This window comes from Rhinolophus sinicus, chromosome X (genome assembly GCF_036562045.2).
Source record: "Rhinolophus sinicus isolate RSC01 chromosome X, ASM3656204v1, whole genome shotgun sequence".
Lineage (NCBI taxonomy): Eukaryota > Metazoa > Chordata > Mammalia > Chiroptera > Rhinolophidae > Rhinolophus > Rhinolophus sinicus.
The window spans coordinates 44,183,085-44,255,173 of record NC_133768.1 but is presented as its reverse complement, the minus strand read 5'-3'; the positions used below and the strand labels follow the sequence as shown (position 1 = coordinate 44,255,173).

The 72,089-nt window shown below is 39.6% G+C and overlaps 1 protein-coding gene and 1 pseudogene across 1 annotated transcript; both read left to right on the top strand.

Moving 5' to 3' along the window:
- Window positions 1-40,693: 40,693 nt before the first annotated feature.
- On the top strand, window positions 40,694-41,570 carry LOC109439711 (pirin; annotated as a pseudogene).
- Window positions 41,571-49,009: 7,439 nt separating this feature from the next.
- On the top strand, window positions 49,010-60,108 carry LOC109439710 (G-protein coupled receptor 83). The gene is made up of 4 exons (XM_019719976.2): window positions 49,010-50,023; window positions 50,623-50,748; window positions 51,941-52,074; window positions 52,498-60,108. Exons 1-4 carry the CDS (start codon window positions 49,598-49,600, stop codon window positions 53,147-53,149), a joined length of 1,338 nt encoding a protein of 445 aa, XP_019575535.1. The 5' UTR covers window positions 49,010-49,597; the 3' UTR covers window positions 53,150-60,108.
- Window positions 60,109-72,089: the final 11,981 nt, after the last annotated feature.

Here is a 72,089-nt window from a genome sequence, read left to right as displayed (position 1 = left end):
AATCAGATATTTTTCTGAACTAGCACAGTGAACACAGTTGAGGTCCAGTGAATCTGCAAAACACATGTATTGCAATAACACTTGAATTACTGCTGTGCTTAGCTATCTATATATCTAATTTTCAAAATGGCAGCTCCCATTTGCTTGTACTCTACTATTGTTGCCCTCTTGCTCCTGGTTCCCATCTTGCTGACCCCCTCCTAAGGGTTGCTGGTCCCCTGTTCTCTTTCATTCCTTCCTTCCTCCTTTACTTTAATTCTGGTTCCTGTCTACCTCTTCAACTCATTTAGTTCTACTAGTCTCTTCACAGTCTTGCAACATACAAAATCCTTTCCTTTTCAGTGTTTAGACATATGGTGTTCCTTATGCTTAAGGTGACTGTATGATTTGTTGTCCAAACTAGGTGCTGTAATAAGTATGCTGGGTCAACAGGTATAAACAAAGAGTCTTGAAAAAAAATAGAAAATATGATAATTCTGTGCCTCAACCTCTTTTATGCAACCAGATCATTGGATGGCTTAGTCCTCCTCCTCCTTCAGGCTTAGGTGCTATTTCCTCAAAGAGGCCTTCCATGCCTGTTTGCATAGACCCCATACTCCCCATTACTCTATATTACTGTGTTCTGTTTATCTACTTCTTACACTTTGCGAAAACTTATAATTACATATTTATTTATTTATTTATTTAATGCATTTTCCCTCTGTAAACCATAAACTCCAAGAGTTCAGGAGCCTAATCTGCTTTAATTATCAATGTACATCTAGTGTGTAGTACAACGCCTGGCACATAGCAATAATAAGAATTAACAGATATAGATGGCACAGAAATGGCAGCATGAGGAGTGCTTCTTGAAATCTCCTCTGGATGTTACAACAAATTAAACAGCTATAATTCAACAAAGGACTCCCTGCACATTGCACAAGTACGACTGAGAGACTCACGCTGTAAATCAACTGAATGTGGGCAAATTGAGCTAGTGGGGGAGGAAGAAAGGGGGAAGTGTAAAGATGTGGGTCTCGGGCTGCAGGGACCCAGGATGCACACCAGAGCCGCAGCCTTGGGAGAGGGAAAAATTCAGGCTCCAGACACAGCTCTTGTGACCCACAGTTCTGCCTGAGGGATAAGCATACAAGGTGGCTGAATCCAGTGTTCAAGGCAGAGATCTCAGGTGAGAACAGAGGTTTAAGCCATCATGAGTGGGCAGAAAGCAGAAAACAAAGACAAGGAGCCTGGCTGCCTCCCTTCCACCCTCACAGAAATCGCCCCACCCCTACCCTCCTCAGAGTTAGAACTGGGCTTCAGAAGAAACAGCAGTTTTGGATTAAAGAACAAAATATCTACAACCCTCAGAATTGCACTGACAATCCAGTCCACTCAGGCGACAGGGAAGAAGCTTGGTGTGGGAGCGGGATGAGACAGCTCTAGGCTCATCAGACCTACAGCTCCAGCCGCCTTTCCACACCCAACCCCGCTCCCACCTTTCTGGGTGAATCCCTATGGGTAATCAGAGCAGCACAGACATACGCTCAGCATTCAGCTGAAGGACAAACTGGGATTTCAGAAGCTCTGGCTGTGGTGTTCTCAGTGCATTTTCACGGGCTGGGACAGAGAATGCACTGACTCTGTAGAAACAACTGACCACACCCAATAGCACACTGGAAGTCTGCCCTGCTCACCTAGAGATGCATTGCCAGGGACACTCTGGATACCTGGTGGCCGACCCCACCTCTGCAAGATGCATGGAGGAGGTTTTTACAGCAGAAGACAACCTTCAAGGGCCAGGGGAGACAGTGCTAAGACAAGACCTGCTCTGCAACATAGACTAGTGGTGGCTGGACTTAGCAATTTATTTTTTTCTTTCTTCATCTTCCTTTTTTAAATTTCTTCTCTTTTTCATTCTTTTTTTTTCTTTCTCTCTCCCTTTCTTTTTTCCTTTCTTCTTTCTTTTTCTACTCTTGTTGTTCTGCATTTCTTTTGTTTGTTTAGTTTTGTTTTTTCATGTTTTTCAGTTTTTAACTGTTTTTTGTTTGTTCCCTTGTTTGTTTTGCTTTTGTTCTTGTTTTGTTGTTTTTTTATTAGTTTCAGGTGCACAAAATAGAGTAATAGTTAGACATTAATCATTTATATCCCTCACATTGTGTCAATCCCCCTCCCCCCATCCACTATCCCTCTGACATCGCACAAAGACATTACATTTCCACTGTCTCTATTCCTAATGCTGTACTCCGCTTCTTGTAAGTATATACACATGTATATATATAAACTTGTAGTTAACATTCATTATTGTTCAGCTTCAGCTTCAGGTGTACAGTGCAGTGATCAGGTGTCTACATCTTCCCTGAGATGGTCTCCCTAACGAGACCAATGTCCATCTGATACCCTACAAAACCTTTACAACATTATTGATTACATTCCCCAAATTAACTTCCATAACCCCGTGGCCATCTTGTGGTTACTGACTGCTTTCTAATCCCCTCCCCTTCCCCCTTATTCCCAACCCCCCCATCTAGCAACCCTCAGTTTTTCCTCTATGTCTCCGAAACTGTTTCTGATTAGTTCATTCATTTATTCTTTTCTTTAGATTCCACATATAAGTGAGATCATATGGTATTTGTCTTTCTCTGTCTGACATATTTCACTTAATATAATGTTCTCTAGGTCCATCCATGTTGTTGCAAATGGTAAGATTTCTTTCTTCTTTAGGGCTGCGTAATATTCCATTGTATAAATGTACCACAGTTTCTTAATCCAGTCATCTATCGATGGGCATTTCAATTGTTTCCATGTCTTGGCTATTGTGTACAGTGCTTAAATAATCATATGAGTGCATAATTTTTTTTGAATTAGAGTTTTGGATTTCTCTGGATAGATACCTAGGAGTGGGATTGCTGGATCATAAGGTAGTTCCATTTTCAGATTTTCTTTTATTAGTTTCAGGTGCACAAGACAAAGCAAAACTTAGACGTTTATCATTTATATCCCTCACACTGTGTGAACCCCCCGCCCCCCATCCACTATCCCTCTGTACATTCCCCAAATTAAATTTCAAAACCCCATGGCCATCTTGTGGTTACCGACTATTTTCTAAACCCCTCACCTTCCCCTGATCCCCACCCCCCCACCCCTCTAGCAACCCTCAGTTTTTCCTCCTGATATAGAACCATACTGTTTTCCATAGTGGCTGCACCAATCTGCAAAACCACCAACAGTGCACAAGGGTTCCCTTTTTTCCACATCCTCGCCAGCACTTGATATTTGTTGATTTATTGATGATAGACATTTTGACTGGGATGAGGGAGTATCCCATTGTGGTTTTTATTTGGATTTCTCTGATGGTTAGTGAGGTTGAGCATTTTTTCATATGTTTATTTGCCATCTGTATGTTCTTTTTAGAAAAATGTCTCTTCATGTCCTCTGCCCATTTTTTAATTGGGTTGTTTGATTTTTTTGGAGTTGAGTTGAGTGAGTTTTTTTATAAATTTGGGATATTAACCCCTTATCGGATATATCATTGGCAAATATATTTTCCCATTCAGTAGGATCGCTTTTTGTTTTATTGATGGCTTCCTTTGTTATGAAAAAACTTTTTAATTTGATGTAATCCCACATGTTTATTTTTTCTCTTACTTGCCTTGCGTGAGGGGATATATCAGTAAAAATCTTACTCTGAATGCTGAGCGAAACAAGTCAGACAGGAAAAGCAGAGAACCATGTGATTTCACTGATATGTGGTATATAAACCAAAAACAGCAAAAGAACAAGACAAACAAATGAGAAACAGAAACTCATAGACACAGACAATAGTTTAGTGGTTGCCAGAGGGTAAGGGGGGCGGGGGGTGGGGGGTGGGAGATGAGGGTAAGGGGGATCGAATATATGGTGATGGAAGGAGAACTGACTCAGGGTGATGAACACACAATGGGATTTATAGATGATGTAATACAGAATTGTACACCTGAAATCTATGTAATTTTACTAACAATTGTCACCCCAATAAATTTAATAAAATAAAAAAGAAAAAAATGAAAAAACAACCCTTGGATTCATTGATCTTTTGTATTGTTTTTCTGGATTCTATTTCATTTATTTCCGCTCTGATCTTTATTGTCTCCTTCCTTGTACTCCCTTTTGGCTTATTTTGCTTTTCATTTTCCAGATCGCTTAAGTGTGAAGATAAACTGTTGATTAATGGTTTTTCTTGTTTCTTTAGGTAGGCCTGCAATGCTATGAATTTCCCTCTTAGGACTGCTTGTCTCGAGATATCTTTTAATTTCTTCCTTGATCTCATGGTTGACCCATTCATTATTTAGTAACATGTTATTCAGCTTCCATGAATTTGTGTGTCTTCCAGTTTTTTTCCTGTACTTCATTTCTAATTTCATAGCACTGTGGTCAGAGAAGACAATTGGTATGATTTCAATTTTCTTAAATTTATCAAGACTTGTTTTGTGGCCTAACATGTGGTTTATCTTGGAAAATGTTCCATGTGCACTTGAGAAGAACATGTATTCTGCAGTTTTGGGGTGAAACGCTCTGAAAATATCGATTAAATCCAAGTGGTCCAATGTGTCATTTAAGGCCGTTGTTTCCAGATTGCTTTTCTCTTTGGAAGACCTGTCCCTTGTTGTCAGAGGTTTGTTGAAGTACCCTAATATGATAGTGTTACTGTTAATCTCTGTCTATATGTCAGTCAATACTTGTTTTATATATTTAGGTGCTCCTATGATGGGTGCATAGATGTTAACTAGGGTTATGTCCTCTTGTCCGATCGATCCCTTTATTATTATATAGTGCCCATCTTTGTCTTTTAATATATTCTTCATTTTGAAGTCTATTTTGCCAAACATAAGTATTGTAACTCCAGCTTTTTTCTCATTTCCATTTGCATAAAATATCTTACTCCAACCCTTCACTTTCAGCCTGTGTGTATCTTTTGATCTGAAGTGAGTCTCTTGTATACAGAATATCCAAGGCTCTTACTTTCTTATCCACTCAGGCACCCTATGTCTCTGAATTGGGGCATTTAATCCATTTACATTTAAAGTGATTATTGATAGGTACATAGTTATTGCCATTTTTTAAATTTGTATTTAGATTGCTTTTTCTTTCTTCTGTTTATAGAAGTGTTTTTAATATTTCCTGCAATGCTGGCTTGGTGGTAATAAATTCCTTTAGCTTATTCTTTTCTGGGAAGATCTTTATCTCTCCTTCAATTTTAAATGATAGCCTTGCTGGATAAAGCAATCTAGGTTGTAGGCATTTGTTTTCCATCACTTTGAGTATCTCCTGCCACTCCCTCCTGGCCTGCAATGTTTCTGTAGAAAAGTCATTTGATAGTCTTATAAGAATTCCCTTATAGGTAACCCTCTGTCTTTCTCTTACTGGTTTTAGGATTCTCTCTTTGTCTTTAACTTTTGCCATTTTACCTATAATGTGTCTTGGTGTGTACCTGTTTGGGTTTATCCTGGTTGGAACTCTCTGCATTTCCTGGGCTTGTATATCAGTTTCCTTCACCACGTTAGGGAAGTTTTCAGACATTATTACTTCAGATATGTTCTCATTCCCCTGCTTCCTCTTTTCACCTTCTGGTATTCCTATGATGCACCCGTTGTTGCACTTGATGTTATCCCTGAAGTCTCTTAAACCATCTTCATTGTTTTTTATTCTTTTTTTTTTCTGTTGTTCCACTTGTGTGACTTCTGCTAACTTGTCTTCTAAGTCGCTGATTCGATCCTCTGCTTCATCTAACCTGCTGGTAATTCCTTCAAGTGAGTTCTTTATTTCCGTAATTCTATTCTTTAGTTCTAACTGGTTGTTCATTGTGATTTCTCTATCCTTCTTTATGTCCTCATTAAGCCCCTTAAACATTCTTATCATCAGTGTTCTGAACTCTGTCTCTGATAGGTTGGTTACCTCTATTTCATTTGGTTCCAATTCTGGAGGTTACTTCTGTTCTTTTATTTGGAACATGTTTCTTTGTTTCCCCATTCTGGCTGACTCTCTGTGTTGTCTCCTACCGATCACCCGTAACAAAATTGCATCAGTCATCCAAAACCTTCCCAAAAGCAAAAGTAAGGGACCAGATGGATTCACCAGTGAATTCTATCAAACCTTCAAAGAGGATCTAATACCAATCCTGCTCAAACTCTTCCAAAAAATTGAAGAAGAGACAGTACTCCCCAGCTCATTTGATGACGCCAACATTATCCTGATATTAAAACCTAGTAAGGACAACACAAAAAAAGAAAACTACAGACCAATGTCTCTGATGAATACAGATGCAGAAATCCTAAATAAAATTCTAGCAAATCGAATACAACAATGCATTAAAAAGATTATTCATCACGACCAAGTGGGGTTCATCCCCGGGGCACAAGAATGGTTCAACATCCGCAAATCCATCAATGCGATACATCACATAAACAATATAAAGGACAAAACTCATATGATTATATCAATTGATGCAGAAAAAGCATTTGACAAGATACAACGTCCATTTATGATTAAAACACTTAATAAAATAGGTATAGAAGGAAAATACCTTAACATATTAAAGACCATATATGACAAGCCCTCAGCTAATCTCATAATTAATGGTGAAAAACTTAAGCCCTTTGCTCTAAATTCAGGAACACGACAGGGCTGTCCCCTATCACCTCTGCTTTTCAACATAGTGTTGGAAGTTCTTGCCAGAGCAATCAGGCAAGAGAAAGAAATAAAAGGCATCCAAATTGGGAATGAAGAAGTTAAATTATCACTCTTTGCACATGACATGATGCTATATATAGAAAACCCTAAAGATTCCACCAAAAAGCTATTAGAAACAATAATCGAATACAGTAAAGTTGCCGGCCACAAAATCACCGTAAAAAAGTCCATTGGATTCCTATATACTAACAATGAAATCTCAGAAAAAGAAATACAGAAAACAATTCCTTTTGCAATTGCAGCAAAAAGAATAAAATACCTAGGAATAAACAACCAAGGATGTGAAGGACCTATATGCTGAAAACTATAAGACATTTTTGAAAGAAATTGAAGAAGACACAAAGAAATGCAAAGACATTCCGTGCTCATGGATTGGAACAATCAACATAGTTTAAACGGCCATATTACCTAAAGCAATATACAGATTTAATGCAATCCCCATCAAAATCCCAATGGCACTTTTTAAAGAAATACAATAAAAATCATCAGATTTGTGTGGAACCACAAAAGACCCCGAATAGCCAAAGCAATCTTAAGAAAAATAACAATGTTGCAGGTATCACACTCCCTGACTTTAGGTTGTACTACAGGGCAACAATAATCAAAACAGCATGGTATTGGTAAAAAATCAGACACATAGACCAATGGAATAGCATTGAGAACCCAAAAATAAAACCACATAAATATGGACAGATAATTTTTGACAAACAAGCTAAAACATACAATGGAGGAAAGACAGCCTCTTCAATAAATGGTGTTGGGAGAATTGGATAGCCACGTGCAAAAGAATGAAACTGGACTGCTATCTGTCACCATGTACCAAAATTAATTCAAAGTGGATCAAAGACTTATGCATAAGACCTGACACAATAAACCACATAGAAGAAAATATAGGTACTAAACTTATAGACCTTGGGTTCAAAGAGCATTTTATGAATTTGACACCAAAGACAATGGAAGTAAGAGGTGAAATAAATGAATGGGACTATATGAAACTTAACAGCTTCTGCAAAGCAAAAGAAACCATCGACAAAATAAAGAGGCAACTAACTGAATGGGAGAACATTTTTGCAAACAGTGCCTCCAATAAGGTGATTATATCCAAAATATACAAGGAACTCATGAAACTCAGCAACGAAAAAACAAACAACCCAATTGAAAAATGGGCAGAAAACCTGAAGAGACATTTCTCCAAAGAGGACATACAAATGGCAAATAGACATATGCAAAAATGCTCAACAACACTAATCATCAGAGAAATGCAAATCAAAACCACAATGAGATATCACCTCACCTCAGTCAGAATGGCTATCATCAACAAAACAAATAGTAACAAGTGTTGGAGAGGCTGTGGAGAAAAAGGAACCCTCATACACTGTTGGTGGGAATGCAGACTGGTGCAGCCATTATGGAAGGCAGTGTGGAGGTTCCTCAAAAAATTACGAATAGAATTACCGTATGACCCAGCAATCCCTCTCCTGGTTATCTACCCAAAAAATCTGAAAACATTTATACATAAAGACACGTGTGCTCCAATGTTCATTGCAGCTTTGTTTACAGTGGCCAAGACATGGAAACAACCAAAATGTCCTTCAATAGATGAATGGATAAAGAAGTTGTGGTACATATACACAACGCAATACTATTCGGCGGTAAGAAAAGATGACATAGGAACATTTGTTACAACATGGATGGATCTTGAGAGAGTAATGCTAAGCGAAATAAGTCAGACAGAAAAAGCAGAGAACCATAGGATTTCACTGATATGTGGCATATAAACCAAAAACAACAAAAGAGCAAGACAAACAAATGAGAAACAAAAACTCATAGACACAGACAATAGTTTAGTGGTTACCAGAGGGTAAGGTGGGTGGAGGGTGGGAGATGAGGGTAAGGGGGATCAAATATATGGTGATGGAAGGAGAATTGACTCTGGGTGGTAAACACACAATGGGATTTATAGATGATGTAATACAGAATTGTACACCTGAAATCTATGTAATTTTACTAACAATTGTCACCCCAATAAGTTTAAAAATTAAATTAAAAAAATTAAGAAGATTGAAATCATATCAAGCACCTTCTTGATCACAGTGCTATGAAAATGGAAATTAATTACATGGAAACCTGAAAAATACACAAACACATGAAGACTGAATTACATGCTATTAAGTAATGAATGGATCAACAATGAAGTTAAGGAAGTAATCAAAAGGTACCTTGAGACAAACAAAAATAAAAACAAAATGACCGAAAATCTATGGGACAGAGCAAAAGCAATTCTAAGAGGGAAATTCATAGCAATGCAGGCTTTTATAAAGAAACAAGAAATATCTAAAATCAACAGCCTATATTTACACCTAAGGGAACAGGAAAAAGAAGAGCAAAATAAGCCCACAGTGAGCACAAGGAGGGAATAATAAAGGTCAGAGTGGGAATAAATGAAGTAGAGCCAAAAAAAATTCAAAAGAGCAATGTAACCGAGAGGTGGTTCTTTGAAAACATAAATAAAATTGACAAACCTTTAGCCAGACTCATCAAGAAAAAGAGAGAGAGGACCTAAATTAATTAGAAATGAATGAGGAAGGGTGACAGTAGACACCCCAGAAACACACACACACACAAAAAAAATTAGGAAATAGACACCCCAGAAACACACACACAAAAAAAAAATTAGGAAATACTATGAGCAACTATGGACCAAGAAATTAGACATTCTGGAAGAAATGGATAAATTTCTGGAAGCATACAGTCTTCCAAGGATGAATCAAGAAGAAACAGATAATCTGAACAGACCGATTACTACCAGCAAAATTGAATCAGTAAACAGCAAGCTCCCAACTAACAAAAGCCCAGGAACAATGGCTTCACAGGTGAATTTTACTAAATATTCGAAAAAGAACTATCACCCATTATCCTCAAACAATTTCAAAAAAATCCAGAAGAAGGGAAGGCTCCCAAACTCATTTTATGAGGCCACTATCACTCTGATCCCCAAATCAAAGACATTACGAAAAAAGAAAACTGTAGGCTGATACCTCTAATGAACATAGATGCAAAAAGCCTCAAAAAATATTAGCAAACCAAATTCAACAATACATTAAAAAGGACATACACCATGACCAAGTGGGATTCATTCCTGGTATGCAAGGTTGGCTCAATACCCACAAATCAATTAATGTGATACAGCACATTAGCAGAATGAAAAATGAAAATCATATGGTCATATCAAAAGATGCAGAAAAAGCATTTGACAAAATCCAGCATCCATTTATGACCAAAACTCTCAGCAAAGTGGGAATAGAGGGATCATATCTCAACATAATAAAGGCCGTATATGATAAACCCACAGCTAACATCATACTCAATGGGGAAAAGCTAAAAGCAGTTGGGGGAAAAAGCTTAAGAAAAAAAAAAGCTTAGAAAAAAAAGCTTAAGATCAGGAAAAAGACAAAGTTGACCACTTTCACTACTTTTATTCAACATATGCAGTCCGACAATGAAGTTCGTGAACTCGTTGCAACGATGTTCCTACCCTTTCTTGATATCAGAGGGATTATTCATTATGAATTTGTACCAACTGGACAAACAGTTAACCAAGTTTACTATCTGGAAGTGCTGAAAAGGCTGTGTGAAAAAGTTAGAAAACCTGAACTTTTCACCAACAATTCATGGCTCTTGCATCACAACAATGCACCAGCTCACACAGCACTGTCTGTGAGGCAGCTTTTAGCCAGTGAACAAATAACTGTACTGGAACATCTTCCCTACTCACCTAATCTGACCTCAATGACTTCTTTCTTTACCTGAAGGTAAAGGAAACATGGAAAGGAAGACATCTCGATGACATTCAGGACATCAAGGGTAATACGATGCTAGCTCTGATGACCATTCCAGAATAAAGATCCAAATTCCTTTGAAGTGTGAACTAGGCAATGTTGTCAGTGCATAGCTTCCCAAGGGGAGTACTTCAAAGGTGACCATAATGATTTTCAGGAATGAGGTGTGTAGCACATTTTCTAGGATGTGTTCATGAATTTACTTGTCAGATCTCATAGTTCTGGAAGTTCTAGCTGCAGCAATCAGACAAAAGAAAGAGATAAAAGGCATCCAAATTGGAAAGGAGGAAGTAAAATTGTCATTATATGAAGATAACATGATACTATATAGACAGAATCCCAAAGACTCCACCAAAAAACCATTAGAACTGATAAATGAATTTAGTGAAGTAGGAGGATACAAAATTAATATTCAAAAATCAGTTCATTTGTATACACCAATAATAAACAATCAGAAGAAGTAATTGAGAAAACAATCCCATTTACATTTGCTTCAAAAACAATAAAATACTTAAGAATAAATTTAACCAAAGAAGTAAAAGACCTGTACTCAGAAAATTATAAGACATTGAAGAGAGAAATTAAAGAAGATTCAAATAAATGGAAACATATACCATGCTCATGCATAAGAAGAAGAATATAGTTAAAATGTCCATACTACATAAGGCAATATATAGATTCAATGCAATCCCTGTCAAATTACCAATGACATTTTCCACAGAACTAGATAATATAATCCTAAAATTTATATGGAACCATAAAAGACCCTAAATGGCCACAGCAATCTTGAGAAATAAGAACAGAGTGGGAGATATCACAGTCCCCACCATCAAATCATACTACAAGGCTACAGTAATCAAAACAGCATGGTATTGGCATAAACAGAGAAACATAGGTCAACGGAAGAGAATAGATAACCCAGAAATAAATCCATGCGTACATGGTCATTTAATCTATGATAATGGAAGCAGGAATTTACATTGGACAGTCTATTTAATAAATTGTACTGGGAAAATTGGACAGACACATGCAAAAAAATGAAGATGGACCATCTTCTTACACCATATACAAGAATAAATTCAAAATGGATGAAAGACTTAAATGTAAGACCTGAAACCATAAAACTCTTATAAGAAAAATATAGGAAGTAAATTTGAAGATATTACCCCTAGTAACATTTTTACTGATATACCCCCTTGGGCAAGGGAAGCAAAAGAAAAAATAAACATGTGGGACTACATCAAACTAAAAAGCTTTTTACAGCAAAGGAAACCATCATAAATCAAAAAGACATCCTATTGAATGGGAGATATTATTTGCCAACAATACATCTGATAAGGGATTAATATCCAAAATTTATTAAAATACAAACCTCATACAGCTCAATACCAAAAAACAAGCATCCCAATGAAAAAAATGGGCAGAAGACATAAAGAGACATTTCTCTAAGGAGGACATGGAGATGGCCAACAGACATATGAAAAATGCTCAACGTCACTAATCATTAGAGAAATGTAAATAAAAACCACAATGAGATACCGCCTCATCCAGGTAAGAATGGCTATCATCAATAAATCAACAAACAACAAGTGCTGGCAAGGATGTGAAGAAAAGGGAATCCTATTGTACTGTTGGTGGGATTGCAGATTGGTGCAGCCACTATGGAAAACTCTATGGAGGTACCTCAAATAATTGAAAATGAAACTACCTTATGACCCAGCAATTCCACTCCTGGGTATCTATCCAAGGTATTCCAAAACACTAATTCAAAAATAATATATGCACCCTGTTTATTGCAGCACTACTCACAATAGCCAAGATATGGAAACAAACAAAATGCCCATCGATAGACAATTGGATAAAGAAACTGTGGTATCTTTATACAATGGAGTATTAGTACTCAGCCATAAAGAAGAATGAAATATTACCATTTGCAATGACATGGATGGACCTAGAGAATATTATGCTAAGTGAAATAAGTCAGACTGAGAAAGACAAACACCATATGATCTCACTTATTCTAAAGAATACACGAACAAAAAAACAGAAATAGACTCAGAGATAGGTGAAAAAACTGATGGCTGCTTGATGGGAGGGTGTGGGGATGGGGGAAAAGGTAAAGGGATTAGAAAGTACAAATTTGTAGTCACAAGATAGCCACGGGGATGTGAAATAGTTTGGGAAATATAAATAATGTTGTAAAGATTTTGTAGGGGGTCAGATGGGCACTTGTCTTGTTAGGGAGACCACTTCATGGACTGTGTAGATGTCTGACTACTATAGTGTACACTTGATGCTGAAGATGATGAATAGTGAATGTCAAAATATATATATATATATATATATATATATATATATATATATATATATATATATTCATGGGATGTGGAATACAGCATAGGGAATAGAGTCAATGGAACTGTAACAGCTATATACAATATCAGAGGGATAGTAGATTGGGGGAGGGGGTTATCACTTTGAGAGGGACGTAAATGTCTAGCTATTACATTGTTTTGAACACCTGAAACTAATAAAAAAATGAAACAATTAACATTCACTGAGTCCTTATTACGTACCTGGCACTGTTCTAAGAACTTTAAGGTAATATTATCCACATTTAATATATGACAAAATCAAGACACAGAGAGATTAAACAACTTGCTGCAGATCGCCCCTATAGTAAAAGTAAAATATAAGATTCAAATTCAGATAATCTGACTTAATAGTACACGCTCTTAATCACCACACTCTAGATATTTGGTTGGTGAGTATAGGGGTAGATAAAAGGTTAAATGTATTGATTATTTCAATAAACTTTACTGAACATTTGTCACATGTTAAGCACAATGTCAGTTACTGGTATACCGAGGTGAACAGCATTTAATTACTGACCCAGCAGCTCTGTAGGATCCCTGGGATTTCTTGGAATTGGGTAGGTCAGCCGTTTCTGGATCTGGCTGAAATGAGATAGATGCAAGCAACAGCTGGCTAGCAAGAATGTGGCAGAATGAAAAGAACATGGGATTTGGAATCAGACAGCCTGGCTCTATTATTGACCAACTGTGTGATTTGTAGCAATTGGAAATAATAAAACCTACCTCATAGAGTTTCTGTGAAGATTAAATGAGTGAAAGTGTACAAAAGGTCAGGCACAGTGTGGGTAGCCAATATTTGATTGTTCCCTTTATTCTCATATATACAAATCAGGTGAAGCTTGACTTCCTGGCCTTGTGAACAAGAGGCCACAATTGAATAACTGACAAACTTGAGACATTAACCTCCAGAGCTATAGCAAACTCATCAGTCAAAATGAACTCAATGTGTTATAAACCTTTATAACTATGGCCTTGGATGTAAAGGTAGGTTTGAGTTTATATAAGGCTGCTAACCAACATTGGGAGGTATATTTGACACATGAAAATACTGAAATCAGAAAGATAAAGTAACTTGACTATGCCATAATTAAAACTCAGGCATTTTGACCCCAAGCCCCACATATTTTCATCAATTCAACAGCTATTGTAGGGCTTCCATGAGGCTTTCATTCTGTGAATTCTACCCTATTCTACCGTATTTTTCTCACCAGTGAATTGGGGCTAATTGCCCCTTCCCTGATTATTTTATAGGATTACGAAGTTCAAAATTAAAATGGGGAAATTAATTTAAAGGTGTTTTGTAAAGTAGTATCCAAAATGTGTGTTCTTTTTATACAGATTTCACTGTATCAGGTAAAGTAGGCATGGGAAAACAAAAACAAAGGAAGGGAGCAGACTTGGTCCAATTCACATAACTGGATAGTGACTGAGCTAAAACCAGAACTCCTGGGTGGCTGCATACTCCTAAACCACTATGCTGCCATCCCATCTACCTCTAACATATATGCTGAGTCCAGGGAATTATTTCTGCCTCTACTGTATCATTCTTATCCATGTCACTATCATATTTCACCTGGGTTACAGTGGTAGCCTCATAACTGGTCTTTGTGCTCCCACTCTTGCCCCTTAAAATCCATTATCCACATTTCAGCTTGTTGCACTCTGCTAAAATGTAATTTAAGTTATGTTATTCCCTAGACTAAAATCCGCCAATGACTTCCCATTTAACTTTGAATCAAATTCATCTAGACCCCGCCAATTTTGCCATATTCCTTTCGACCCGTTCCTTTCTTTCTTATTCCATCCAGCCATATTTTTTTGCTGCTCAATAAATATATCAATTTATTCTTACCATAAGGTCTTTACACTTCCTATGTTTTGGCCTAAATTTCTCTGCCATATTCACTCATTATCAGCTTCTTCGCATCATTCAGATTTGATCTGTGATGATACCGTCTCAGAGAGAACTTCCTAGACCACCAAGTCTATCTAAAATTACACATTATCCTCTATTCCCTTACTCGCTTTATCTTCTTCATAACAATTATCATTGTCTAAAATTTTATTATTTATTGTTTTCCTTTTATTGTCTGTCAACCCCCATTAGACAGTAAACTCCATGCAAGCATTAAATTTACTTGTGTGCATCCGATATTCTAGCAATATGGTGAAGAATAGATGTTCAATTAATATTTGTTGAATAAATAGATGAATTATGATCTCCTTAACTATAGTATTCACGCTGTTATGACATGGTGCTGAGTGTCAACAAAAGACTTACCCTGTTACTGGGTATCAAGCTAAATGTGTCCCAGGGTGACTTCCTAGATAATGACTTCATCACTTAGAATCATTGGTGTGTGCTTGACACAGTTTGGGAACAGGCAGCACCAATCAGACTGTCAGTTTTCTGTACCTTCCTTAGAGGATGATTCTTGATTTCCACAGAGACTAGCACAACAAAACAATCCCAAAGGTACATCAAATGAGAGCAGTCACATTGAATCTGTGCTTGCAAGTATTCTTCTTATATTGGAGACTGGGAAATAGAAACCATGTAGAAAGTAGCTGGTAGGAGGTATAAAAGGGAGGGAAAAGTTGGTAGAATGGGAAGAAAATGAAACTTGGGATGAGGCAGAGAGAATTTTAAATTCAGGCTCAACTACATACAGCTGGATGAGTGCACAAATGACTAAAATTCTCATGGCCTCCCCAGTTTCCTCATTTGTAAAATGTAGGCATACCTACTTAAAATGGTTCTTCAAAGGAGTTACTCAATTGTATATATGTGTAAGTAACCATTATAGAATCTGATACATAGTAGGCATTCAGGAGATGATAATTATATTTCTGTCCCCTATCTGGATTTAAAAATAATGAGACGGGCCTACATTGGGGGTGTCTGCTTAGAAAAGCTTCCTTTGCTTTGGTTACTCTTTGTTTCTCAATTCACTCATTTAACAAATCTTTATTTAATGCCTTGTGCTTTGCATAGTGCCAAGAAAAGGGAACAAAGATTTCAACAGTGCATACTAGGTCTCAGCTCTCGTGGTGTTCCTATTCTTGTGGTATTTTAAACAATAAATAAAACAAGTACACCATATGAGTGTAGTTAGTGCTCTAAGGAAAATAGAGAGAGAGTTCTGAGAGGGAAATACCATAGGTTTATATTTGCATTAAAAATATCCTTAGGATTTTCTAGCCAAAATGGTGGAGTAGATAAATGCTGTGCTAACCTCCTCTCAGGACCACATCAATTACAACTAAACTACAGAACAACCATCATTGAAAATCACCTGAAGACTAGCTGAATGAACTGAAGCCCTACAACTACAGACAAACAGAAGACTCCACTTTGAGACTGGTAGGAGAGTGTGGGAAAAAGCTGGTCCCACACTCCCATGTGACCATGAATAATTGGGAGAAATATCACTGCTGCAGAGGACGTCTTGGAGGAGCAAAGGGTCCAAACCCCACACCAGGCTTCCCAGCCCAGGGTTCCAGTGTGTGTGAGGGAGAGAAGTCCCCATAAATTTTGGCTGTGAAAACCAGCAGAGTTTGTGGCTAAATGAGTGGGAGGGTGGCCACAGTCCTAGGCGCTGCTCTTAAAGAGCCTGCACACAGACTTACTCACTGACAGACTCACCCACTCTGAGCTCCAGTGCTGGGGCAGCATCTCAAAAGGCACCGGGGACATGAGAGGAGGAAACGAATTGTCTAACTTCAGGATGAGAGCTGCAGGGGCAGCTTTCTCCCAGAGGGAGAAGCTCATGGAAGACATTGTTTCTTTGTTGAGCCCTCCCCTCCCTGCATGCAGATGCAGACAGACACCACATCTGAGTCTCTATTAAACTGTTTCATCTTCCCCACCCTAGTGATTCCCTGAGAACCCACTCCACCCAACTTTTGGGCACACCCAAGCCCCTTCCAGTGGCTTTTCCATACAAATAACCTGTCTTAGCTCATTCTTCAGACTTTCATAAAATCTCTCAAAGGTTCACAAAACCCAAACAAGCATTGTCTGGCTTCAGCATGTCCTGTACCTCTGACTGAGCATCCCTAAGCCTGGAACTAGTGACAGCTGCCCTCAATTCACAGATTGGCCTCTCAAGCTACCTCCAAGTCCTGTGTGGGTGACAGCCATCTGTGGATTGCTTTGTGGCTCATAACACTTGAGGGCACAGGCTGCAGCCAAACTTGGCCTGTGTTGGGGCCCTATACAGCCCTGTGGCTGACACAGCTGGTGGCTAGCTTTGGACCAAGCTGGAGCATCACCCAGCTTCCTCCAAGACCGACACACCTAAAGAGCAGGCTGGGCAGACAACAAAGCCCCGCTAAAATGAACCCTTCTCTATAGGGTCAGCCCTGTACCACAGCTCCTCCACTGTAGTCACAGCCAGTCCTCATGACCAACCAGCTTGAGGGTCAATCCCTCCCATTGACATGCAAACAGCAACCAAGTTTCAACTACAACAGAAGGGCACACACAACCCACACAAGGAACATACCTGAAGCACCCAGCTCTAGTGACCAGAGAGACTGCACCACTAGGTCCCAGAGGACACTTACTACATAAGACCACTCTATTAAGACTGGGAGACATAGCAGCACTACATAGCAACAAATACAGAAAGGTAGCAAAAATGTGGAGATAAAGAAACATGTCCCAAATGAAAGAACAGAACAAAGCTCCAGAAAAAGAACTAACAAAATGGAGGTAAGCAATCTACTGGACACAGAGTTCAAAACATTGGTTATGATGATGCTCAATGATCACAGGAAGAACTTCAACAAAGAGATAGGAGACATAAAAAAAGAACCAGTCAGAAATAAAGAATGCAATAGTTGAAATGAAGAATACGTTAGAGGGAATCAACAGTAGATTAGATGAAGCAGAGGATTGGACCAACAATTTAAAAGATAAGGTAGCAGAAAACACCCAATCAAAACAGAAAAAAAAAGAATCTGAAAAAATGAGCATAGTTTTAGGGGCCTCTGTGATAACATCAAGTGTAAAACCATTTGCATCATAGGGGTACCAGAAGGAGATAGAGAGAGAACATGAAATTGAAAACCTATTTGAAGAAATAATGGCTGATAACGTCCCTAACCTGGTGAAGGAAATAGATATACAAGCCCAAGAAGTGCAGAGAGTCCCAAACAAGATATACCCAAAGAAGCCCACACCAAGATACATAATAATTAAAATGTCAAAGATTAAAGACACAGAAAGCCTCTTAAAAGCAGCAAGAGAAAAGCAGCTAGTTACCTACAAGGGAGGTCCGATGACACTGTCTGCTGATTTCTCAACAGAATCTTTGCAGACCAGAAGGGTTTGGCAGGAAAATTCAAGGTGATGAAAAGCAAGGATTTACAACCAAGATTACTCTACCCAGCAACACTATTATTTAGAATTGAAGGACAGATAAAGTCCGTCCCAGACAAGAAAAAGCTAAAGGAGCTCATCTCCACAAAACCAATATTACAAGGTATCTTAGAGAGATTTTTTAAGACAAAAAGAAAAAAAAAACATAAAAAATTTGAATAATAAAATGCCAATAACTACATATCTATCAACAATTACTTTAAATGTAAATGGATTAAACGCTCCATTCAAAAGATAGCATGGCTGAATGGGTAAGAATAACAAAATCCTTACATATACTGCCTACAAGAGACTTCAGATCTAAAGGCACACACAAACTTAGAGTAAAGGGATGGTAAAAAAAAAAAAAATGTTTCATGAAAATGGAAAGAAACAAAAATAGCTGAGGTAGCAATACTTATACCAGACAAAATAGACTTTAAAACAAGAAACAAAGAAAGACACAATAATCCCACTTCTGGGTATTTATCCTAAGAAACCCAAAATGTTACTTCAAGAGGATGTTTGCATTCATGTGTTATATATTGCAGCATTGTTTACAATGGCCAAGATGTGGAGGCAGCCTGGGTGTCCATCAATGGATGAAGGGATAAAGAGTAGATGGTACATATGAGGTCTGACAATTAAATTCGCGAACTCATCCTAGAAAAAGTGCTAAATACTTCATTGCTGAATATCATTATGGTCATCTTTGAAGTACTCCCCTTGGGAGGCTATGCACCGATGCCAGTGCCTAGTCCACCCTTCAAAGCAATTTTGGAACTCTTTCCGGAATGGCCACCAGAACTGTTATCATATTATCCTTGATGTCCTGAATGTCATCAATATGCTTCCTTCCAATATTTCCTTTATCATTGGGTAAAGAAACAAGTCACTGGAGGCCAGATCAAGTGAGGAGGGAGGGTGTCCCAACAAAGTTATTTATTTACTGGCTAAAAACTCCCTCACAGACAGTGCTGTGTGAGCTGGTGCATTGTTGTGATGCAAGAGCCATGAATTGTTGGTGAAAAGTTCAGGTTGTCTAACTTTTTCATGCAGCCTTTTCAGCACTTCCAAATAATAAACTTCGTTAACTGTTTGTCCAGTTGGTACAAATTCATAATGAATAATCCCTCTGATATAAAAAAAGCTTAGGAGCATGGTTGCAACAAGTTCACAAATTTAAGTTTCTGACCTCATATATATAATGGACTATTGCTCAGACATGGATGGGAGTTGGTTCTTGCCATCTACAGCAGCATGGATGGACCTGGAGGGTATTGTGCTGAGTGAAGTATTTCAGAGAAAGACAGGTGTAACGTGATTTCACTTATATGTAGAATCTAAAGAACAAAATAAACAAAGAAAACATAAACAAACTCATTGACACAGAAAACATTTTGATGTTTGCCAGATTGGAGGCATACTGGGGGTTAGTGAAAAATGGGAAAGGATTAAGGAGTACAGATTGGTTGTTACCAAGTAGTCATGGGGATGTAAAGTAAAGCATAGAGAAAATCATCAATAATATGGTAATAACGATGTATAGTGCCAGGTGAGTACTAGTCAGGGGAATCACTTCTTAAATTATATAAATGTCTAACCACTATGGTATACAGCTGAAATTAATATAAAATAATATTAAATGTCAAAGTAAATATAGTGGAAAAAATTTTAATATCCCTGGATGCTTTCTGAAGAATAGATTATAGGGGACAAGAGTAAAGCAGGAAGACCTGCTAGTAGGCTTGAAGTAGTCTGTGCAAGTGATGACAGCAGCTTGAATTGGGGTTGTGGCCATGAAAATGGAGACAAGAAGATAAATTCAAGCTGCATTTTGGAAGTAATGCCAACAGGATTTGCTACTGATTTGTGTATTATGGAGGGAGAGAGTAATCGAGAGTGATCGCCTAAAATTAAAAGAATGAGGAAGGAATTGTTTTGTGACAGCAAAGAAACTAGTACATCAATCAAGGTCATGTTAATTTGAGTTTTTGATTTTGTTTTTGTTTGACAACCAAATGGAGAGGTTTAGTATATGTAGTAAAGCCAGAGATACAAATCTGTGACTCATCAGTGTATAGGTACCATGTAAATTTCACCCCTTAAAATGTATGGCTTATATGCTATTGTTCCTTGAGGTTTAGTTCTCTACTCTCTGTTTTTGTACCCTTTATTTCTTTCAGTGGATTTATCCATCAAATCATTATTCAAAATGTCAGAGATGTAAGGGACTTTGGAGATCATCTATTCATTCAATTCCCCACTTGTAAGGCCCAGAATGGGGAAAGGACTTGTCCAAAATTATACAGTGAATAGGTGACAGAATTGGTCTTAGAAAATTAGGTTCCTGGCTCTTACATTAAATTTCTTTCCACTCTATAGTATGGGCACCTTGTCTACCAGTTGCAGTTAAATGTCTCTTATCAGTGATATCCTTACTAACTGCATTTCTTCATTCAGTTCTCTCCAGCTTTTGGTCCCCACATCACTTTGTCCAACTTCTATTATAGCACTAATTTAATTATACCTTTTGCTATCTCTAGCCAAATGGTTACATCCTTGCTACTCAAGGTGTGGTCCTTACATAACAGTTTCAGCATCTCCTGGAAACTTATTATAAATGCAAAATTTTAGGTTCCATCTAGGCCTGATTTAGAATCTGCATTTTAAGATGGTCCATGGGTAATTTGTGTGTACATCAATCTGATTGAAAAAGTTAGTTTCATGTAGCAGAAAACTCCACCCACAAATGACTTAAACTGGAGGCTCTCATCTTGACTGCATATTAGATTCAACAGAAGAGGTTTAAAAAATAGAACACTGAATAGACTTTTACCTCTAGGCTAAATTAGAATTTGTGGGAATGTGACCCAGGCATCAGTATATTATTTTAAATTTCCCAGGAGCTTCTAATATTCATTTAAGGAAAACTATTGGCTTGAAGACTCAGAATATATTTATCATTTCACACAACCTGATGTACAGGGATAGGACAGTTCCTGAACTGGTTAATTCAGTGGCTTATATCATCAAAGACTTATTTATTTCCTTCATTCACTGTGCTATCTTTCAATATGAAAATTTCACTCATGTACTTTCATTAGGGTGGATCTCCTCACAAGAAGACAACAGTAGAGTTAGGCCCAATATCCTCATTTATCAGCATCTAGAGGCATAAAATGGGACTGTTTCTTCCAAACATTTCCTTTTAAAAGCAAGAAATAACTTTCTCAGAAACTCTCCAGTAGACTTCTTCTCATGTCTAATTATATGTTGATGTCTAAACAAATCATTGACAAGAAGAAGGGGACCTGCACAATCAGCTTAGATGAATTCCATAGGTCTGTTGATGGTGCAATCTCCTGAAACATATGGAAGAAAAGTATTCAAACAAATTCAGGGTTGTATTAACAAAACAAAAAATGGGGAATGGTTCTTAAGTAGACACAGGGTAGAGCAAAATTACAATGATAGCAGTCTACAGTAGGAAGGCTGGTAAGGAGCAGGAGCAGAATTTCAAGATGAAGGAGCCGTCTCACAAGGTGGTCAAAGATAATCTCCAAAAAGGAAGGCAATTGGCATTGGGAGGGGTCAGCATAGGGAAGAGTTTTAAAGCATGGAATTTCTAATTAGACAGATTTGGGCTCAAAATACATCTCTTTTTCAGTAGCAGTATTAAGATTCCATCTAGACCTGATTTAGAATCTTAATTTTAAGATGGTCCATGGGTAATTTGTGTGTACATCAATCTGATTGGAAAAGTTAGTTTCATGTAGCAGAAAACTCCACCCACAAATGGCTTAAACTGGAGGCTCTCAATCTTGACTGCATATTAGAATCAACAGAAGAGGTTTAAAAAATAGAACACTGTAAGGGGGGTGGGGGGGTGGGAGATGAGAGTAAGGGGGATCAAATATATGGTAATGGAAGGAGAACTGACTCTGGGTGGTGAACACAGAATGGGATTTATAGATGATGTAATACAGAATTGTACACCTGAAATCTATGTAATTTTATTAGCAATTGTCACCCCAATTAATTAAAAAAAAATAGAACACTGAATAGACTTTTACCTCTAGGCTAAATTAGAATTTGTGGGAATGTGATCCAGGCATCAGTATATTATTTTAAATTTCCCAGGAGCTTCTAATATTCATTTAAGGAAAACTATTCATTTAAGGAAAAAAAAATTACCATAAGTAATTTTCCTCCCCTAAATCTTAGTTTCCTCATATATAAAAATGAGAGGACAATGAGAGTACCTGCCCTAGAAGGCAATTGGTATCATTTAATGAGATAATTGCAAATAAAATTCTTAGCTCCAACCCTGAAAGTAAACAGTGAAGACTTGTTTTTATCACTGATGCTGCCACTACCACTAATATTCTATGGAAAAGTCATGAATCTAAGGTTGAGGGACAGGAGTATAGTCTACATGAAGCAGTAGTACAAACAAAGTAGATCTTAGGGTACTCCACATATAATGTAATGGAGACTTTGGAACGGGAATAAAGTAGAAATCAGTTGTCCAAAAATAACAACAATAATAGTCTCAATCATCTTAATTGAAAAGTTAATGGATAACATCAGTGATACAGTAGACTAGGAAGCTCCAGGCCCTCACTTACCTATGAAATATTAAAACCAAAACAAACAAACACAAAAAAAATTTAAAAAATAAACCCAGAGACTGTCTAAATAACTCGAAAGGACCACTAGAAAGCAGTAAAGTATCTACAGCAACCAAGCATATGCTCAATCAAGCCATATTCAAAAGGTTATGAGATTTTATAACATTCTTATTAACCTTGACACACCCCTCCATAGCATAGTGCAATACAGTTGGAAGAAAGTAGCTCAACTACTGATTTAATCTCTGGAGACAGAGGATTAGAGAGGGTAATACAACGTTCAAACCTATCTGTGGGCTGCTCAAGGGACTGGCCCCTGTTTTGCTGGACTCATAGCTCATATGGGGAAAAATGACATAGCTCAGATCTGAAGCAGGGAAAAGCTGCAGAAAGCAGTTGGCAGAGCTTGTGAAATCTGCAGGAGGAAGACAGACCCTCAGATGCCTGGGTGAGACATTACAGGTAGAGTAACGCAAATAACAAAGAAATGCCCAGGACCAGATGGCTTCATTGATGAATACTACTAAGCACTTAAAAAAGAATTAAAACCAATTCTTTTCAAGCTTGCCAATAATTTGAAGCAGGGGAAACATTTTCAAGCTTATTGTAGGAGGCCTGCATTGCCCTCATACCAAAACAGACAAAGACATTCAAACAAACAAACAAACAAACAATCAACAGCAAAAACTGCAGACCAAAATTCCTGATGAATATAGGTGCAAAAATCCTCAACAAAATACTAGCAAACAAAATTCAACAGCATATCAAAAGGATTTCACACTATGACCAAGCTAGATTTATTCTTGTCAAGTAAGAATTGTTCAACTTATGAAAATCAATCAATTCAATAAGCCACACTCACAAAATGAAGACAAAAAACTCACCTGATTCACTCAATTGATCTACAAAAAACATTCGACAATATTCAAAATGTTTACATGATAAACATACTAAAAAAATCAGGAATAGAAGAAAAAAAAACCTCAACATAATAAATGCCATATATACAAAAAAAAAAAAAAAAGTCAGCTAACATCATACTCAGCAGCCAAAAATTAAATTATTTTCCTCTAAGATCATGAAAAAGACAAGGATTACCACTCTTTCCACTTCTGTTCAACATAGTAATGAAAGTCTCAGCCACAGCAATTTGTCCTCAATAAGAAATAAAAGGCATCCAAACTGTAAAAGGAACAGTAAAATTATCTCTGTTTACAAATCACATAATCTTATATGTAGAAAACCCTAAAGATTCCACAAAAATCTACTAAAACTAACAAACAAATTCAGCAAAGTTGCAGGATATAAAATCAATATGCAAAAATTTATTCTGTTTCTATACACTAAAAATGAATTAGAAAAAGAAATTAATAAAATAGTTCCAGGTACATTATCACCCAAAGAATAAAATACACAGGAATAAAGTTACCAAGGAGAAAAAAGGCAAGTGCACTGAAAACTACTAAACATCTATTAAAGCAATTTAAAAATATACAAATAAAAGGAATCTTATATTCATGGATTGGAAGAATTAATATTGTTCAGATGTCAATACCATCCAGAGCATCGGCAGATTCAATGCAACAATCATTATCAAAATCCCAATGGCATTTTTTTAAACAAAAATAGAAAAGCCCATCCTAAAATTCATATGGAATCTCAAGGGACCCAAATAGCCCTAACAATTTTTTTAAAAAGATAAAAGAATGAAGTTAGTGGTCTCACACTTCCCGACTTCTAAATTTACTACAAAGCTACAATAATCAAAGCATGATGGTACTGTCATAAAGACAAACATTTGTCAATGAAAAGAGTACAGAGACCAGATAGAAACCATCCCCTATATAGTCGAATGCTTTTCAATATGGGTGCCAAGATGATTCAGTAAGGAAAGGACCTTCTTTTCAACAAATGATGCTGCAAAAACTGGAAATCCATATGCAAAAGAATGAAGCTGGATCCCTAATTTACACCATTTACAAAAAATTAACTCAAAAGAGATCAAAGACCTAAATGTATGAGCTAATCCTATAAAACTTAGAAGAAAACATAGGGGAAATGTTTTATGACATTGGGTTTACCAATGACCTTTTGGATATGTCATCAAAAGCATAGACAACAAAAGAAATAAAATGAAAAGCAACCCATGAAATGGGAGATATTTTCAAATCAAATTTCTGATAAGGGATTAATATCCAGAATACATATATAAATTTTACAACTCAACAGCAATAACAACAAATACAGAACAATTCAAAAATGGGCAATGTACTTAAATAGATATTTATCCAAAGGATATAAACAAATGGCTAATAAGGACACAAAAAGACTCTTAACATCGCTATTAAAGAAATGTTGGTCAAAATCACAATGAGATACCACTTCACACCTATTAAGACAGATTGTATCTAAAAACAGAACATAGCATGTCATGCTGAGTATATGGAGAAATTGGAATGCTTACTCATTGTTGGTGGGAATGTAAAATTGCCCAGCTACTATGGAAGACAGTATTGTGGTTCTTATAACTATTAAACTTAAAGTTGTCATATGATCCAGCAATTTCACTTCTAAGTATATACACTAAAAAACATAAGCAGAAACTCAAATATTTGTTCACCCATGGTCATAGCAGAATTATTCACAGTGGCCAAGAAAGGTGGAAACAACCCAAGTATTCATCAATTGGTTTATGTATAAACAAAATGTTAAACACATACAATGCACTATTATTAATCTATAAAAAAGGAATAAAATTACGATACATGGTACAACATGGATGAACATTGAAACATTACTGTTAAATGAAATAAGCCAGACTCAAAAGGAAATATGGTATGATATGTGGAATCTAAAGAACAGAATAAATGAGCAAACAAAACAGAAATAGACTCAGAGATATAGAAAAAAAAACTGTTGGTTGCTAGATTGAAGGGGAGAGAGGATGGGGGAGAAGGTAAAGGGATTAGAAAGTGCAAATAAGTAGACACAATATGAGGTGGGACAATTAAGTTTGCGAACTCATCCTAGAAAAAGTGCTACATACCTCATTGTCGAATACCACTATGGTCACCTTCAAAGTACTTCCCGTGGGAAGCTATGCACCAACCCCCATGCCTAGTCCACCCTTCAAAGCAACTTTGGAACTCTTTCTGGAATGGCCATCAGAGCTGTTGTTGTATTACCCCTGATGTCCTAAATGTCATAAAAACATATTTTCAATATTTCCTTTCTCTTCAGGTAAAGAAATAAGTCATTGGGGACCAGATCAAGTGAGTAGGGAGGGTGTTCCAATAACACTATTTCACACAACAAGATGTATAGGAGTCTGTACTGTGTTTACTGGCTAAAAACTCCCTCAAAGACAGTGCCATGTGAGCTGGTGCATTGTCATGATGCAAGAACCATGAATTGTTGGCAAAAAGTTTAGGTTGTCTAACTTTTTATGCAGCCTTTTCAGCACTTCCAAATAGTAAACTTGATTAACTGTCCAGTTGGTAGAAATTCATAATGAATAATCTCCCTGATAGCAAAAAAAGTTAGCAACATCACTGCAACAAGTTCGTGAACTTAATTGTCAGACCTTCATTTCATATAGTCATGGGAATATATATACAGTATGGGGAATATAATCAATTAATGCTGTAAAGATTATGTAAGGTACCAGATGGGCACTGGATTTATCAGTATCAGGGTATCAGGGGGATGACTTCATAGACTGGATAGATGCATGACCAATACACTGTACACCTTAAGCTGAAGTAGAATAATATTGAATGTCAAATATATATATATATATATATATATATATATATATATATATATATATAGAGAGAGAGAGAGAGAGAGAGAGAGAGAGAGAGAGAGAGAGCGCACACACGAAGTCTGACAATTAAGTTCACAAACTTGTTGCAACAATGTAACTAACCTTTTTTGATATCAGAGGGATTATTCATTATGAATTTGTACCAACTGGACAAGCAGTTAACCAAGTTGATTATTGGAGTGGAGTATAGCATAAGGAAGATAGTTAATGGTATTGTAACAGCTACCATGTTTTCCCGAAAATAAGACCTAGCCGGACCATCAGCTCCAATGTGTCCAGTTTCGACAAAAAACCTAAACACATGAAGACAGGAAAGTATGTCCCATTCTTCACAGGAAATAGAAAGTTTGACAGAAACCACCTCTGAGAAAGCCCCGACATTGGAATTATTAGCCAAAGATGTTAAGTCAACTGCATTTAATATTTTCAATGAACTAAGGGAAACCATGGACAAAAAACGAAAGGAAATCAGGACAACAATGTCTGAACAAAAAAGAGAGTATAAATAAAGAGACAAAAATTATAAAACAAACTGAAAGAGAAATTCTGGAGAGCTAAAAAGTATAATAGCTTAAAAAGAAAACTCACTAGAGGGATTCAACATCAAATTTGAGCAGGCAGAAAAAAACGATTAATGACTATAAATAGAAGATATTTCCTAGTGTGAGGAGCAGAACAACAACAACAACAACAACAACAACAAAAAGAATGAAAAATATTGACAGAGCCTGAGATACCTGTGGGACACCATCAAATGCCCCAACAATCACATTTTAGGAATCCCAAGAGAGGAAAAGAATATTTGAAGTGGAAGAAGGAATATTTGAACAAATAATGGTGAAAAATATCCCAAATCTGATGAAAGACATATATATATATATATATATATATATATATATATATATATATATATATATATATATGCCAAGCTTGATAAACTTAGAGATTAATGCTGAGATGCATTAATGCTGAGATACATTACAGTAAAAACTTTACATTACAGTAACGTTTTTGAAACTCAGTGACAAAAAAATTTGGAAGTAGCAAGACAGAAGTGATTCATCAGGTATAAGGGATCTTCAATAAGATTAACAGATAATTTCTCATTAGAAACCATGCGGCAAAAAGGCAGCAGAGTAATATTTCAAGTCCTGAAAAAAAAAAAAAAACTTCCAATCAATAATTCTATATATGGTAATGCTATCACTCAAAAATAAGGATCAAGTTAAGGCATTTCCAGATAAACTAAAGCTGAGAGACTTCATTATCAGTGAAACTGCCCTCCACGAAATGCTAAAGAGAGTCTTTGAGGCTGAAATTCAAGGGCTCTAAACAACAACTCAAAGACATTAGAAAAATTAAAGAACATTAGTAAAAGTAACATCGTAGGTAAATATAAAGGCCAGGATATTTATACATTAGGTGTATTTTATTTTCGTTGTTTTATCATTGTTTATTTAACAACTTTATTGAGGTATAAATGATATACAAGAAACTGAACACGTTTAAATATATAATTTGATGAGTATTAACATTTATATACATCTAGAAAAGAATTATATTCCATTTAACATTAAAAAAAAGAAATTCTGCCATATGTAACAACATGAATATAACTAGAGGACATTATGCTAAGTGAAATAAGCCTATCACAGAAGGACAAATATGGTTTGATTCCACTTATCTGAGGTATGCAAAATAGTAAAACTCATACAAGCAGAAAGTAGAATGGCAGTTTTCAGGGGCTCAGGGAAAGGGAAATGAGAAGTTATTGTTCAATTAGAATAAAGTTTCAGCTATGTAAGATAAGTTCCAGAGATCTGCTCTCCAACATTGTGCCTATAGTTAAGAAAACTGTATTGTGCACTTAAGAAATTGTTACAAGGGTATATCTCATGTTAACCATACTTACCGCAGTTTTTAAAAAGGGACAAGAGACAAATTTTAGAGGTGATGGGTATGTTTATTGATTTTGATGTACTTTTTAACATCTTTCATTTTCCTATATAATTTAAAAGTTAAGTGTATAAAACAATAATTATAAATCTATATTAATGTGATATATATATAGACATAATCTTTGACAATATCAATACAAAGGTTAAAGAATGGAGATGTATAGAAGAGTGTATAATTTTGAAAGTAAGTTAGTATTGTTAAAACTAGTGTTATAAGTTTAACACGTTAATTGTAATCCTCAAGGTAGCCACTAAGAAAAAAAAAAGATACACAGAAAATGAAAGAAAACAGTAGTCAAATTAGAACACTACCAAAAGAATCAACTAAATACAAAAAAAAAGGCAGTAATGGAGAAATTAAGGGGGGGGGGGAAGCTATGTAAGAAACACTGAAAACAAATAGGTAAATGGCAGAATTAAATCATTCTTATTCAGTAATCTAATTAAATGTAAATGGATTAAACTCTCCTAATTAAAACACAGAGACTGGCAGATTTGAAACAAAAAGCAGCATACATCTACATGCTGTATACAAGATGCTCAATTTAGACCTAACGACATAAACAGGTTGAAAATTTTAAAAAGAAAGAAAGAAAGAAAAGAAAAGGAGAATAAAATATTTCATGCAAATAATGACCAAAAGAGAACTGATGTGGCTATTTTACCAGAAAAAAATAGAGTTTAAATTAAAAAAAGTTTAAAAAAAAAGTTTAAAAAAAAGTTTAAAAAAAAGTTACTAGAAACAAACAAGGACTTTATATTTTCTTGAAAATACAAGCATACACATGCCTAAAATAGAAACTCCAAAACACATGAAGCAAAAAAATCACATAATCAAAGGAAAAAAATTGTTCTACAATAATAAAGGGAGACTCTACTATCAATTTCAATATAAGCTAGAAAAACCAGACAGAATATCAATAAAGAAATACAAGACTTGAACAAGACTATAAACTCATTATAACTAAAATACCTATACAAAATACTCTACTCAACAGCCAAACACACATTCTTCTCAAATGCACATAAGACATTCTCCAGGATAGACCATATGTTACGCCATGAAACATGTCTTCATAAATTTTTAAAAGATTAAAATAAAGAGATGGAAAAATATATTATTTTTTTTATTATTAAATTTATTGGGGTGACAATTGTTAGTAAAATTACATACATTTCAGGTGTACAGTTCTGTATTACATCATCTATAAATCCCATTGTATGTTCATCACCCAGAGTCAGTTTTCCTTCTATCACCATATATTTGATCCCCCTCACCTTCATCTCCCACCTCCCACACCCCACACCCCTTACCCTCTGGTAACCACTAAACTATTGTCTGTGTCTATGAGTTTCTGTTTCTCATTTGTTTCTCTTGTTCTCTTTGGAGAAATGTCTCTTCAGGGCCCCTGCCCATTTTTCAATTGGGTTGTTTGTTTTTATGTTGTGGGGTTGCATTAGTTCCTTGTATATTCTGGATATTAGCCCCTTATCGGAGGCACTGTTTGCAAAAATCGTCTCCCATTCAGTTGGTTACCTCTTTATTTTATCGATGCTTTCTTTTGCTGCGCAGAAGCTTTTAACTTTCATATAGTCCCATTCATTTATTTTAGCTTTTACTTCCATTGCCTTTGGAGTCAAATTCATAAAATGCTCTTTGAACCCAAGGTCCATAAGTTTAGTTCTTCTGTTTTCTTCTATGCAGTTTATTGTGTCAGGTCTTATACGTAAGTCTTTGATCCATTTTGAATTAATTTCGGTACATGGTGACAGATAGCAGTCCAGTTTCATTCTTTTGCACGTGGCTATCCAATTCTCCCAGCACCATTTATTGAAGAGGCTGTCTTTCCTCCATTGTATGTTTTCAGCTTCTTTGTCAAAAATTATCTGTCCATATTTATGTGGTTTTATTTCTGGGTTCTCAATTCTATTCCATTGGTCTATGTGTCGGTTTTTCTGCCAATACCATGCTGTTTTGATGATTGTAGCCCTGTAGTACAAGCTAAAGTCAGGGAGTGTGATACCTCCAGTATTGTTCTTTTTTCTTAAGATTGCTTTGGCTATTCAGGGTCTTTTGTGGTTCCAAACAAATCTGATGATTTTTTGTTCCATTTCTTTAAAATATGCCATTGGGATTTTTTTTTTTTCTTTTTTTTTTATTAAATTTATTGGGGTGACAATTGTTAGTAAAATTACATAGACTTCAGGTGTACAATTCTGTATTACATCATCTATATATCCCATTGTGTGTTCATCACCCAGAGTCAGTTCTCCTTCCATCACCATATATTCGATCCCCCTTACCCTCATCTCCCACCCCCCCACCCCCTGCCCCCGTTACCCTCTGGCAACCACTAAACTATTGTCTGTGTCTATGAGTTTCTCTTTCTCATTTGTTTGTCTTGTTCTTTTGTTGTTTTTGGTTTATATACCACATATCAGTGAAATCACATGGTTCTCTGCTTTTTCTGTCTGACTTGTTTTGCTCAGCATTACTCTCTCAAGATCCATCCATGTTGTCACAAATGTTCCTATATCATCTTTTCTTACTGCCGATTGGGATTTCGATGGGGATTGCATTAAATCTGTATATTGCTTTGGTTAATAAGGCCATTTTAACTATGGTGATTCTTCCAATCCATGAACACGGAATGTCTTTCCATTTCTTTGTGTCTTCTTCAATTTCTTTCAAAAATGTCTTATAGTTTTCAGCATATAGGTCTTTCACATCCTTGGTTAAGTTTATTCCTAGGTATTTTATTCTTTTTGCTGCAATTGCAAAAGGAATTGTTTTTTGTATTTCTTTTTCTGACATTTCATTCTTAGTATATAGGAAGGCAATGGACTTTTGTGCGTTGATTTTGCAGCCAGCAACTTTACTGTATTCGTGGATTGTTTCTTATAGATTTTGGTTGAGTCTTTAGGGTTTTCTATATATAGCATCACGTCATCTGCAAAGAGTGATAATTTAACTTCTTCATTCCCAATTTGGATGCCTTTTATTTCTTTCTCTTGCCTGATTGCTCTAGCAAGGACTTCCAACACTATGTTGAAAACCAGAGGGGATAGGGGACAGCCCAGTCGTGTTTCTGAACGTAGAGCAAAGGACTTCAGTTTTTCACCATTAATTATGAGATTACCCGAGGGCTTGTCATATATGGCCTTTAGTATGTTAAGGTATTTTCCTTCTATACCTATTTTATTAAGTGTTTTAATCATAAATGGATGTATCCTGTCAAATGTTTTTTCAGCATCAATTGATATAATCATATGATTTTTGTCCTTTATTTTGTTTATGTGATGTATCACATTGATGGATTTGTGGATGTTGAACCATCCTTGTGCCACGGAGATGACGCCACTTGGTCGTGATGAATAATCTTTTCAATGCATTACTGTATTCGATTTGCTAGAATTTTGTTTAGGATTTTTGCATCTGTATTCATCAGAGATATTGGTCTGTAGTTTTCTTTTTTGTGTTCTCTTTTTGTTCTCTCTTTCGTTTAGTTCTGCTCTGATTCTTGTTATTTCCTTTCTTCTGCTGATCTTGGGTTTCTCTTGTTCTTCTTTTTCTAGTTCTTTAAGGTGTAACATGAGGTTATTAATTTGGGATTATTCTTGTTTCTTGAGATAGGCCTGTAATGAGATAAATTTCCCTCTTAAAACTGCTTTTGCTGCATCCCAAACATTTTGGTAGGATGTATTTTCATTGTCATTTATTTCTATGTATCTTTTGATCTCTCCTCTAATTTCTTCTTTGACACAGTCGTTCTTTAAAATTATGTTGTTTAATCTCCATGTATTTGTGTTTTTTCCTGCTTTCTTTTTGCAGTTGATATCCAATTTCAAAGCCTTGTAGTCCGAGAATATGTTTGGTATGATTTCAATCTTCTTAAATTTGCTGAGGCTAATTTTATGACCCAATATTTGATCTATCCATCAGAATGTTCCATGTACACTAGAAAAGAATGTATAGTCTGATGTTTTAGGACGAAGTGCTCTATAAATGTCAATTATGTCCATTTCATCTAATGTATCATTTAGGGCTGCTATTTCCTTATTTATTTTCTGTTTGGATGATCTATCCATAGCTGTCAATGATGTATTTAAGTCCCCTAGTATAACTGTGTTTTGGTCAATTTCTCCCTTTAGTTCTTTTAGTAGTTGCTTGGTATATTTCGGTGCTCCCTCATTGGGGGCATAAATATTGATGACTGTTATGTCTTCCTGATGTATAGTCTCCCTTACCATTATGAAATGTCCATCTTTGTCTCTTGTTATATTTTTACCCTGAAATCTGTATCGTCTGATATCATTATGGCTACACCTGATTTTCTCTGGTAACATTTGCTTGGAGTGTCAATTTCTACCCTTTCACTTTGAGTTTATGCTTGTCCAGGTAGCTGAGATGTGTCTCTTGGAGACAGCATATGGCTGGGTTTAGTTTTTTGATCCAATCTGCTACTGTGTACCTTTTTATTGGTGAGTTCAGTCCATTTACATTTAGGGTGATTATTGATATGTCAGGATTTCCTGTCATTCTATCTTTAGTTTTCTGGTAAGGCTGTATCTCCATTGTTTCTTTGCCTTTTTGTTGTTGTCTATTATTTCTGTGTGGTGGTATTCTATGATGTTTCCCTCTGTTTCTTCTTTTATTACAGTATATATTTCAGTTCTGGATTTTTTTTGAGTGGTTACCCTTAAGTTTATGTAAAAGAAAGTTTGATATTTAGAGTATTCCATTTTCTCCAGCACGCTTACTTTCTCCATTTCCATATTCTGGTTCAGGCCTTTACTCTCCCCCCCCCCCTTTTTTTTTTTGTGAAAATTCTTTATAAAGCTCACCTTAATATTCAAATTTTCACTTATTTTTCTTGTATCTACTAGACATACAGTTCTCAGTTGACAAAATAAAAGATTTCAATGTAGTAAGACTCAATCCCTTTTTATGTTTTGGTTGCCACAAATTGTCCCTGTTGATGAATGTCAAATAGTGTCCTTTAGTATTTCTTGTAGTGCAGGTCATGTATTAGAAAATTCCCTCAGCTTCTGTATGTCTTTGTTCCTCCTTAATATCTAAAGGATATCTTTGCTGGATATATTATTCTTGGCTCATGGTTTCTCTCTTTCAATAATTTGAATATTTGGTTCCATTCCCTCCTGGCTTGTAGAGTTTCTGCTGAAAAATCTGATGATAATCTAACGGGGTTTCCGTTGTAGGTTACCGTCTTCTTTTCCCTGGCTGCCTTGAGAATATTTTCTTTGCCGTTGATTTTAGACAGCTTCAATACAATGTGCCTTGGAGAAGGCCTGTTGGGATTGAGTTAATTAGGTGTTCTATTTGCTTCTTGGAATCGAGGATCCAGTTCTGTCCACAAGTTTGGGAAGTTCTCATCAACAATTTGTTTGAATACATTCTCTGTTCCCTTCTCCCTTTCTTCTCCTTCTGGTATGCCCATTATTCTTATATTGTTCTTTCTGATGGAGTCAGAAAGTTCTTGTAGATTTCTTTGATTTCTTTTAAGTCTCAAGTCTCTTTTTTCTACCATCTGTGTAATTTCCAGGTTTCTGTCTTCGATGTCACTGATTCTTTCCTCCATCTGGTCGACTCTGCTACCTAGGCTGGTAATTTTGTTATTTTTCAATTTACTAGGGTGACAATTGTTAGTAAAATCACATAGATTTCAGGTGTACAATTCTGTATTACATCATCTATAAATCCCATTGCGTGTTCACCACCCAGAGTAAGTTCTCCTTCCATCACCGTATATTTGATCCCCCTTACCCTCATCTCCCACCCTCCACCTCCCTTACCCTGTGGTAATCACTAAACTATTGTCTGTGTCTATGAGGTTTTTTTTTGTTTGTTTGTTTGTTTTTTAATTTTATTTTATTAAATTTATTGGGGTGACAATTGGTAGTAAAATTACATAGATTTCAGGTGTACAATTCTGTATTACATCATCTATAAATGCCATTGTGTGTTCATCACCCAGAGTCAGTTCTCCTTCCATCACCATATATTCAATCCCCCTTCCCCTCATCTCCCACCCCCCACTCCCCGCCCCCGTTACCCTCTGGCAACCACTAAACTATTGTCTGTGTCTATGAGTTTTTGTTCCTCATTTTTTTGTCTTGGTCTTTGGTTGTTTTTGGTTTATATACCACATATCAGTGAAATCATATGGTTCTCTGCTTTTTCTCTCTGACTTATTTCACTTAGCAGTATACTCTCAAGATCCATCCATGTTGTCACAAATGTTCCTATGTCATCTTTTCTTACCGCCAAATAGTATTCCATTGTGTATATATACCACAACTTCTTTATCCATTCATCTATTGAAGGACATTTTGGTTGTTTCCATGTCTTGGCCCCCATAAACAAAAGTGCAGTGAACATTGGAGCACATGTGTCTTTATGTATAAATGTTTTCAGATTTTTTGGTTAGATACCCAGGAGATGGATTGCTGGGTCGTATGGTAATTCTATTCGTAATTTTGAGGAGGTTATTTCATTCTTGATTTCTTCTATTGAGTTCTTAATCTCCAGAAATTCTATATGATTCTTTTTTAAAATTTCAATCTCTTTCATAAAATGCTCATATTGTTCTTTGATTGTGTTTCTGAGTTCATTAAACTGCCTTTCTGTGTTTTCTTGCATCTCATTGAGTTTTTTCAGAACTGTAATCTTGAATTCTCTGTCATTTAAGTCACATATTTCCATATCTTTATGTTCCTTTTCTGGAGACTTTTCACTTTCTTTCTGAGCTGTCTTGTTGACGTGGTTATTCATGGCAATTACTGATTTATTATTTCTCTTCCTAGACAACTACAGGAGTGTTTTCTGCAACAGGTTGATAGGAAGAGGTCTTTCTTTTGTTTTCCATGACTTGTTGTTAGAATGTTTTATTATCGCTCCTACTGCAGCCTTTTTTTCTCTCTCACACGGTAGTGCTATGTTTTCTTTGCATTATTCCAGCTTCTCACACAATGGGGGATTCCCTGGGAGATGGGCTTCTCTGTTAATAGTTTGCCTGGGTCACAGGGCACAGTTTCCATGTAGGTATGTGGAGAACTTTTGAAGTTCCAAAGCTCTTCCTGCACCGGATTCAGAGCCCGTGTGTTTCAGCAGTTCTGTTTACTCCGGCAGGGATCCGCCCAGATAGGTGGAGCCATGGGAGGGATGAGTTGTGAGAAGTGGCCCAGAGCAATGTCGGCGACCATCACCACAGTGGGTCCTGCTTCCACAGCTCCCTCCCCTTTGTCAGAACTAGTTGTGCTGAGAATCTGTGTCTGTGGTCTACAGTTCTCAGAACAGCAAATATTCTGTTCTTTTTATCTGACACTGCTACTGTTCCACTTCTAGCACTGGGCAAGTGGGGGCAGGGCAAGCTCTGGGAGGGATGGGAGGGGGTGGCTAATCTCACTGCCTAAGGCCTCCATTCTCTGCTAGGGAGTGAGTCCTTAAACCACCATTTTCAGCCTTCTTCCCTCAGTCTTTTCTCTGAGGTCTCTGCTGTGAGCATTGGGTTCAGCCGTGTTATATGCTGCCCCCTCAGCCCTGTGGACCATAAGCGGAGCCCTAGCAGTCCGAGTTCTTCCCTCTCCCGCAGCTGCGTTAGTTCCAGGATGCAGCGAAGTCCGAGCACTGAGCTAGGTCCAAATCTTGGGCCCACGCGACTCTGTCTCCTCACTTCTCCCTTCCCTCCTCCCCTGCTCGTGCAATTCGCCCACCTTCAGGTGAATTCAGTAGTGGGTCTCTTCGTCTTGCCTGTCTGCTGTGCAGGGAGTCCTTTGTGAAGTTGTTTTTGTTCGATTAGTTGTAAATTCCAGGGGAGCTTTATAGAGGCTCACCTCACACCGCCATTTTGATGACATCTTTGTTTGTTATTTCTAATAGCATTTTGATGGAGTCCTTTGGGTTTTCTATATAAAGAATCATGTTATCAGCAAAAAGTGACAATTAAACTCCTTTATTACCAATTTGGATGACTTTTATTTCTTTCTCTTTTCTGCTTGGTGTGGCTGGGACTCCCGTTATTATGTCGAATTACACTGGTGACAATGGTGAATCCCTGTCCTTTCCGTGATTTTAGAGGAAAAGCTTTCAGGTTTTCACCATTTAGTATGATATTAGCTGAAGGTTTGTTATATATGGCCTTATTTTGTTGAGGTACTTTCCTTCTATACCCATTTTATTAAGTGTTTTAATTGCAAATGTATGTTGTATTTTGTCCAATGTTTTTTCAGCATCTATCGATATAATCATATGATTTTTATTTTTTATTGAGGATACTATCTTTGCCCTATTGTATATTATTGCATTCTTTATCATAGATTAAATGACCATATAGGCATGAGTTTATTTCTCGGCTCTCTATTCTGTTCTATTGATCTATGTCTATGTTTTTATGCCAGTATCATGCTATTTTGATTACTATAGCCTTATAGTATAATTTGATATCAAGTAGTGTAATACCTCCAACTTTGTTCTTTTCAAGATTGCTGGGGCTATTCAGAGTATTTTGTGGTTCCATATAAATATTAGGATTATTTGTTCTAGTTCTATGAAAAATGCCATTGGTATTTTGATTGGGATAGCATTGAATTTATAGATTGCTTTGAGAAATATGGACATTTTAATGATGTTAATTCTTCCTATCCAAGAGCGCAGTATATGCTTCAATTTATTTGTATCTTCTTTAAATTTTTTCTTCAATATCTTATAATTTTCTCAGTACAGGTCTTTTACCTCCTTGGTTAAATTTATTTCTAGGTATTTTATGTTTCTGATGCAATGATAAACAGACTTGTTTTTTAATTTCTCTTTCTGATTGTTCGTTATTGTTTTATAAATATGCAACCAATTTCTAAATATTAATTTTGTGTCCTGCTGCAATACTGATTTCATTTATCAGTTCTAATAGTTTTTTGATGGGATCTTTGGGTTCTCTATATATAATATCATGTCATCTGCAAATAATGATGGTTTTACTTTTTCCTTTCCATTTTTTGATGCCTTTTATTTCTTTTCTAATTGCTGTGACTAGAACTTCTAATACTATGTTGAAGAATGGTGATCAAAGTGGACATCCTTGTCTTGTTCCTAATTTTAAGGAAACACTTTTAGTTTTTCCCTTCTGAGTGTGATGTTAGCTGTGGGTTTATCGCATGTGTCCTTTATTATGTTGAGATATGTTCTCTTTATTTTCATTGTTATCATAAATGGATACTAGATTTTGTCAAACATTTTTCTGCATCTATTGATATGAACACATGATTTTTATTTTATTTATGTGGTATATCATGTCAATTGATTTGTGGATATTGAACCAACTTTGTATCCCAGGAATAAATCCCACTTCATTATAGTGTTTGGTGTTTTTAATGTATTGCTGAATTCAGCTTTCTACTATTTGTTGAAGATTCTTGCATCTGTGTTCATCAGGGATATTGACTTATAATTTTCTCTCTCTCTCTCTCTCTCTCTCTCTCTCTCTCTCTCTCTCTCATTTTTGGTAGCCTTGTAAAATGAACTTGGGAGCCTACCTTCTCTTGAATTTTTTGGAATAGTTTGAGAAGGATAGGTGTTAATTCTTCTTTGAATGTTTAATAAAATTCACCTGTGATGCCATCCAGTCCAAGACTTTTGTTTGTTGGGAGTTTTTTGATTACTGACTTTATTTTGTTTGTAGCAATCAGTCTGTTCATATTTTCAGCTTCTTCCTGATTCAGTCTTGAAAGATCGTGTGTTCCTAGGAATTTATGCATTTCTTCCAGATTGTCCAATATGTTGGCATATAATTGTTCATAGTATTTTCTAATAATCCTTTGTATTTCTTTGGTGTCAATTGTCACGAAGCTGAGAGGGTGCAAGCATTAGACAGATGCTAACCAATGGTGTGAATGCACAATGATAACAGTGCCTTATTATCAAATATTGTTTCCCTACATATAAATGTATATGAGCCTCACATTCATCCTTTGAGCAAAGCCAGACAGGGATTATTATGCCCATCTTATTGCTGAAGAAAAAGATTCAGAGATGCTCAGTGACTTGTCTGAGCTTATATAGGGAGCAAGGAGCAGAGAGAGAACCAAAATCCTTGGTTTTCTGACAGCAAAGACTAATGGTTTTTTTGTTGTTGTTGTTGTTTTTTTCATTAAACAAAGAGAAGATTAGCAGTGTGAGACAGGGAAGGTGTTCCCAATATAAGTTTGGTAAGCATTGCCTTTCCAAAATGCAGAAACACAAAAAAATAACTTGTTTAAATCTTCATTTATCAGCTAAGGGAAGATGATGGGCAGATGGTTGTTTGGTGATCTCTTGTGCGAAGAATACGAATTATGTCTTTAAAGTTATTTGAAATGATATGCTGTTGATGAGACAGGCTCCCTGCCAAGCACACTGCCTTCTTCAGACAGCATCACTGGATGCTGCCTGAATCTATAACTACATATTGTTCAGCCAATTTCCCTCACCTGTACTGGTGGCTAGTGTCTTACCTGTAGTTTTAAGGACCACTGAGACCAATAGGGGTTGGGCGCCCCAGCATACACAAAAGGCCCACTCAGCCAATGCAGAAATGTATGGCTGTGCTTTATGCCTTGCTTCCAGCCCCATCTGCCTGTTAGTTGGTCAGGCTTAGGGGTAAAAATTTCTGCAACACTATAAGCAGTTCAGTAGAGGCATGTAGCAGTATATAGTGAAAAAGAATATTGGTAAAGAAAGCAAAGCAAAACAAAACAATTCAGTATTTTGATAAATCCTGACTGTGTGAACAAAAGCATGTCACTTTCACATTTTCAAGTCTCACTTGACTAGTCAGTAAAATGGGGATAACTTTATATACCTGGGAAAGTAGCTGTTATCAAAAGTTGAAGTAATGATTAAGAAAGCACTTGGGGGATTGTAAGATGCTGTACACCAGTAAGGGCCTATTTTTGTTATCGTTTTTACACTTTCAAAATGAGTAGAACTATCTCAAACCAGTTTTCTCCTTGCTTATTACATTCTGTCCCTATCCTGGCCCTCTTTCTGTTTCTTGAACACTCCAAACTTGTTTCTGTCTCAGGGCCTTTACACTTGCACTTCCCATTGCCTGGTAGTCCTCTCCCTGCCCCTGACTTTTACTTGGTTGTCTCCTTCTAATTATTTAGGTCTCAACCCAAATATCACCTTGCCAGAGAGGCCTAGCTCATCCAGTCTAATGAGCTACACACATCTCAGTCTCTTTATAACTTTAATCTATTATATTTCCTTCATAGCACTTGTCATGATGAGACATGTCACAATGAGACTTGTCATGATTATCTTGTTCATCTGCTTTCTTATCTATTGTCAGTCTTCCCCCACTGGAATGTAAATTCCATGAAGATAGGGACTTTGTCTCTTTTATTCATTGCTATGTCTAAGATATTTGAATAGTGCCTGGAGCATAGTGGATACACTGGATCTCACTCTCATGTTCTAATATTTCTACACTTATGTGTACCCTCCCAAAGGTGGCTTCTACACAGGGCTGTGTTTCCAAGGATAAATTAGAGGGAAGACTAAGGGTGCTACTTCCAGCTGCTATTATTATTGTTTCAGTTACTATTATGAGTATTATTATTATTAGATACAAGGTACCACTAAGAAGCCCCACTCCAATCTCAGGTGCACTTTGGGGGCTTAAGGGTAGAGATGATCTCTTACATATTTGGTTATTTCTAGACCCTGTCTGCAGGTGGAAATATAAATGTCAAAAAATAAATTGTTGTATATAATGATAGTGATGAGTATCACAAAATATTTGAGCTAGAGGGGCCTTTAGAAGATTGAATCCAATCTCAGGGAAACTGAGGCTCAGAAAGGAGACATGCTTACCCAAAATTGCATTGCAAGTTACAGATATAACAGGATTCAGAAGTCACTGCTGCAGACTGCCTCACAGGCTCCAGCCGCCCCTGCCGCTGCCTCACCATCAGAACAATCTTGCGACTGACATGGTGTCCTCCAAGAAGGCTACACTCTCGGTGCTCAGCCAGGAGCAGTCAGAAGGGGTTAGAACACAGGTACGCGGAAGCATTGGCAGACCCAAGTTAAAAAATCTGGATCCATTTTTACTGTTCGATGAATTTAAAGGTGGTAGACCAGGCACATTTCCTGATCACCCACATCAAGGTTTTGAAATAGTATCTTACCTCCTGGGAGGGGGCAGCATGACCCATGAAGACTTCTGTAGACCCTTTGGTCAGTTGAACCCAGGAGAGCTGCAGTGGATGACCACGGGCCGGGGCATTCTGCACGCTGAGATGCCATGCTCAGAGGAGCCAACCCATGGCCTGCAACTATGGATTAATTTGAGGAGCTCAGAGAAGATGGTGAAGCCTCGGTACCAGGAACTGAAAAGTAAAGAAATCCCTAAACCCAGTAAGGATGGTGTGCCATTTGCTGTCATTTCTGGAGAAGCCCTGGGTATAAAGTCCAAGATTTACACTGGCACACCAACTTTATACTTAGATTTCAAATTGGACCAAGGAGCAAAGCATTCCCAGCCTGTTCCTAAAGGGTGGACAAGCTTCATTTATACCATATCTGGAAATGTGTATATTGGGCCTGATGATGCACAACAAAAAATAGAACCTCATCACACAGCAGTGCTGGGGGAAGGTGACAGCATCCAGGTGGAGAACAAAGACCCTGAGAGAAGCCATTTCGTCCTGATTGCTGGGGAGCCATTAAGAGAACCAGTTGTCTAACATGGTCCATTTGTGATGAACACCAATGAAGAGATTTTTCTGGCCATTCTTGATTTCAGAAATGCAAAAAATGGGTTTGAAAGAGTCAAAACCTGGAATTCAAAGGTTGGAAACTAGTGAAGAGCACAAGAGGAAGTTGTGGGGACAGAGCCCCCAGAAAGCAGTTTCCAGGCTCTCAGCCTCACATAGAAAGTTGCTGGCTCAGGTAGTCAATGGCCATCAACTGTGATTGGATGGCCATCAGCTGTGGCTAGTTGGCCGTCAGCTGTAACCAGTGAGCAATCATTGGCCACTAATATAACTGCTGTGGCTACGCTAGCAGAAAATGGGGGCTAGCAAGAAGATGGTGGCTGAGCTAGCAAGCGGCAGAGTGAGGGTTGCTGATCATGTGGCTCCTGCTTCCTGTGTCTCCAACCCAGCCGCCTGCGAGAATATAGTGATATGACTCCCCTACCTATGGCTCCGTGGGTGTTCCTTTTTGGCCTCACCATATCCTGTGTTCTTATGTGGGGAGCGGGAGATGAGACCCCGCATGACTCCCAGCATGACAAATGGCGCAGCGAGCAGCGTCTCCCGCACGACACATGGCGTAGTCGGCAGGATATGGTGCAGGCAAAGCTCTCTAAAGAGTGGTGGAGCAGTTTGTGCATATGAGCACTCAGTCTCAGGAAGACCAGGAGGAGCAGCTGCCGGAGAGCTGGAGCCCCGTGGAGGGGTGGGAAGACATGGACGGTTCCCCAACCAGCACAGGCCAGAGAAAGCGAAGGACATTGCGGCCCTGTGGGCTGGGAAGTTCTTGCTGAGGCAGCCCGGATGCAGGACTTGTAGTCCCAGGAGGAAACACTTGCTGAGTCCTCCATGGGAGATGAGGGTGAGGTCAAGGTTGTCCCTCACCCCCAGGACAGCCCTGGCGAATGACTATGGACTATGGGGAATTGCCTTCCATCCCTAATTTAACGGACAGCTTGACTGTTTGTTTGGGAACATACCACCATGTAGTGGAACTGGCAGATGTTTGCTTTTGTGTTTTGACCGGCCTCCATCAAGAATATGTAAGCACCTTGAGTGTGAGCAGCTGTTGTTCCAGCACGGTACCCTGAGAGGCCCAGAGAGAGTGGCAATGCCCTGAGAGCCCTGGCTGAGCCCAGGAAGTCTGGCTGAGCCCAGAGAGAGTGGCAGTGCCCTGAGAGCCCTGTCTGTGTCCAGGAAGTCTGGCTGAGCCCAGAGAGAGTGGCAGTGCCCTGAGAGCCCTGGCTGAGCCCAGGAAGTCTGGCTATGCCCAGAGAGAGTGGTGGTGCCCTGAGAAGCCTAGTAAGTCTGGCTGTGCCCAGAAGTACTGGTGGTGCCCTGAGAAACCCTGGCTGTGCCCGGGGAAAGTAGTGGTACCCTAAGAAGCCCAGGAAGTCTGGCTGTGCCCAGAAGCACTGGGGGTGCCCTGAGAAACCCTGGCTGTGCCCAGGGAAACTAGTGGTACCCTAAGAAGCCCAGGAAGTCTGGCTGTGCCCAGAAGTACTGGTGGTGCCCTGAGAAATCCTGGCTGTGCCCAGAAAGCCTGGCTGTGTCCAGGATATTGCATTCACCTCCAGGCTCCTCGCACAGGGCCCCTCGCGGAAGACGTTTGTCACGTAGATTGTGAGGTGAGAGCCTGTAGGGGTGGAGTGTGGGGACAGAGCCCCAGAAAGCAGTTTCCATGCTCTCAGCCTCACATAGAAAGGTGTTGGCTCAGGTAGTAAATGGCCATCAACTGTGATTGGATGGCCATCAGCTGTGGCTAGTTGGCCGTCAGCTGTAACCAGTGAGCCATTAGCCACAAATATAACTGTTGTGGCTATGCTAGCAGAAAATGGGGGCTAGCAAGAAGGTGGTGGCTGAGCCTGCAAGTGGTGCAGTGAGGGTTGAGAATTGTGTGGCTCCTCTTTCCTGTTTCTCCAACCCAGATGCCAGCGAGAATATTGTAGTATGACTCCCCTACCTATGGCTCCGTGGGTGTTCCTTTTTGGCCTCACCATATCCTGCGTTCTCTTGTGGGGAGTGGGAGCAGAGACCCCACCGGACTCCCACATGACACAGGTCTTGATGCTTTCTAGAATTTTGCCACTTGTGGCATCCATCTGTTCAATGCATGCAGTTTCCAAAGCTGACTTAACCGGTGCTTCTGAAGAATTCCACACTAAAGTGATAGCATGGTTTTTATAGCAATGCACATGAGATAAATTCCTGGCACATGCAAATAAACCTAACTGTTGCTTTAAAAAAAAAAGTCACTGATCCAAATCCTAGGTATGAAAATACGCAGTTTGTGACCCTTTGTGCTCTGGACCAAATGAAATGAGCAGTGGCATCTCCCCAGCCTTCTCTGTCTTTGTATTTACAGCTGGAGCTATTTATGAGTGAGGAGGCAAAAGAGAGCTTTCCTGTCACCACATCACCCTTACTCTTATATCAGCTCTCTTTCCTCATCTCCTTCCTGCCTTTTTTACTGCCTTCATTTTATTGAAATATGTCCTGAGGATAAGGCAGCTCAGGAGGCTTCTGAACGACATTTTTCTAAACAAGCACCATGGTGCTGCTTGCCTTTCTTTCTACCTACATTACTGTTTCTTCTCTCAGTTCTCAGAGACTGCTTTTTTATTTTTATTTTTTCCTCTAAGTTACAAGGTTCCATCTACTTCACAATCTCAACAAAAAGATAATCCGGGGGAACATGAACAGTGTCTTCAATAATATCTGAAAAGTTGGCACAAGGAAGTATGATTATACTGACTGTGTGTGGCCCTGGAGAGCTGAAGTAAGGCCACAGGCAGGAAGTCACTGGAAAGCAGGTTTTGGCTCAGTGAAGAGCCAAACCATCTTGAGTTTGCAGTAGAACAGGCAGCCTTGATATGCCAACTCCTCTCCCTGGAGGAGGCTGTGAAACCTTTTGCCAGCTCCTCTCCCTGGACGAGTCTGGGAAACCTTTTGAAACTAGAACACCTTTACTGAGCCAGGAGATGGCATAATCGAAAGTCAAGGAACTGTTCAGTTCAGGAATTCAACTTTGGTTGTCTTACTGGGTCCTGCTACCCTCAACCCTAAACAGTTGGCAACAACAGGGTAATATTTGTCTTCATTTGAAATTATGTCACCATAGGTTTTTCCGTCTACTATTTGCTTCTTCCTGGTAGTGGGGCTGCTGTTCCTCCTCTGGAGCTTGGGGCTCCTGTCTAAAGAGGTTTCCCAGTCAGTCCTGGTACATTAGTTTATGGACCCCAGCAGAGTAACCTTCTAGAGTTGCCTGTGACCATAGCAACATTGACTACAACTTGGCATAGTCATCTGTGAACCCCTGGAGAGGAGCATATTTAGCTACTGTTTTTAATTAGGGAACTGTGTTGCAAAGACAGCCTTTGAACTTTGAAATCTGTAAAATTAGATGTGAAATATCATGGATCGTTTGTGGCTATAGCAGGGGAGATGGAATGTGGAGATGAAATTAGTATCTGGCTTGGGATCCTTGCATGGCTGTGGGTCAAGCAGCTGAGAGTACTAACCCCAGTAGAAGTTGCTAGCTGTGATATCACAGCCTGGTGAGCCTGGCACAGTACCCAAAGGGTATGGATGCTTTATTGGTCATGAGTCCATCACAATCTCTCAGCACCAGAGGGGCCAATCTGGTGGGCAATCCACTATTGGGAATTCTTGGTGGAAATAAGAAGAGGCTGATCATCACAAGCAAGCCTATCTATATGTGACAGGAACTCAGACATTAGATAAGGGCTCCAAGGAGGCACCAGGCCTGAATGGGGATTGAGGCAATAATGGGGTAGCCAATGGAAGAGTGTTGAAATCAAGGTTATACTAAGACAGGAAAAACATGGTAAGGGGCAAGGTGAGTATTAGAGATTATGTTTGCACCAGGGTGTGCCCTTGTGTCACAGGATGTTGTGTCTGAGTAAAGATAAGTAGATTTTGGGACAAAGGAGGACCACTGTAGTCCTTCCTGGCTCCCTGGATCCTGGATTTGGAATGAAAACTTCACTCAAGCCCCACTGAATGTTGAGACTGACTGGAGCAGGTGTGACATTTTTGTATCTTTGTCAGGATTTGAGCAGGAATTGGGCATTCAGGAATCTACTGGGGAGAACTGAGGACTGTACTGAGAGTCAGGAAACCAAGATTGGAGTTGTTACTTGCAGTCTGGTGAAAGACATAGGTACTGTATGCCTTATGTGTATTTGGTTTCTGTGTGGTTGTATGCATGTTTTTGTATTTTTATAACTTAGAAGATAGAGAAGGTAAGCAGTAGTGATCTTAGAGGAAAGAGGGAACTCAATATGAGATGTAGCTGTAGAAAGTGAATGATTTACAGTGGCTAAGACTAAATACCTCCAGAGGAGCAGAGTTGTAAGAACTAGGAGATTTTTTGGGTTTTTTTGTTTTTCTGTCTGAGCAAAGCCAGGAGTTAGGTGGATATATAACTTAATAAGATCACATGAACTAATATGCCTGTTCTGGCTGTTGCTATTCCTGGGAGCCTGCCTTCTCCTACTGGTCACAGCAAAGCTAGTTTCCTCAACTCTCAGCCACTTCATCTCCACCAAAAATACTTAGAAAATTATTTTCTGAAATGTGAGATAGATGCATAGGAACTGCAACTACTAAACTTTCCTTTCAAAACCTCTTCTCCGCCACCCCCACCCCCCCACCCCCCCACCCCCACCCCCCCCCCCAGAACAAGCCAGGAGCATTTCTCCTTTTTGTGGCTTTGTTCCTGCTTTCTGGAGGCTCAAGTTTCACCATGCTCTCTCCCATCTCTTTGCTCATTTCTGTCCATCTGGTAGTTCAACCTCAGCTTAATTGCTAACTCCTCTGCAAAGCCTCCTCAGTCCCTACCTCACACTTACACTTGCTCTCCTAACATTGACTATCTGCATGTTTTGCTCTGGCTTAGAATTAACTATTTCCTGGATATGGATTCTTCTCTTTTGAGCAATTGTAAGCTGCTCAATAAGAGAGGCTGTGCTGAGTTACTTGTATCTTCTTCTAGTCCCCTACAGTGCCTGGCCCAAAGACAGCCAGGCAGCCACCCTCTCCCACTGATGGACTGGGTGCATGGATAGGCTCACTGGCCTAACACCTCCCTTTGTCTCCCAACTAACTAAGGATGCCATGCAAGCTTTCAGGTAGTTCATGGGCTTTGAGAACCTGTGAGTCAAGAAGTTCACATGTGTATCAGGGCCTGAGATACAGAGAGAGACACAGCAATGGGGTCAGTAGTTTGAAGATGCACAATATGATCTGCATCACTTTTCTCTTTGTTGAATCCAATCTAGCAATGCCATTGCATGGAACCTTCACTTCTTTGGGAGCTTGGTATTACCAACCCCCTTTTGATAGATGCAGGAACTCTGGCTCAGATAAGCCAAAGAAGGTGAGGACCATAGTTAAGAGGCTGGTGAAGGCCAAGATCTCAGCACTTGGCTTCTGCCTCTGCCTATTTAATCCCCCCACACTGGCCCCTGCCACAGAACCTCTGTACTTCTCCAGTTAGATTTTAGAAGTGTTATATTCGACTACATAGCAATATGCCCTTCATTACTCCACCAAATCTGGAGCCCTTTGGGGCCATTGGTAAGCCAGCCCAGGGCCAGGTACAGAGAAAATGCTTCCTGAATGCTCAGGTAATGTCTCTTGGTGATTTTCCTTTAGAAACTGCTGCAGTGGGATCAAACTAGAGATCAATGATTCCCAGCTCTATGGTGGATCTATGTGGTAGAGTCAACATTTATTACCTCCTTTCAATGAGTTTATTTGTGTATCTCTGTTCTGTGGGCCACCCAAATAAGACACAGCTTTCCTGTTTCTTTCCTATTTTTCTTTTGGTCTTTTTGTTTCTTTATTTTTAAAGAAGTTGCCTGGCTAACCATATAATTTTTCTAAGCCTTGGTCTATATACTGAAAGTTTAACTCCCATTCAAAAAACCTAGCTGTAGTTAGATTTTCTGATCAGCCATTTGGTGGTAATCTGTCAGCAACCATCTCCCCACAGGCCAAGATACTCCAGAAAGGTTGCAAGACCTTCCAATCTCTTCTTTAACCATTCTTTAACCCATAAGCAGCAAAATGTGGCCAAGGCACAGGTGCACACACACATACATGTGTGTGGCAGAAGTTAACTTGCCTCTTTTGTGGCTGCTTGGTGATCTTTGATGCCTGGATGATTTGATAATAATGATGATAGTGATAACAAATGTCTGCTTACGCCTTAACAAGCAGTTATTGACATTGGGTGGTTCACCTACTGACTCCTCTGCTGGCTCTCTCCACAGCCCCTTGGCAACAGGGGGTGGATAGGAAGTAATGACACTGTGGTTGAAACAAACACCAGGATTTCTCAGTGACAGCTTGCTGCCGGAAACAACATCCTGGACTGCCAGGCTCCACCCTTCTCATTTCTAGTCCTGGTGCATCAACTAATTATTTTTTTTGTGACCTTCCTTAAGCTTTTTCCCTCCCAAGCTTCCATTTCTCTACCAGTAAATTAATGGGGGAGGGGTGGGAGATGATAAGAAAAAAATACTCTTGAACTCTGAAAGGCTCAGGGCACTGTTTTGTTCCCCGGCAAGCACCTGGAGGGAGGCAGCTCAATTGCTCTAGTGGTGATTCAATTGTCTCCAGATCCCTTTTCCAGGAGGCAGTTTAAAACTCCCAAAAGAAAAGGCAGTCTGGGAACCACCATCATCCGCCTCTTTTCCACTGCAACTCCAAAGATTGAACTCCATCTCCCTCTTCCTGCAGCATCAGACCCTGGGAGAATCAACTTACAAAAGCTTCCCAAATCCTAAACCCTCCTTGGGCACTGGTACCCAGCCTCCCAACTAACCTGCTACATCCAGTTCCCAAAGTGGTACTTCCTGGGTGTTGGAGGAAACTATAGTATCTTCCGAGGAGGCTGGACGCAGAACCCAAGGGTCATTGCATGAGGTTTTGAAGCCGGTGGCTGTGCGTTGGAGAAAGCAGAGCATCAGCATTATGCTGGCTGGGTTCACCCCTTTCCAGGCAACCCTCACTTGGGCTCTCAGAGACTCTACAGTGTCCCTCCCGATCCTCTGACTGACCCCTGACTCAGTCTCCTTTCACAACCCCAAAATTTGTGCTGCCCCTTCCTGGCGACCACTCGCCTTCGACGGCCACCCAGGTCACTGGTACGGAATGAGACATCCAGCTTTTCAGTCAGATCATGGGTCTGTTTGTCCAGTCGCCACTTGTAGTCTCCCCTCTGAGTTCCCTGCGCCACAGCTCTTAGCTGGTATTTTGGGCACTGGTGCAGAAGAAAAAAGGAGAGCAAGGCAAAAGGGAGGTGAAGAAGGCGGCTCATGGGGGTTGCCAAGAGAAGATCCCGTAAGTCTGGGCTTCCAGCTGCAGCAAAAGGGAGGCGGGGGAGCCAAGGATGAGCTACGAAAGGAGGGGGCCTGAGACTGGAGCGGAGACGACTTTGCCAACCCCTTTGGCTCCCCAGCCCGGATGGACAGGGCGGGGGTTCAGCTGCGGCTCCCCATTGGCTCTCTCGCGGGCCCCTAGACTTTCTATAAAGGGTAGCTGCAGAAGGCGCTGCCCTCACTGGCTCAGAGCGCAGCGCCTGCAGGCCTTAGACAGACAGATTCACTGACTGATTGAAGGCGACAGAAATTTAGTCGGAACGACCCCAGACTGCGCGAAGGAGGAGCGGTGCTGGAGGGGGAGGGGCGCTTGTAGCTGCTGTCCTGAATTCAGAACCGGCACTGCCTGCGCACCACAAGCTGCGGAGCTTTTGGAGCCAGCTGCATTCACCAGCCCCGTGCTCGACCGCTTTGCTCAGCTCCTCGCACTTGCCCACTCCGAGCGGGTCCAGCGGTCCAGTCTTTTTGCTTTCCTTCCTGCCCCACCCCACCCCCGCGCTACCCTCCTACCCACCCCCGCCCCCACACCTGAGAGTGCATTCTCTGCTCTGTGCTGCAGGACGCTGAGCAGCGCTCGCCTAGGGCTCAGTGGAGACCTCCACCCCTCCCTCTCTCTTCCACCGGCGCTTCCTGGCCCAGTAGCTTAGGGACCTTGAGGTTCTCCACAGGCGTCAAGCTGGAGGCTGTGACAACAGAATCGCCCCAAGGGGCTTTCCCGAACCCCAACACCATGGGCTATGGGGACGAGCTGACCCCCGAAGCTCTGAGCGTGCCGAGCGGGTTTGATGACCTGATCACCTCCACCGCCTCCCAGGTACTGCAGGCTATTTCTAATGCCGCGTCCGCGGTTGGTAGCTCAGGCCGCGATAGCGTGCTCTCCATTATCCATAAGCTGCCTGAGCATATCTCGAACATGGGCAACCTGGCTGACACGTCAGATCCCATTGCCTCGGAGGTAGTGTCCCAGGATGAGCAGGTACAGTTCTGGCTAGTAATAGGGTACACCATAGTGGTATTTGCTGCCATACTAGGCAATTGGGTCTTAAACCATGTGATTATGAAGTACAAAAGGGTGCACACTGCCACCGGCCTCTTTGTCGTCAACATCTCCGTGACCAACATGATGCTGGCTTTTCTCAGCTCTCCCTTCACCATGGTAAGCTGGGTGCTGAGGAGGGGGACTCGGGGCTCAGGCCATGAGATCAGTAACACAACTGTGCACTTGCAACAGAGAGAGCTGGTGGTGGGAAGGAGCACTGAAGCGGGTTGGGTTGATTTGATAAGTGCGTAGAGACAGGAATGGCTGAAAGATGGTGTAAACGGTTTTGGAACTTGGGGGTGGGGGTACCGGCATGACTGTGTTTGTGTTGCTGAATTCATCTCCTGTCTTGGCAGAAGCTAAGAGACTTAGGTTGCCCAGGGAAGCAGCAGGGACCTGTTGCAGGTGAGCTTTAGACTGACATGTGAGCTTTGTCACAAAGACCTAGCCTCAGTTCCCCCATCTTTTAAATACAGTGTTTAGAATGGAAAGTGGCTAACGTTTTTGTGATTTGGAGTCTGTGTCTTCAAACTGGGCTGTTTGTGTGGGAAAGGATAGGAAGAGCATGACAACTGCAGTGTGAAAATGTTTCTTGGCTTCTTTAGACAATAATGCTAGCAGTTTGGTGAAGCAAGGCTTCTATTTGTGTTTTTGAGCTTGTAAGGGGAAAACCCAGGGCTGAGTCCTTGTGCCTCACCATGCCCTTTTTTCCACAGGTGCGCTATCTGTGTAATTCTTTGGTGTTTGGGAAGATGACATGCCACCTCAGTCATTTTGCTCAGTACTCTTGTGCCTATGTAACTGTGATGACCATGGCTGCTATATCTCTGGACCTACATCGGGTATGTGTTTCCCAGGGCTCTTCAGGTCTTGCAAAGGGGTAGGTTCCTCTTCTAGATGGATGGAAGCAGCCAAGAACACAATCTAAGATATTCTTTGAGTTCCTTGAGACAATCTATGTGAATATATATGCCTAATTTCAAAATGGTGAAATACAGACCTTCACCATATCAAATCTTATGTAATAAAAATACCATCATCTTTTATATGGTGTTATGGAAACAGAGATGTGGCAATAAGCAAATGATAAAAAAGTGTCCTCCTTCTCCTTTGGAAAACATTATTTTTATTTGCTACGTTGCAGGATCAGCTAAGGAAATAAAGAGGGAAAGATGAGTCAGAGGAAGGTGTGGCTTCAGGGTTCATGGTGGGTTGAGTCTGGGAGGTGGGTTTGAAGTCTGTGAGTGACAGCTGAGCAAATGAAGTGGGAAGGCATGGAGAGACTTGAGGAAGAAGGAGTTGGGAGGAGGGATGGAAGTGACTTAAATGGAGGGAGGTGGGGGGCAGAAGGTGAGAGGCTGGGAGAGATTAATGCATTGTTAATCAGTTGGGAGGGAGCCAGAAAGCAAGTGAGGTGGGAGGAATATAGATGGAGATTGAAGGGGTTGTGGCTGGAACCAGATGGAAGGGGCCTTGGAGAAATCTAAGTAATAAGAGATGGAGGAAGATGGGAGATGAGATGGGGGAAGGGAAAGAAGGAGAAGGGAGGGAGGGAGGGAGGGAGGGAGGGAGGGAGGGAGGGAGGGAGGGAGGGAATAGTGACCATGAAGGGATCAAGATGGGAGGAGATGGAGGGAGGAAGGAGAAGGGAAAAGGGCATGACAGGAACCAAGTGGGAGAAAAGATGGAGGGATGTGGAGTGCTTATCCATCCATATATGATAAAGAAAAAATAAGTCACACTTTTGGACATCCATCCTCTTTTCCACTGAACTCCCTATTTGGAGACAGAAACTTTGAAATCAATCCACTTGGATTCCTATCTTCCCATTGAAATATTTCTCTTTACACTAACCAACTTTGCTCTTTCCTAAAACAAAATGCCACTCATCTGTCAACTGAACTAGTACCCAAAGCACATTACTCACCCACCTACCAAGTCTTTACACCTTTGCAAAGTAATGTCAATTGATGAATGACTAATAAATAACCCTAATTTGAATTATTGAATTGGGCTGGGGTCTTTTTCTTCCAGGTGATGCTATATCCCCTGAAGTCCCGAATTACTCCAATGCAAGGCAATGTTTGCATCATTCTCATCTGGATTGTGAGCACCTGTGCTGCTCTACCACACGCCATTTACCAAAAGCTTTACCAAGTGGAGATTGGGTAAGAGGAACACAGGATGGCCAGTGTTTGGATTCCAGCAACCCATGACCTTGGAAGCCTCATGGAATAATAGGAATGGGATAGGGGCTGGAATAGCACATTTGAAAACATGGGTACAAAAATAAACTTCTCTAAACTGAAACTTATTAAGAGTACCCAAGAATTCTCATGGCAGTGGGTGGTCAGGCATACTACTTTCTGTTTGAAGTCCATTTTTTCTCTATATGTCTCATTAAAGGTCTGGAATAGGTGAACCCTAAAGCTCCCTGCTTTATAACTCTAGTCTTCAGGCCTAACACATGCACAAATAGTAAATACGTCTCTTCCTTAAGGCCTGACTGCCACATGACACCTGGGTATGAGTCTTAGGGAAAAGAAAAAGTAAGTTAATGTTTCTCTTTTCTTGTCTCCCTTCTAACCTAGAAACAGAACTGATGAAACTGTCTGTGTCCCCAGTTTCTCATATACTTCAAAATCCACATGGAAATACCTTGACCTGAGCACCTTTTTGCTCTTCTTCATCTTGCCATTGATGGTGCTGATGGTTGTCTATGGTCATGTTGCCAAGAAGCTGTGGATCCATAATGCTGTTGATGACATCAACATTCACACCTACATCTGTCAGCGTGGGAAGAAGAAGCAAACCCTGAAGATGCTGATGACAGTGGTGCTTGTCTATACTATCTGCTGGCTTCCCCTCAACCTCTACCTGGTGCTGCTATCCAGTGAATCCATCTCAAGCCACAATGGTCTCTATTTCTTCCTCCACTGGCTAGCAATTAGCAGCTCATGCTACAACCCTTATATCTATTGCTGGCTCAGTGATAGCTTCCAGATTGAAGTTCAGAAAGTCATCGTGGAAATTCAGAAGATGCTGTTAGATGGAATCAGCCGCCTGAGAAGGGAGCACCGCCAACTGAGCTCTGTCTCACCCACTCACCGCCCTGCTTGGGTGGATCCCAACCCTGGAGTGCCCAAATTCCCAAGATTCAAAGATTTTGATGAGCTACCCAGTTCCCCTCCATCCCCAGAGGTGGAAACCTCCTTTCTCTACCCACCAGTGCCTAGAGTTTAAGCTGCCCAGACCGCGATAGAGTATCCATTCTCAAAATCTCTGATATAGAGTGGGACCAAAATAATTAGGTTTCATTCATTTTTCATGGTGGGGGGAGTGGAGGGAGGGGTTGGAACTTGAAGAATGGGGGCCACATGAGCCACCATATGTGTCTCACTTTCTCTTTCATTTCCTTCTGTCTGTCTTTTCTCCTGTTCCCTATTCCTATTTTTTTTCTTTCTCCCAACAGTGAGTAAACGGAAGATATTAGATCTCCAGGCTTATCAGAGATGTTTCTACATCACTCAAAGGAAAGTTGCACTCTGGTTTGGGGTCTAATGAATTTCATTTCTGATTCTGGAGACCATTCCCTCTCCATTCATTGTGTGTCCACCTGGCCATGACACTTGTCTTCTGACATCATACTCATTGTCTCAGCAGCTGCAAGAGCCACCAGAGATTCTTATTTGTATTTTATTTAGATGGACAAGAGGTCATTGTCCATATCATGTCTAAAACATTCCCAGGAAAATGCCAGAAAAGAAATGTATAGTTCCTGAAAATTAATCTGGTTCTCTGGAAACTTAGAGCTCCCTATAAATGCAAGTAGTCGTATCTTATCTCCTTATGGCAGAATGAGAATGAGCAATCTTGCAGGAAAAGACAAGGCAGTTAAATGGCTCATCCCACGTCACCTGGGATATTTCTCCCGATTGCAAATACAATACTTTGATGACAGCTTCCCTTTAAATGTGGTGACAATTCAAGTGCCCAAGTTAACACTGCAAAATCCAAAAATTCTCCCTGTTTCTTGATCCTATATTTAACGTCATACCTTGTCTTATGTAAATTTGTACTGTCTAGTTTCACCTTTCTTTTTCTGGGGGAAAAAAAAGAGAAAGTGTAATGTGTTCACGGTTGATTTAATTGTTTCCAGTTCTCTAGTCTATGAGGATTTGAACTCAGCAGAAGAGATGAGGAGGAGGAATGAACTCATCCTTCTCCTGCCACTGCCTTTCATGTGGAGACAATATTATTAAGGCACATTGAAGGGTATAGCTTGTGTGTGTCAAGATGATGCCAAGATGAGGGTGGGATATTTTTCTCTTCCTCTTCATCTTTCTCCCCTTCCTCACACCTTCTCCTTACCACTTTTCTTCTCTTCTTTGCCCCCCTCCTTTCCCGCTCCTCCCCTCTCTCTCCTTCTACACCTTCTCCTCCTCTGCTTTCTCTGTTCCACCATTCTCTTCCCCATCCTGCTCCTCTTCTCCTTCCTCCTCCTACCAATTCCTCCCTACCTCTCATCCTCTTTGCATGTCTCCTTTTTCCCCTGCCTCTTTCCTTTCCCCTCCTCCCTACTTCTGCTTATCTTCCTTTTCTTCCCTCCCCTTCACTCCTTTCACCTTTCCCCAATTCTCCTCCCTTTTCTCCTCTTCACCTCTCCTTGCTCCACTCATTGCCCCTCCTCTTCCTTTTCCAGCTTCCTTATATTCCTCCCAAGTCTCTTCCTTCTTTAGCACCACTCTGTCTCTATTTCTTCCTTCTTTGTTCATTCCTCCTCCGTTATCTATCTGTTCATCCTTTGCTTCTTTGAACTCTGATGTATAGTGTAAAGTACTGCTTTCCCATTGTATTTTAGCTATTGTTCGTCAATTCCCTCCCATATTCCTCTCTTCTCCTCAAAATTCAGACTTCTCGCACCCTTAGTGGAAGCCTGGGGATCTTGGAAGTTCCTGATCTGCTGCCTCTGGATTTAAACTTTGCAGTCTCTGCACTGCTCCATAGGCCTCTGTGTGGAATGTGTGATGATCAGACTGAGTGCTGGCCACTGATTACATTTTTCTCTTCTATATTTCTCTTTCTTATACAATTCTAACTATCAGAAGGTGACTGCCCATTATGCCCTCCCGGGGCATAGGATGGCTCACCCCAGGATTATGGAGGAAATTGTCCATACCTAGACCATACCCCTGTGTCTGTTGGGAAGTGAGTACCATGCAGTGACCCTCAAGATCATGACCCAGTTTACTTTGGAGGATTTGTACCCAGTTCAGGAATGTTTCTTCTCTAGCGACTCATGCTTTTTTTTTTTTTTTAACTCTTTCTATTCTATAACATTTTAGCTATTGCTCATTTCCCCCTCCCTCTCCCTTTCCCATAGTGATACCCGCAAAGAAGCAACATAACTTCAAAACAACAACAGACTTTTATCACCACAGGATAACCCTGGAGATTCTTGGAAGTCCCAGGCCCAGCTAACTGGCTTCATACTTTTGTTGCTGCATTTGCTGTGAACTCCCCATAGTGACTCCCACAACCCATTGGCTTTAAGCAGTTTTGAGAACTGGTTACCATAATCTTGTTAGAGTGTATATGTGCTTTTACTTCTATGCATTTCTCCTCAATGATCTCTTTCTTCACCTATCTTAATCATTCTCTTTTCAACAAGGATGTATTCCAAGTCCTTTGCATTCTTGAGTTTCCTCAGGAAAAGAACAAGCCAGGGGCATGAAGCAGATTAATTGGAGTTTAACTTCTGGCTTGTCTCATTTCACTTGGTGACAGCAAAAATTGGATTTTTTTGAAGTCCAGATATCTATGGAAATTTTCCATACTTGCTATAGTATTTCGTCCCTTTTTTAGATCAAGAAGAATATGAGGGGTAAGAGCTATAGTTTGAACTCTGTTTCTTTCTATTTTTACTTTCATAATGAACCCTTTTTCTCCTCTTCCTTCCTTCACTTACCACCAAAAATAAAACATAAACTATATTCATACAAATATAAGACTAAATATCTAGAGAAGTCCTGGACTAAGTAGATGACAACATCTACTGGTGCCACCATTGTATATTGCACAACCACCTTTCATCACCTTTTCAGCTTCAGCTGTTTTTGAGATTGTAGTCTTTGTGAGTGGTGAGCTCTGCTAATATCTTTTTCTCCCTCTTTATGTAAATCCTCCTCACTTTTCTAACTAACTGACTGCTGTCCTTCTCATTCTCCTTTTGGCAGATGGATACATCCCTGGACAGTCAGACTGTCTATGACTCTGCCTCCCCATAAGCAGAGGATGGAATGGAATTGCCCTTAGGTACCCAGTAGTTCTTGGAGGAATTACATCTTGCTCTGATATGCTCTTTTACCTGCTTAGACTTAAGAGAAATTCAGATAAAAGGGCTATCATTGTAATTTAAATGACTATTATGCTATAGTATGTTCACCTAATGTTCTCTCATTCCCAAGATAACCCCCTCCCTACTCCCACCTTTATTCTCCAAAGAATCAGACCGCATCCCCCCAGTAGGGCTGGAGAACTGGAATGTTCCATGCTTGACAGATGATCCAGCTTCAATGTTTGTTGCTGCCTCCACTTCGTACTCACAGACCTTTGTCTACCCATCAGCTTTGGTGATATACAAGATGTTGAAGAATTGGGCCTCTTGGTAGTTTGAGTTTTTTTGTGGGTATTGCTCAGATTTTTTTTTTTTTAGCAGCAACTATTTGGAACTCAGCACCCAACTAAGTCTGAGGGTGCTACCATTGTAAGTAGTTTCTGGCTAAGGGCACTAATTTGGTTGGAACATGGTGCTAATGAGTTCTAGGTCTTAGGCTCTAACCCATGTGCAGCCATTTAGCTCTGTGAGTTTGAGTGTGGTGCTAAAGAACTATGGGCACGCGGTTTCAAAACCCCATGTGTGTCTGTTTACACAGACTACACCACTCACCCTGGCCAGCCTTTTTCTGAACATGGGTTATCAGCCATCTGGAAGACCTAACAAAACTGTTCTTTGAATAGCCCTGCAAAATTCATTTTCACTTTTGGAGAAATAGTTTAAAGTGTATTACCTACTGATAGTGTGTTACCAGTAACCTTTTTGTCAGAAGGACACCATTTTTGAAATGTATATTTGAACAAAGAGAGTTACAAAAGTGGTAGATGGGAGAAGTTGCTAAATTCTCCCCTTTCACACATGCAAATGCATATACCAGCCCTTGTCCAATGTCAGGAAACTGTATCTTGGTCCAACCCAGGACATTTTAAAAAATGATTTGATGAGAGTAAAATCTACGTACAGCTGGCCCAATGTCACACCTCATCCGGACAGGTTGGATTAGGGGTATTTATCCCCTGACACATATATCTGGGATGCTGGTAATCAATCTTATATGTCAGTCACTTGTACATGTGTAATGTCGATTCACTTCTAGGTGTTCTGAGCTGAAACCCTCTTTCATTGAGAATTCCCTCCCCTCCTGTAGTTAAGGCATCTTTGTATTCTCTCTCTCTCTCTCTCTCTCTCTCTCTCTCTCTCTCTCTCTCTCTCTCCCCTTTTCTCTCTTTCGCACACACACCACATGCATACATATTCACACAAATATACAAACACACACAACACACACCTACACACATTCACACATGTGTGAACACACATAAACACCCCCACATATACAAACTTATACACATGCACACACATACAGAAACATGCACACACAGATTTACTGTGTTTTAAAACAAACATAAGCAGGTCTTTTCATAATGCATATTTCAAATCTAAATTTTATTTTTAGTCATTCTTTCAGTCAATTATCTGTTTCAATGAATGAACTCTGTGATCTTTTCAAAACATTCATCATTTCTCTGGGTGATTAGATGACTATTTTGTACATTGTTGCAGATACTGACCATAATTTATTAAAATATGTGTACCACTCACATTTCTGGCATTGTAACATGGCCAGTGTCTTACTAGAAAATGTGTATAACAATACCAATTGGATATTTATTATTGTAAAAAAAAATACACTTAATCTCAAGAAACAAACCTTCAAAGGAGTAGCAACCTAATGCACATGAGCATAAACAATTTATGCACAGATAATTACATACACACAGAAGAACCTAAACATATACACAAACACAAAATGATACACACACAGCTTCAAGAAACCCTTGACATAAAAGAATCTTGTTGATTCATGCCAGAAACGGGCATTTTAAAATAAATGCCATTTTACTTTAAAAAATACATATAAAATCGTAATTTTATATTACACCTAGGAATTCATAAAGACATTGAGACCTGTGGGCTTGGTCCCTTGTTAGCACAAATAATGTAGGAAGGAGAACAGAAGGCTAAAATTCCTTTCCCTACATTTTGAGGAATTTTTTTAAGCTTGAGTGTCAGGTCATCCTGGTTTAATGGGTAGCTTTGCTCCAGAAAAGGTACATGCCTTAATATCAGCAAGTGACTACCTGGAACCATAATTACAAATGTGGACCATCTGCTTGCTATTTTGCCATTGCTAAAAGCTGTCAACATCTTTAAACTATGAGGCAAAGCCTCATTGATGGACACTGTTGTCCTCGGGGCCAAGTAAGAAAGGAAAGGAGATGGACCCAGTTTGGACAGTTTGAGAGTGGGGATGAAGTTGTTTATTCTGATAACTCTTGTTCAGAATTTTCTTTGTCTAGTTCAAACTCCCTTCTCTTGTAATAATAATATAACTATCCTATATGTGATGATGATTTTGTGATTCTCAAAGTAAGACCTTTCGGTGTTTTTCAATGTGTTTCTTGTCAATGTTTCCCCCCACATTGAAAAACTTATGACTATCAGGGTTCTGGTTACGACTGCCGATTTCATTTGTAAATATGCAGGTGAATGGGGACATGATCTGAAAACAGCAAAGCACTGGATCAACTATTGTTCCTCTGCAGCTTGGAAAAGAGCCTTTTTGTATCCTAGGGAAAGCTTGATGCTGAAGTTGAAATAGCCTTATCTGGATGCCCAAGGTGGGTACCAAGGAAAAAGTATAGATTTTAGCTTGAAGTAAGTTTCTTAACATAACAAATGCAGGTTCTGAAGGAAGTGCCCACATTTAGATTTATGTAAATAGATTTCTGTTGAGCAGACTAGTTGAAATATAGTAGCAAAATTTACAATTTACAGAGTTTACTAGCTATTTCATCAGGAGTGAATCTAGCTCTCTCTCTGTGTGTGTGTGTGTGTGTGTGTGTGTGTGTGTGTGTGTGTGTGTGTGTGTGATTACAGTTTACTAGAAATAAAGTTGCCTTGGTTTGATTATTTTTATAGGATTATCTTAGAAGACATTGAGGAGAGAAACACAGATCTAGTTGGCCCACAAGAACAGCTCTAGAGGGTTTCCCACTCAAAACACTGATTCAAGGTGATATACAGCCTTCATTAAGAGTTGGGAAACTGAATACCCTTTTTATTGCTTTAGACAAGAGACTATTTTGTCAAGGCCTTTGTACCTGTAACTTGGAACTCAAATGTGAAAGTTTAGTATAAAAAAAAATCACTCAATAAAATAAAATTTTAATGCAAATAAAATAAAAATAACCCATAAAGAAAGAAAATAAATGATCCCTTAGATTTTATAAGGTAGTTAGTGAAGTTTATTTTCTATTCCAACATGTGCCTGAGCAGTGCCTCTTGGCCCTCCATGAGATTAAATTGAACTTGATGATACCTTAATGACTTTCAGCTTTTCAACCTTTTCCACTACTTTGTCCTTGCTCACAAGCTCAGTAGAATGATGGAAATATCCTAGGTGTTTGTACACACTCGATCCCACAGTAGTTACATGGTGTAAACCAAGTGATGGTGTGGGCTGTGTGGGACTGAAGACTCCCAAGGAAGAAAACTGTGAGTTTGCCACATTCTCTGTATGCAAGCTGCAGCAGCAGTGTTTAAATGGTACAGTAAATAAAGCTCCCTTCAGAGATACTAACAAGTTACAATGGAATATCCTGATAAACGGGAATGAGGGAAATATTACCCCTGTTACAACAGGAGAATGGATATCATTTTGGGTTCCCAGCAAGGATACCTGCACTACTTATTTTCTTGTTATTGTTGCATTAAATATTCCCTACTAATGTCCCTATTCCTCTGTACCCTCATGTAATATTTGATTCTGGGTTGGGGATGGGAGGGTCCATAGGGTAGGGGATAATGTAGTGGGTGGGAGTATAGGAAGTGGGAGTAGATTACAATATATATGTATTCATACACACTAAATAAAAATATTTAAAGCGCTTCCAAGCTCTTCTTATATGAGTGGATCTGGTTGGGGAAGTGTCGGTATTTCATCAGTGGGTACTTGTGATCCACAGTAGTTGTCATAAGTTAAGTCAGCATTAATTGAAAACTTTTCTATGTGCTCAACATATAATATTGAAGTGGGAGTGGGTGGGGGTGGACGTATAACATAAAAGTAAATCCTTTGATCTCTGCCTTGGAAATGTTTCATGGTTAACAAAGGAGACAAATAGTTTGCCCATGAGAACACTAGGGAGTCAAGTCTCTACCTTCTTGTTTGGTAAACAGAAAAGTATGGTAGGACAGTAATAGGAAGAGAAACAGACTCCCAGAATGGGTGGGGTCAAGTCTAGAATGCCCAAAGGAGGGAAGATGCCTCATTCAATAAAACCAAATCTAAAACTTCCAAGGTTTAAACCAAGTAGGATAATTTCCAAACAGGGGTGAGTAGCTAACCAAGTGTCTTAAAGCTAACACCCTGAATTTACCATTCCTTTAGGTATCTTTTGCTTGAATTATCACTGCACCAATCACCCTGGCCCCCAGAAGTGCTCTATGTCCTTTGCATGCTCTGACTCTTTAAAACTCAGTAAAGTCTTTTGCAAAACTCAGCTTTTATTTGATGTGTTAAAGGAGAAAAATTGGGAAATACATGCATTGTATTAAAAAAGCATAAACAGAGGTTAACAAATTCCCAATCTCAGATCCCATAGTTTACAACTTCCACACTAACCTATTCCCAGGACTTCCAATTCTGTTCTGTTTCATGCAGTATCTGAGAAAGCTGCCATAAAGTTCCAAGACTGAACCTCCTTACAGTAACCTTGCCTGAGCTCCCAATTTCCTAGCTTCTGACTTGTCTTTTCTTGAAGGTCATTGTGGTAATACCTGCTATATAAGACCCTCCTCCTGGGCAAAGGTATATTTATCTTATAAATATTGCCCAACTATAAGTACCCCCACTATGTCACATGCATAAAAAGTTATTTTGCAAGATCCAAGATGGCAGAGTAGATAAACACTGTACAATCGTCCTTCCATGAACACATTAAAATTACAACTAAATTTTAGAACAATCAATCTGGAGAACCATCTGAAGACTAGCTGAACATAAGTCCTACAATTAAAAATATAAAGAGCCACATCGAGACTGGTAGGAGGGACGGAGACATAGAATAGGCCCCAAATTTCCCTGTTGCAGTTGAGAATTATGAGGGATATTTCAGCCTCGGAGGTTCTCCCTGAAGGAGCAAGGGACCCCAGCCCCATGCACCAGGCTTGCCAGCCCGGAGTACTGGTGCCAAGAAGAGGATCCCCAACAACATGTGGTTGTGAAAAACAGTAGGGGTTCCGACCATTTGGGTGGGACAGAAGGTTGTGGGAAACCCAGACGTCCTCTTAAATGGCCCATGCACTCACAGGCATTCACTTTAGGCTCCAGTGGAGGGACCGTGACTTGGGGCCCTCAAAGACAGATACAGGCAGACTGAGGTGTGTGGCTGCAGGAAAAGGACTGAAGGACAGTTGGCATTTTTCCGGTGAGAGGTCCTTCTCCCATGCAGCTAGCAGGTGGGAGCCATCTTTCCTATGTTGAGCCCACCCCCACAGGCCAAATCTGAATCTGATTGGCCTGGTGAGCTCTGCTGCTCCAATCTGCTGACTCAGCAAGGACCCTGCCCCACCCAACTTTCTCAATGCTTGAGGCACTTTGTTCAAGAGCAGCCAACCCCTCCCTCATTGTACTCTATCTTGAAAAACTACGTATTGGAGTCCATGGGCCCCAGGAGGGTAGTGCCTGGTCACAGTGTGCTCTGCGACTTTTGCTGAGTAGCTCCAGGCTTAGCACTGGCACCAAACCAGAGTCTACATTAACCTGGTGACCACAACTCTTTCCACTCTAGTGACTCCCTGAGACCCTGTATCACCATACATGGTTATTACAATATTATTAATATATTCCTTATGCTATACTTTACATGCTCATAACTATTTTGTAACTACCAATTTGTATTTCTTAATCCTTTCAACTTTTTCACCCTGTCCCAAACCTCCTCCGATCTATCATCCTGATAGATCTAGTACCCATTTGACACCATACATAGTTATTACAATATCATGGGCTATATTACTTGTGCTGTACCCTACATCCCCATGACTGCTGTGTAACAAGCAATTTGTACTTCTTAATCCCTTCCCCTTTTCACCAACTCCCAAACCCCCTCCAATCTGACAACCATCAAAATGTTCTCTGCATCTACGAGTTTAATTCTCTTTCGTTTGTTTATTTTGTTTTTTAAATTCCACTTATAACTGAAATCATATGACGTTTGCCTTTCAGTGTCTCACTTATTACACTTAGCACAGAACCCTGTAGGTGCATCCATGTTGTCACAGATGGAAAGATTTCCTTCTCTTTTGTGACCAAGTAATATTCCATTGTATATATGTACCACCTCTTCTTTATCCATTCATCCATTCAGGGACACTCAGGTTGCCTTCACATCTTGGCTTATGTAAACAATGCTTCAATGAACACATAGATGAGCATGTCCCCTCAAAGTAGCATTTTGGGTTTGTTCAGAAAAATGGGACTACTAGGTCTCTTGCTATAGTCTTTCTGTTAAAGTCTATTTTGTTTGATATAAGCATCACTACACAAGGTTTTTGTTTATTTGTTTGTTTCCATTTTCATGAAATATCTTTTTCCCTCCCTTTGCTTTCACTCTGTGTGTGCCTTTCAATCTGAAGTGTATCTCTTATTGGCAGCATATGTAAGGATCTGGTTTTCTTATTCATTCAGCCTCCCTATATTTTGATTGGAGAATTTAATCCATTTCCATTAAAAGTAATTGTAGATCGTTATATAGTTATTGCCATATTATTATTATTATTTTTTATTATTATTATTGGTCTTAAAGAAGTCCCTCTAACATTCCTGGTAATACTGGTTTGGTGGTAATGAACTCCTTTAGCTTTTTCTTGTTTGGGAAGCTCTTTATCTGTCCTTCGATTCTAAATGATAGCTTTGCTAGGCAGAGTAATCTTGGCCCTTGCTTTGCATCACTTTAAATATTTCCTGCCAGTCCCTTCTGGCCTGCAAAGTTTCTGTTGAAAAATCAGCTACAAGACGTCACCAAAATGGCGGAATGAGGTGAGCCTCTATAAAGCTCTCCTGGAATTTACAACTAATTGAACAACAATAACTCCACAAAGGACTCCCTGCACAGCAGACAGGCATGATGAAGAGGTCTACTACTGAATTCACCTAAAGGTGGGCGAATCACGCGAGCAGGGGAGGAGGGAAGGGAGAAGTGAGGAGACGGAGCCGCGTGGGCACAGGACACAGACCTAGCTCAGTGCTCCCAGCTCGCTGCATCCCAGAACGACTGCAGTAACGGGACAGGGAAGAACTCGGACTGCTAGGGCTCCACTTATGGCCCACAGGGCTGAGGGGGCAGCATATAACACAGCTGAACTCAACGCTCACGGCAGAGACCTCGGAGAAAAGACTGAAGGAAGAAGGCTGAAAACGGTGGTTTAAGTCCTCACTGCCGAGCAAAGAACGAAAGCCTTAGGCACTGAGAACAGCAGACCCCTTCCTACCCTCCCAGATCTCGCCGCGCCACCACTTGCCCGGTGCTAGAAGTGGAACAGTAGCAGTGTCAGATCAAAAGAACAGAATATTTGCTGTTCTGAGAACTGTGGACCACAGACACAGATTCGCAGGGCAACTAGTTCTGACAAAGGGGAGGGAGCTGTGGAAGCAGGACCGGCAGTGGTGGTGGTCGCTGCAATTGCTCTGGGCCACCTTTCACAACTTACCCCGCCCCTGCCCCACCTATCTGGGCAGATCCCTGCAGGAATAAACAGAACTGCTAAAACATACAGGCTCTGACAGGCTCTGAATCTGCTGAATCTGGTGCAGGAAGAGCTTTGGAACTTAAAAAGTTCTCCACATACCCACACGGACACTGCACCCTGTGACTCAGTTGAACTATTAACAGAGGAGAAGCCCATCGCAGGAAATCCCACCCACCCCATTGTGTGAGTAGCTGGAATAGTGCAGAGAAAACACAGCACTACCGTGTGAGAGAGGGAAAAAAGGCTGCAGTTGGAGAGAAAATAACACATTCTACCAAAAAGTACTGGAAAACAAAAGAAAGACCTCTTCCTATCAACCTGTTGCAGAAACCACTACTGTAGATATCTAGGAAGCGAAATAATAAATCAGTAATTGCCATGAATAACCAAGGCAACAAGACTGCTCCGAAAGAAAGTGAAAAGTCTCCCGAAAAGGAACTTAAAGATATGGAAATATGTGACTCAAATGACAAAGAATTCAAGATTGCAGTTCTGAAAAAACTCAATGAAATGCAAGAAAACACAGAAAGGCAGGTTAATGAATTCAGAAACACAATCAAAGAAAAACATGAGCATTTTACGAAAGAGATTGAAATTTTAAAAAAAACAAAATAGAATTTCTGGAGATTAAGAACTCAATAGAAGGAATTAAGAATGAAATAACAAGTTTAAGTGGTAGAGTTGACCAGATGGAGGAAAGAATCAGTGACATCGAAGATAGAAACCTGAAAATGACACAGATGGAAGAAGAAAAAGATGTGAGACTTAAAAGAAATGAAAGGAATCTAAAAGAACTTTCTGACTCCATCAGAAAGAGCAATATAAGAATAATTGGCATAGCAGAAGGAGAACAAAGAGAGAAGGGAACAGAGAATATATTCAAACAAATTGTCGATGAGAACTTCCCAAACTTGTGGACAGAACTGGACCCTCGAATCCAAGAAGCAAATAGAACACCTAATTACCTCAATCCCAACAGGCCTTCTCCAAGGCACATTGTATTGAAGCTGTCTAAAATCAACGACAAAGAAAGAATCCTCAAGGCAGCCAGGGAAAAGAAGACGGTAACTTACAAAGGAAAGCCCATTAGATTATCATCAGATTTTTCAGCAGAAACTCTACAAGCCAGGAGGGAGTGGAACCAAATATTCAAACTATTGAAAGAGAGAAATCATGAGCCAAGAATAATATATCCAGCAAAGATATCCTTTAGATATGAAGGAGGAATAAAGACCTTTCCAGACATACAGAAGCTGAGGGAATTTTCTAATACACGACCTGCACTACAAGAAATACTAAAGGAGGCTATTCGACCACCATCAACAGGGACAATTTGTGGCAACCAAAACTCAAAAAGGGGAGAGTAAAGGCCTGAACCGGAATATGGGAATGGAGAAAGTAAGCGTGCTGAAGAAAATGGAATACTCTAAATATCAAACTTTCTTTTACATAAACTTAAGGGTAACCACTCAAAAAAATCCAGAACTGAAATATATACTGTAATAAAAGAAGAAACAGAGGGAAACATCATAGAATACCACCACACAGAAATAATAGACAACAACAAAAAGGCAAAGAAACAATGGAGACACAGCCTTACCAGAAAACTAAAGATAGAATGACAGGAAATCCTCACATATCAATAATCACCCTAAATGTAAATGGACTGAACTCACCAATAAAAAGGCACAGAGTAGCAGATTGGATCAAAAAACTAAACCCAACCATATGCTGTCTCCAAGAGACACATCTCAGCTACAAGGACAAGCATAGACTCAAAGTGAAAGGGTGGAAATTGACACTCCAAGCAAATGGTACCCAGAGAAAATCAGGTGTAGCCATAATGATATCAGATGAAACAGACTTCAAGGTGAAAAAGATAACAAGAGACAGAGATGGACATTTCATAATGGTGAAGGGGACTGTACAACAAGAAGACATAACAGTCATCAATATTTATGCCCCCAATCAGGGAGCACCGAAATATACCAAGCAACTACTAACAGAACTAAAGGGAGAAATTGACCAAAACACAATTATACTAGGGGACTTAAACACATGATTGACAGCTATGGATAGATCATCCAAACAGAAAATAAACGAAATAGCAGCCCTAAATGACACATTAGATGAAATGGACATAATTGACATTATAGAGCACTTCATCCTAAAACATCAGACTATACATTCTTTTCTACTGTACATGGAACATTCTCAAGGATAGACCATATATTGGGACATAAAATCAGTCTCAGCAAATTTAAGAAGATTGAAATCATACCAAGCATATTCTCTGATCACAAGGCTTTGAAATTGGATATCAACTGCAAAAAGAAAGCGGGAAAAACACAAATACATGGAGATTAAACAACATACTTTTAAAGAAGGACTGGGTCAAAGAAGAAGTTAGAGGAGAGATCAAAAGATACATAGAAACAAATGACAATGAAAATACATCCTACCAAAATTTTTGGGATGCAGCGAAAGCAGTTTTAAGAGGGAAATTTATCTCATTACAGGCCTATCTCAAGAAACAAGAAAACTCCCAAATAAATAACCTCATGTTACACCTTAAAGAACTAGAAAAAGAAGAACAAGTAAAACCCAAGGTCAGCAGAAGAAAGGAAATAACAAAAATTAGAGCAGAACTAAATGAAATAGAGAACAAAAAGACAATAGAAAAAATTAATGTGACAAAGAGCTGGTTCTTTGAAAAGATTAACAAAATTGACAAACCCTTGGCTAGACTTACTAAGATAAAAAGAGAGAAGACACTAATTAACAAAATCAGAAACGAAAAAGGGGAAGTTATCACGGACACCACAGAAATACAAAGGATCATCCAAGAATACTATGAAGGACTATACGCCACCAAATTCAATAACCTAGAAGAAATGGACAAGTTCTTTGAAACATATAGCCTTCCAAGGCTGAACCATGAAGAAACGGAAAATCTAAACAGACCGATCACCAGTAACGAAATTGAATCAGTCATCCAAAACCTTCCCAAAAGCAAAAATCCAGGGCCAGATGGCTTCACTAGTGAATTCTACCAAACCTTCAAAGAGGATCTAATACCAATCCTGCTCAAACTCTTCCAAAAAATTGAAGAAGAGACAGTACTCCCTAACTCATTTTATGAGGCCAACTTCACCCTGATACCAAAACCTGGTAAGGACAGCACAAAAAAGGAAAACTACAGACCAATATCTCTGATGAATACCGGTGCAAATATCGTAAATAAAATTCTAGCAAGTCGAATACAACAATGCATTAAAAAGATTATTCATCACGACCAAGTGGGGTTCATCCCCGGGGCACAAGGATGGTTCAACATCGGCAAATCCATCAATGTGATACATCACATAAACAAAATAAAGGACAAAAATCATATGATTATATCAATTGATGCAGAAAAAGCATTTGACAAGATACAACATCCATTTATGATTAAAACACTTAATAAAATAGGTATAGAAGGAAAATACCTTAACATAATAAAGGCCATATATGACAAGCCCTCTGCTAATCTCATAATTAATGGTGAAAAACTGAAGCCCTTTGCTCTACATTCAGGAACACGACAGGGCTGTCCCCTATCACCTCTGCTTTTCAACATAGTGTTGAAAGTCCTTGCCAGAGCAATCAGGCAAGAGAAAGAAATAAAAGGCATCCAAATTGGGAATGAAGAAGTTAAATTATCACTCTTTGCAGATGACATGATGCTATATATAGAAAACCCTAAAGACTCCACCAAAAAGCTATTAGAAACAATCAATGAATACAGTAAAGTTGCTGGCTACAAAATCAACGCACAAAAGTCCATTGCCTTCCTATATACTAACAATGAAATCTCAGAAAAGAAATACAAAAACAATTCCTTTTGCAATTGCAGCAAAAGAATAAAATACCTAGGAATAAACTTAACCAAGGATGTGAAAGACCTATATGCTGAAAACTATAAGACATTTTTGAAAGAAATTGAAGAAGACACAAAGAAATGGAAAGACATTCCGTGCTCATGGATTGGAAGAATCAACATAGTTAAAATGGCCATATTACCCAAAGCAATATACAGATTTAATGCAATCCCCATCAAAATCCCAATGGCATATTTTAAAGAAATAGAACAAAAATCATCAGATTTGTTTGGAACCACAAAAGACCCCGAATAGCCAAAGCAATCTTAAGAAAAAGAACAATAATGGAGGTATCACACTTCCTGACTTTGGCTTGTACTACAGGGCTACAATAATCAAAACAGCATGGTATTGGCAGAAAAACAGACACATAGACCAATGGAATAGAATTGAGAACCCAGAAATAAAACCACATAAATATGGACAGATAATTTTTGACAAAGAAGCTAAAAACATACAATGGAGGAAAGACAGCCTCTTCAATAAATGGTGCTGGGAGAATTGGATAGCCACGTGCAAAAGAATGAAACTGGACTGCTATCTGTCACCATGTACCAAAATTAATTCAAAATGGATCAAAGACTTAAGCATAAGACCTGACACAATAAACTGCATAGAAGAAAACATAGGTACTAAACTTATGGACCTTGGGTTCAAAGAGCATTTTATGAACTTGACTCCAAAGGCAATGGAAGTAAAAGCTAAAATAAACGAATGGGACTATATGAAACTTAAAAGCTTCTGCACAGCAAAAGAAACCATCGACAAAATAAAGAGGCCACCAACTGAATGGGAGAAGATTTTTGCAAACAGTGCCTCCGATAAGGGCTAATATCCAGAATATACAAGGAACTCATGCAACTCAACAACAAAAAAACAAACAACCCAATTGAAAAATGGGCAGAGGACCTGAAGAGACATTTCTCCAAAGAGGACATACAAATGGCAAATAGACATATGAAAAAATGCTCAACATCACTAATCATCAGAGAAATGCAAATCAAAACCACAATGAGATATCACCTCACCCCAGTCAGAATGGCTATCATCAACAAGACAAATAGTAACAAGTGTTGGAGAGGCTGTGGAGAAAAAGGAACCTCATACACTGTTGGTGGGAATGCAGACTGGTGCAGCCGTTATGGAAGGCAGTGTGGAGGTTCCTCAAAAATTACGAATAGAATTGCCATATGACCCAGCAATCCCTCTCCTGGGTATCTACCCAAAAATCTGAAAACATTTAGAGATAAAGACACGTGTTCTCCAATGTTCATTGCAGCTTTGTTTACGTGGCCAAGACATGGAAACAACCAAAATGTCCTTCGATAGATGAATGGATAAAGAAGTTGTGGTATATATACACAATGGAATACTATTCAGTAAGAAAAGATGATATAGGAACATTTGTGACAACATGGATGGATCTTGAGAGAGTAATGCTGAGCGAAATAAGTCAGACAGAAAAAGCAGAGAACCATGTGATTTCACTGATATGTGGTATATAAACCAAAAACAACAAAAGAACAAGACAAACAAATGAGAAACAAAAACTCATAGATACAGACAATAGTTTAGTGGTTACCAGAGGGTAAGGGAGGGTGGGGGTGGGAGATGAGGGTAAGGGGGATCAAATATATGGTGATGGAAGGAGAACTGACTCTGGGTGGTGAACACACAATGGGATTTATAGATGATGTAATACAGAATTGTACACCTGAAATCTATGTAGTTTTACTAACAATTGTCACCCCAATAAATTAAAAAAAAATATTCCAGTGGTGATGCGATGCAGGAAGTGAGTGTGGTATGGTTGAACCAAGATCAGGCATCCATATGTTAACAATTGCTTAAACCTGGGTGATAGATTTTTTTAAATTATGTTGTTGATTTCATAGGGTTGTTGCGGCAATTAAATGAAACAATTTTATACAAAATGATTGCTATAGTTATGTCTGCCTCCTCAAAAAATGTTAGTTTCGCTTCTCTCCATCTTTTTATCCCTCTCCATAGGATGGGACATATCAAAGTTAACAGCAAGTTACCCGGGTATGAATTAGAAGCCTATTATCTGAAGACTGGAGGCATATTCAGCACCATTTCTCTCTTCTGACTAATAACTCCAGAGTGGCCAGAGTTCCAGACAGCTACCTGAGCAGCCTGAAACAGGAATGTGAGTGTCCAAGACCAAGGAAAAGAATGAGAAAGAAATCATGCCTTGAAGTTCTGGGGAAAGGAAAGAGAGCATATAAACAAACTTAGTGGGCTGAAAGGAGCTGGCTTCTTCTAGTGTTTTCCGCTCCAGATTGAATCTCTTTGACAATATTGCCACCTGGTGGCGATCTATCATGATGTTATCTTGTTTCCGGGATGCAGTTTGCTCTGATAGCTAGTTCCGTTTTGCAAAAGTTCTAAAAGGAAACCGTCTCTCTGAGTTCCCTGATTTATTCGAACAACATTCATATCCTCCCTCTTACCCTGTTAAGTGTCTTGTCCTTAACTTCTGCTGTAGCATCTATTACATTATAAATGTTTATACATCAGTGTTCATTAATTCATTTAACAAACTCATTTTTAAGTATCTACTCTGAGACAGATACCAAGTTAGGCATGGGAGATAAACTGGTAATTAAAGCTAGTTGAGCAGAAACATGTAAATGGTGAATTAAAATAGTGTAATATTGAATTAGGTCCAAATGGCAGATTAGGTAAATGCTATGCCTACTGCATCCCAAGATCATACCAATATTGCAAGTGAATTATAGAATAATCAACTTCAAGAATCATCTGAAGGCTACCTGAACAGAATTCCTATAACTTAAAAAGAGGTCACATCGATACTGGGGGTAGGGAGTAGGGGAAGATGTGAAATGGGCTGACCCCAAACCCACAGACAGTGGTTGAACACTGGGAGGGACACCTTGGTGGCAGGGGGTTCCAGCCCTACACTGGGATCCCTAGCCAATGGGTGCTGGGCCTGGAAGAGGAGTTCCCACAATATGCGGCAGTGAAAATCGGCGAGGACTCTGTCTTCTTGCCCCAGTGAGACAGAAGACAGCTGTAAACCCAGATATCCTCTTTAAGAGTCTTCACACAGAGTCACTTACCTGCAAACACTCACCTGGTCTCTCGTGGAGGGATAGCAACTCTAGAGGCACCAGAGACATATGGGGAAAGACTGAGTTGTGTGCCATGGGGCAAGGGCTGGGGGGATAGGAGCCATCATTCCTGTGTGGAGCCTGACTCATGTAGTCTATAAGGGGACACCATCTTTCCATGTTGAGCTCTCCCACAAAGGGCCAAATCTGAGACTGCATTGGTCTGGTAAAATCTATGCAAGTGCAGCACATTAGTGATGCCCTGGGTCCTCACCCCACATAGCTAGTACTGTATCACCAGGGACACTCTTGACTACTAAGCGACCTGCCCCACCCCAAAAGCTGTGGAAGTCTTTTACAGCAGCAGATGGCCTGCGGCAGCCCTGGGAACTTTTGTTGGTGGACAGTGACTCAAAAACTGCACTGCAGTCTCTCTTGAGCAGCTCTTGGAGACCTGTAGACCTGAGGAGAGCAGTGGCTGGCCGCAATGTTCTCAGGGCGTTTTTGTGAAATGGTCACAGGCCTGGCACCAGTGCAAGAATAGAAAATGCATTACCTTGCAAAAACCACAGCCCATGCCCCGTAGTTCCCTGGAACTCTGCCCCACCCACTCAGGGCTGCATTGCCAAAGGCACTCTCAGTACCTAGGTGGGTGACCCCACCCTATAAGCCACAGAAGCTTTTTACAACAACAGATGGCCCATAGCAGCTTGGGGAACTTTCGGTGGTGGACAGTGACCCAAAACATGCACTGCAGCCTCTATTGGGCAGCTCGGGGGGATTTGTGAGCTCAAGGCAAGCAGTGGCTGGCTGCAGTGTTCTACGGGCATTTTGCGAACTGGTCACAGGCCAGACACTGCCCCAAGGTGAGCAGTAGCTGGCTGCAGTGTTCTCAGGGTGCTTTGTGAAGTAGTCACAACAGGGCACTGGTGCAAGAACTGAATATGCATTAACTGTTTAAAAACCACCAGCCATGTCTCGTGACTCTCTGGGACCCCACCCCATCTCACTAGTGC

Coding starts and splice junctions, on each gene's coding strand:
- LOC109439710 (XM_019719976.2), top strand. CDS start 49,598: ATGGGCTATGGGGACGAGCTGACCCCCGAAGCTCTGAGCGTGCCGAGC. Junction 50,024..50,622: donor TCAGCTCTCCCTTCACCATG/GTAAGCTGGGTG, acceptor TTTTTTCCACAG/GTGCGCTATCTGTGTAATTC. Junction 52,075..52,497: donor CTTTACCAAGTGGAGATTGG/GTAAGAGGAACA, acceptor CTTCTAACCTAG/AAACAGAACTGATGAAACTG.